Below are 72,089 nucleotides of genomic sequence, written 5' to 3'. Positions count from 1 at the left end.
GAGGTTAACGGTAATAGTTAGTGTAGGGAGCAGTCGGTGTATAGAGATATTTCACGTCGTCTGCTTTCCCTAGCTTTGGCAGTGTAATGATCGCCATTTTGAGTGGGTTTCTCAATACGAAAAAGAATTGGTGACGTAAACCCCTATACAAGTGGTAGAGCTCTATTGTCGTACTTGATAAAACTAATTTCGTAAAAAAGAAGTTCCATATAAAATTAATTGACCAAACGAGCTTTAAAAATCGCTAGTTGATTTAGGCCTATGGTGGTGCCTTGGGTATTAGCCTAGCTGATTATTATTATTATTATATTTTGATTGTATGGACCTAATAATCAATAATAATAATTATCAGCTAGGCTAATACCCAAGGCACCACCTTAGACCTAATTCATCAAGCGACATTGAAAGCCATTAATTCAGGTGGCCGGGTTACAATGCGTAGGAGGGTGGTAGCAAGCCCTTCATGCCACGCGAGCCAACAGCTCCCTACACTCACTATTACCGTTAACCTCTACACGTTTTTATGGGAAGGGGAAGCCGAAGAACTCGAGAAAACCTGTCACAGATAGCCAACGAAACAAATTGAGCAGTACATCAATTGATATACCTTCACAACAAGCAGGATTGTATCAGTCTAAAAATTAATTGATAATTTTTAACTAATTGTCATACTTATTGTTATTATGTTACTTATAGTATTAGGCCAAATACGCGCTCTTTGCCTCGTCGTGATAATATTTGTTAAAGGGCCACATAGTGTTTTAAATTTTGAGGGTGGCGCTACATAAGGATGTGTTTCGGGAAGCGAATGAGTATACCTGACTCAAGTAACGGAAAGGAAGGCGTTAGCTGAAATTCCGACAGAATTTTTCAAACGCTTTTGCGAACCTTTAAGGCGCGTAATTTCACGCTAAAGGCACTTATTTTTCCGTCATATCACTAATAGCAGTAATAGTGAGTGTAGGGAGCTGTTGGCTCTCGTGGCATGAAGGGCTTGCCACCACCCTCCAACGCATTGTAACCCGGCCACCCACCTGAATTTATTACTCTAAAGCAAGTGTCGGCTCTAGGTGAAGTAGCTCTTTTTTCAACAGATGTCGCTAGCGTCGAAATCAAAACAAGATCCTGAAGCTACATTTTGACCCAAAAGGCGGGACATAAAAGTATGCTTCGCGTTGATTGGCTCGTTTGTAAATTTGTCAATAACTTCAATTAGAGTAATTGTTTACAATATTATTTTATGTGGGATATATAATTTAGGTTAAATTTAACTAAGTAGAGTACAAGTGGTCTAACTATAATACTCTATAATGCGGCTGTCCCATGGCAAAACCCTTAAACCAACACGATCGTAATTTTGAGATATTTGACTTTTTCAAAACCTAAGTTATAAAATTTTAACGTGGTTTTTAATGCGAAAATTATAAAATCCAAAACCATTTTTTAATTCATAAATAGTTAAATATTTATGACTTTTACCTGAAATTTTTATAGTACTTTTGTACATGCCTTAGTAAAACTGATGTGTTTACTGATGCGTAAAAATCTAATTTTTCAAACATTTGGTGGTTATAAGGTTTTGCCATGGGGCAGCTGAATGGCTCTCTGACGACGTTATTGTTTCGTTATTTTGAATTTTAGCTTCCGTTCCCATTAATAGATGGCTCCACGCTCTCCACGAAAGTCATTTTTTTCGAAGATTTGGATAGATTCATGGCCATCTCTAATAACAGGGGCCTTTTCATAATACAGGTGGCAATGATAGAGCCGACAGTTGCTTTAAAAGTCGCTTGGTGACTTAGGCCTAAGGTGGTGCCAAGGGTATTAGCCTAGCTGATTATTACTATTATTATTATTATTATTATTAAATTATTTGGACTAATTGACATACTTATGAAGTATAATAATAATTTTAAAAAGATCGAAGAGCCATCAACGGTCAATTATTGTTTACCATCCTTTTTTTAATAACTATTAAATTATTAGATAATTATAAATTAATAATTAGAAAATCTTAGTAATACCAAGAATGTATTAATTCCTGCTTCGAGAGAATGACTCTGTGGAAACGTTTCTTAGCGTTGCTCAAAAAAAACCCTCAAGCTCTATCAGTAAGCTCCTCCCCCCTTAAAGTCAATCAAATAATTCCGGTATCTCATTGGTTGTCTAGATCTGACGTCTTCCCACGCGGATTGTCTAGAAATTCTTCTTCTTGACTATAAAAAACATTTTTTTTTAAATTAACAATTTATTGATCATTTTCATGGGCGTACGGTGGGCATTGTAGCCTTGTGACCAAAAACCACTATTATTTTTTTTTAATTTCATGGGCGTACGGTGGGCATTGTAGCCTTGTGACCAAACACTACCATTATTTTTTTTTAATTTCATGGGCGTACGATGGGCATTGTAGCCTTGTGACCAAAAACCACTATTAAACCCACTGGTAAAGGGGGCTTTTGCCCACATTCCAGCGGTTCACTCCGCTTCTGATATTAACTCGTTGAATGTGAAATTCATAGATTGTCTTGGGTTAGCCACTTGAAAAGCCATTGCACACTGGATTTCAGATTGATTTACAAATTTTTCTTATAATTCCTTTCCCGATATTTCCAGAGATGGTTTCCGATATTTCTGAAATTTACAAAATTTCCGGTATTTCATATATTTCCGATATTTTTCAAAATATTTCCGATATTTTTCCCAATATCTTTGATATTTTTCGAAATATTTCCCATATTTCCGATATTGTTCCAATATATCCGATATCTTCGAAATATTTCCCATATTTTTCCCAATATCACCGATATTTTTTTATTATATCCTATATTTGTTCCAATATATCCTATATTTTTTTATTATATCCTATATTTGTTCCAATATATCCTATATTTGTTCCAATATATCCTATATTTGTTCCAATATATCCTATATTTGTTCCAATATATCCTATATGTGTTCCAATATATCCTATATTTGTTCCAATATATCCTATATTTGTTCCAATATATCCTATATTTGTTCCAATATATCCTATATTTGTTCCAATATATCCTATATTTGCTCCAATATATCCTATATTTGTTCCAATATATCCTATATTTGTTCCAATATATCCTATATGTGTTCCAATATATCCTATAATTGTTCCAATATATCCTATATTTGTTCCAATATATCCTATATTTGTTCCAATATATCCTATATTTGTTCCAATATATCCTATATTTGTTCCAATATATCCTATATTTGTTCCAATATATCCTATATTTGTTCCAATATATCCTATATTTGTTCCAATATATCCTATATTTGTTCCAATATATCCTATATTTGTTCCAATATATCCTATATTTGTTCCAATATATCCTATATGTGTTCCAATATATCCTATATGTGTTCCAATATATCCTATATTTGTTCCAATATATCCTATATTTGTTCCAATATATCCTATATTTGTTCCAATATATCCTATATTTGTTCCAATATATCCTATATGTGTTCCAATATATCCTATATGTGTTCCAATATATCCTATATTTGTTCCAATATATCCTATATTTGTTCCAATATATCCTATATTTGTTCCAATATATCCGATATTTGTTCCAATATATCCGATATCTTCCAAATATTTCCCATATTTTTCCCAATATCACCAATATTTTTTCATTCTATCCTATATTTTTCCCAATATTCTACGATATCTCCGAAATTTTAGCTATATAAATTATATTCTTCTGGTAAAAGTAAAGCAACGTGCTAAAAACGTAACGTTCGAGGCATCAGCCTTTTTTTGGGCATTTCTTAAGCCTAATACGTGAATTGCTTAAAGACGTTAGGCTTAGCGATCACCTCGAAATAGCAGAATTTGTTTGACGTAAAGCTATCCGTACTTAACCTCCCCGATGTCTAGCTGGGGAAACAGCGGCTGCATTTCATGCATTATTTAAAGTAGTGTCCCACCAAAGTACCATAAATCACTTAAAACTAAAATCCAACTTTAGTGGTTCCGTGCGGATAACGGCGGGCTGGCGACGGACCTAGATGGTTCGTCCAGCCAGCACTCGCGGCTGGAAAGAGCTATTAATATTCATGACATTGTCTCCGTATCCGAGTCTGTGATAAAGCGAATCCTCTTTTTAGTTTGCGGATAAGCTCTACAGTGCGCACTGCAAGAACGCTTAAATTTCGTCTCACCAATACATCATATTTAAAAATAACCGGGCTCTCTTAGTAAGATAAACACCGTTTGATTTTTAACGACTCCCCTGTTTCGCGTACACTACCGCGCCTGGCCAAAGCTCGCCAATTCCAACGGTAATTTTAGTGTTAAATTGTCGTAACTTAGAAAATTGGACTTGCTTGAATGCTTTTATTGTTTCGAGATACGAAGCCGTTTCGATCAAACCTTTTTGCTAGAAATATTAAGACACCTAAAGTGACTCTTTATATGGTCTTTGCCGCTGGGACTTAAAGCGGTGCCAGAAATAAGGACTGGTTTTCAATTTCGAAAAAACTTATCCGCTGCGAATAATGTCAATCAAATCATCCCGGTCTCTTATTGGTTCTTTAAACTGACGTCTTCCGAAGCAATTGAAGCTCCCCCCTCTCCCGTGCTGGAGGTAAATAAGAGCATGATGCCCACGGATAGTCATTATCTCTAAGTAGAAATAAATAATTTATTGTTAGGTTAAGATTGTTTGGGTTAAGCTGGGTTATGCTAGGTTTGTCATAGAGTTGGGTTAGGTTAGGTTCAGTTGGGATAGGTTAGGTTGAGTTAGGTTCAGTTGGGATAGGTTAGGTTTAGTTAGGTTGCAGAGGGCTGGTTAGGTTGAGCTAGGTTGCACAGGGCTGGTTAGGTTGAGTTAGGTTGCAGAGGGCTGGTTAGGTTGAGCTAGGTTGCAGAGGGCTGGCTAGGTTGAATTAGGTTACAGAGGGCTGGTTAGGTTAGGTTAGGTTTAGTTGGTATGCGATAGGTTACGTTAAATTAGGTTAGTTGGGTTGCGATAGGTTACGTTAAATTAGGTGAGTTGGGTTGCGATAGGTTACGTTAAATTAGGTGAATTAGGTTGCGATAGGTTACGTTAAATTAGGTTATTTGGGTTGCGATAGGTTACGTTAAATTAGGTTAGTTGGGTTGCGATAGGTTACGTTAAATTACGTTAATTGGGTTGCGATAGGTTGGGTTTGGTTTGGTTAAGGTTAGATAGGGTGGCTTAGGTTAGGTTAGATAGGGAGGCTTATGTTAGGTTAGATAGGGAGGCTTAGGTTAGGTTAGATAGGGTGGCTTAGGTTAGGTTTGGATTGGTTAGTTTATGTTCGGTTTGGTTAGGTTAGGCTGAATTGAATTGAGCTATACTGTGTTAGTTTAATTTTGTTTTGAGTTAGGTAAAGTTAGGCCGTATTAGTTTAAATTAGGTTGAGTAAGTTTAAAATGCGTTAGGTTGAGTTTCGTAAAGTTAAGTTGTTTTAGTATTTATAATTTAGGTTGGGACAGGTAAAGTTAAGCTTTGTTAGTTTTAATTAGGTTGATTTAGTTTAAGATAGGTTGGGTTGAGTAACTTGAGTTAGGTTGAATTAGGTTAGATTTGGTTTGGTAAAGTTAGGTTAAAATGACTTCGATTCAGTTGGGTTGAGTTGAGATAGATTACATTAGTTTATTTTATTTTTAAGATTTGTTTGACTTGTTCTCAATATATTGACGCTTTACTAAGATTCGCAAAATATTTCGATATTATTTGTGATGATCCTTTGCAAGATTAAATTGGGCTTTGATTGGTATTTTATGGAAGCACTTATTCAAGCTATACCAAAGAAACTTTTATATTTGGAAATTTCTTTACCCATTTTCAACAATTTTATCTATAATTTAATTTAAGTAATTATTTATTTCAAATTGAGGAAGATTTTTACTTCGACTTTTCCGAAGATGGCGCTACGCAACATGAGGGGCTTTATCGCTTCTATTAAATAAAGGCGCGCGACGCACCCTCGTTGTCACGAGTTATTTTTAACGTGCCAAAGAGCGTGCGTCGCGCGCCTTCATGAAATAGAAGCGTTAAAGCCCCATCATGTTGCGTAGCGCCATCTTCAGTGAATTCGAAGTAAAAATCTTCCTCGTTATATTTAGTACAGAAATATCGGGTCGATGACGCTTTAAAATTACTTAAGTCGTTAGTATATCTCTGACGAGCGACGTATCCATTGGGTCAGCTTAGATGGATACTTCTCCAAAGAGATGTGCAATAAAATTCTGCTCATTTTAAATCTTTGCAAAGTATTTGGATAAAACCGTTCGTTCTCACCGTCCATTCAATTATACGATTTGTATCTATAATCTATTGTTACCCACTGTCGGCCATATCCCGGATTCCCCGGAACAAAGTTTTATTTTTTCATATTTGCGCGGTTTCCCAAGGATTACCCATAAAAGATATTCCTCATAAAACGTCATCAATGCGACCCAGAAATGGGATAAAATATAAAATTCAATTGTCTACCTCCCACTTAAATGGACAGTGTTTTATATTCTCAATGCATATATTTTCCATAATAAAAGTTTAAGAAGCTCTCAATCTATAATATCTTCTTTAATGTTGTTTCCAAGTTTCGCGTATGTTGAAAGTGTTTATTGGTTTATCATTGTGTTCATATTTCTTGCGTTACGTATGATTAACCTTTACAGATACGCTCCACTATTATGGAAAAGTCAAAAGCTCATTTAAATATGATAAAATTACAATTACAAACTTTGATAACTAAACCCCTTCTGATAATCTAACTCTATTGATATTTGGTATCCCTAAAATCATCTTCACAACAATTATAAAGTTAAAGTTAAAGTAGACCTGAAATTTACACTAAATATCCAAGTTAAGTATTTATCCAGCTAAGGCTTAGTTAATGTCAGTAATTCGTCCATGGTTAAAGAGACCCCTTTAACACCTCCCCGGAACCCCACCCAACTGGCACCAGCGAATAAAAGAGATAAAAACCACTTTGAAGGACGATTGTACCATGAAACTCAGCCTCAGAACGCCTAGAAACCTGGTCACTGTAACTTTAACTACCTATAGTATGGAAGCACCGATATGGGTAGAGCTGATATATCGGCCGATATTGACAAAGTTATCTATCATAACAGAAGTGTATAAGAAAAAAACATTGTAAAATACGGTTCAGTCATACCATTTTATTTTAATTTTGCATGAAAAAAGATTGCAAGAGCATATCCGAAAATTTATTTTCATTTTACGAGAAACATTTTTTCTACAACCAGGGAGTACAGAACGGGAGATGAAAAGAGGGTTTTTTTTGGTTCTGCTGCAATGAGCTACACTTCAGCCGGCGCCTCTGCAAAATACGGGACACCTAGACTATTTAACGCCATCTATTATCAGCGGCCATGCGGTTTTTGTTGAGAAATTCAAATTTTACACACGTGGTGAAAATAAGCATGGACCATTGTTACATAAATCGACTTTCAAAAGTCAAAAGAAAAAAAAAATGTAATTATTTTAACAGATCTTATAATTATTTTATATCATTTTATACAATTTATTTTTCTATTTTAGGGAATGTGTTTAAAAAGGCCATGTTAAAGGCAAAAATGGGAAATATATTAGCCAAACATTGCAAAGGCTTAAGGTTTGAAATATGATACAAAAGTATATTTACATTGATTTAGTACTATGATTTCAGTTGTATTATATCCTAAAAATGATACGCTTTACTCAAGAAACTTGGAATATTGCCGGTCGTAAGATAATTTAAATATTTACAATTAGGATCTACATTATCTAATGAAAGACGGCAGCATCCACTTAATCCATAAACAACAAAGCCACACAAATTAGGTAGATGGCGCAAAAAGCCGTATCTTGTCCCGTATTTTGTCAACCTTTCCACCCCCTTTCAACCCACCCCACCTCGATTCTCTGGCTTCTTGGTTGAGAACCCTAAAAGATCTATCAAAACGACTCCCGTTCTGTACTCCCTGCTACAACAAATCGAATATCGTTGTTTTTTATTTGTTTACACTCGTAACCCCCTGTCTAAAAAAGCTTAATCCAGCTTCTGAAGTCTGGCGTACGTGGCGCGGCCAATCAAATAAAATATTAATCGCGAATTTTATTATGGCCGATTCGTTAAAATTCTGGAATAGCTTATTGTAAACGCCGCGCTTTTAAAAGTGCTACTTGAGTCATCCTTTTTCTCAAGTCATCAGCGTAGCTTTCTTCCATCGCGTTCCTGTACAACTCACCTGTTGAAAGCCACAAATATTTCGACTGCTGCTCTAGAAAAGGGTCAACCTGTCGACATTATCTATCTTGATATCAAAAAAGCTTTTGATCAAGTTCTTCATCGACGGCTGCAGGAATAACTAGAGACGAACTAACGTGGTTAATGGCGTTTCTCTCAGATCGCACACAACGCGTTGTCATACGTGGTTCCAGTTCTACTTCCTGCTCAGTTTCCAGCGGTGTGCCCCGAGGGTCCGTGTTGGCTCCCTTGTTGTTCGCAATTCGTATAAACGATCTACCTTCTACCGTCTTAAACTCATTTGCCAGCCTGTTGGCTGATGATACTAAACTCATTAAAGCTCTGGCATATCTGACCTCTTCTACCGAACTGCAACAAGATCTCTTCCGTGTGGAGGCTTGGGCTGCCGAGTCTGGTCTCAGGTTCAACACATCGAAGTCCAATGTTCTTCACCTCGGAAAAGACAACCCAAAGACAACTTACTACCTTCATGGACAAGCGATACCGTCAGTAAAATCTGTTCGAGATCTTGGCGTGCAAGTGGACGAAAAGCTATCCTTCTCTGATCATCGCAGGATCATTGTAAAGAAAATCAACATGTTCACTGGTCTTGTCCGACGCAATTTTCACTTTAAAACACCTAAAGTCATTAAGACCATTTTTACGACTTTTATCTTACCTTTACTGGATTTTGCTTCACCAATTTGGTCCCCCCCACTTAAAGAGACTTGGACCTCATAAACAAGTCAGTCAACAAATTCACTAAATCCAACCCTTCGGAACGAAACAGCTGCGTACCGACGTAAATTTCTTCAAGTACCAACTCTTCAAGAGCGTCGTTCGGCTACAGACTTGGGAGAGGTTTTTTCATTTTTATCGGGCAAAGAATTTTACGATAATTTGATTTTTTCACTCGTTCTTTTACAACATTTACTCGAAGGCACGACAAAAAAAGTGTTTGTAACGCGTGTGACTACTTCAAACCGCGAGCACCATTTTTTCACTCGCACTGTCCCACTGTGGAATCATCCCCCACAGTCAACGGTGTCTCTCAAATCTAAACCACTCTTCCTTAAAACCTTCGCACCCTCTGAGCGCCTATAAGCAGCCTCTGGTGGCTCTGGTGCATATAATATAGAAGAAGAATAATACCTGTATCAGCCAATATCGACTTCACTTGAGTCTATATTGTCCGATACCGATATTAGAAAAATAGGCCGATATATCGGTGCATCCCTAATCTATAGTTAACTTAAATAGCAATTAGTCTAGTCATAAAGATATGATAATTAACAGTATGACTTGCTTTAATAATAGTCGCTCGGCAAATGACGAGATCATCGTTTTTAGTGTATACATAACCTGAGTAAACATACAAACAAGATCACGGGAGAGTGGCGTCACCTAGTGACAACGACTCGTACTAACAATACAGTCAGGAAAGGAAGAAACCCCCTAAACATCACCCCCTTAATGGAACTTTACAAGCCCAGATGCACAGAACGAGGGATACATTTTCCGTTTGTCATCCACGCATCCAAGATAAAAGAGAATTCGAAAGCCCAAGAGAGTATTTGCCACTTGAACGGATTGAGATCACCTCCAGCCACTCAAAAACTTAGTCGCATTTCTACGTCATCCGAGACCACAAAAAGTAACTAGTGCACCCAAGTCTTCGCTTCCGGCACCTCACTTTTCCAGCCTCCCCAAATAGAAGGAGAACCAAACCAAGAGACAGAGGAATAATTGGGCTATTCCAATTCTGGATGGAAAAGCCTACAAGGGTACGAGATCGTCCCAAGAACGGGAAGAACCTTCCCCGGAAATGTTAAATTCGGACTCCACTCCGCAAGTGGCCCCCAAGATAAATAAAAGATGCTAAGCACAATTAAATAGCCCAAAAGATGCCAATTCGGACATCGGAACTTTGGTAAGACTGTAGGAGAGAGAAAGTGAAGTGAAGAGGATTTCCCACGAATCAACCGAATCGACAGCGAGATCACCCCGTCAAGACAATGCTTCATCTGGTACCGTCCAATCCGAAGTCGTTTGAGATACCCATATCTTTAAGACACCGAAGTGACCGAATCCCCCCGGAAGAAAACCATCCTTTGAAGTCAATCGTAACGTAGAAACTTTCCTTACACTCCTAATTCTCCTGGGTCGAAATCACTAACCGTGGCGAAGTATTGCTTCGATATCCTATCAAAGTTTGAGTCTCGTTCCCTAGAAATCATGTTAAGAGAATGAAACCCCTAACTCCCTCTATTTTTGAAACTGAAATGTCGCGTAAATATCCAAACCTCTACGAAAGAAAACGGTACGTTTAACCTCCCCTAAATGGTAGCCAATCCTGATTTATCTAAGTGTGAAGTGTTAATGTATATTATTTTGTGTATATCAATAAAGAGTTGTTTTATATCAAATTTCCGTTGAGAATCTTATTGCCAAACGAATCTTGCGTCGCTATATAATACATAATGAATATATCGTGTTCCGATACCCGAGCGGTAATACTATTTCGTAATTCAATTAACGTTAGCCAGAAGAAACGTTTGCATTATTTAGCAATCTCTGATGCAATTTAGCGAACGGTGCTAAGCGATAATAAATTAATTAATGACTCTTTTGCGATTTAATTGATTCGTTGAAACTAAACACAATTATATTTAATTATTATTTTTTAAAATAAATTGATATTCCATTTAATTAAATTATATTGTTTAAAGTCACGGATAAATTAAAAAGTAAAATATAGCTCGAAAAACATTTCTGGAATGTGCTTCTATGTGAACATCCATTCGTGTTTGAACGGTACTAAAACGTGCCTCACGTATGGCTGTGAGTATTGTCTAAACACGTAATTAATGTTTTCGTGTCCCCTGGCTTAACGTAAATTGTATACTCGTACCGATTTCACCTCTCTCGATTTGTTGATCTGGAAAATTCTAATATTCCGTATTTTTATTGAAATAATACGATATAAAATATTCAAGTATAAACGCGAAAAGAAAACCGTCGTAAATCATAACGTGACTGTTGTCGTTCAAACTTCAAGAGCGCTTGGCTTTTAATCTCTCTATTGTCAAATTCCGATAGTTTTAAAATCGTTCTAAAATCCATAATCCAAGTTACCATATTTTGGTCTTTACCTTCGGTATTGTTTTCGCTTGGAAATAAATCTGTTTTGGGATGTGAGGGCTTGCCTGTCTCGTCCGATAGAAAGAGCCGTTCAATGGAAAAAGATAAATTTATTTTAGAGGATATAAAGCCGTTATCTTTTTGTTAGACACGCATTGAAGGGAGCGATATTTTTAAAATAATGGTGGTATTATGAAAGGTCTTTGAACGTCTCTCTGCCGATATTCGCTGGATTAGTATTGTACGGCCGAGGATTTCAAATATCAATGGTCTTTTGAGACAAAGCTTAATGCGATGCCGTTCCCTTTAGTACCGATTTAAGCCGTTAGATGACAGCCGTAATGTGGAACCAGACGATATTTTAACATGACGTCAACTGAGGATCATTTTCCAAAAATATTTTATTTCGTCCCGGTTGGCCTTGGCTCCTAGTTGACAAGAATAAATATAATTAGAATCCACGAAGTAACTAGTTTTTAACCTATTTCGATCATCGTGGGACTTGAACCCAATAAATACTAAGAAGTTATTTACTGACTTCAGTCATCGTGTGATCGAAACGACTTACGAAAATACTTGTGATAAACCCAATTCAGCTTCGTTGGTTTGGGATGCAACGCGAAGATGCTCATAACGGATTAAACACTTACTTCCTAACTTTCTTGGTACAGCAGGGTACTTGACGATTAAAAACGCTAAATATAATAGCTAACGATAAAAAATAAAATATATAAATAAAATAAATAAAACTAAATAAATAAATAAAACTAAATAAAATAAAATAAAAAAGATAAATAAAAACAATTAAATAAATAAGATAAATAAAAAAATAAGATAAATATAAATAATTAAATAAATAAGATAAGTAAAAATAAATAACTAACTAAAAATAAATAAATAAAAATAAATTAAATAAATAAAAATAGATTAAATTAAACAAATAAATAAAAACAAATAAATTAATTAAATAAAAATAAATAAAATAAATAAAATAAATAAAAATAAATAAAAATAAATGAAATAAATAAAAATAAATGAAATAAATAAAAATAAAAATAAATGAAATAAATAAAAATAAACGAAATAAATAAAAATAAATGAAATAAATAAAAATAAATGAAATAAATAAAAATAAATGAAATAAATAAAAATAAATTCAGTTTACACCAAACACGAATTTACTACCTCCATGGAAACGTAATCGATGTTTTGAGAGAGCAAAGGCCAACTAACAATTGTAAGTCATTGCCTTTTCAAAAAACTTTATTTCGGTTTTTACACGAGCTACTTGAAATACTTTTACTGTTTTAGGCTTTTAGCAAGCACGCATTTAATGATCATTTAATTAGAGTGGCTCCCAATCCCCTGATTATGATGCTCGAAGACTAAGCTCGTTCCTAATAACAAAAATCCAATTAGTCCCTAAAACTGACTTCTCAGATGATTTATAAGGTCAACGCTTCAGTCTGATAGCGCCACCTAGTAAGACTTTGCATATTTAAAAATGGAGATCTTCTCCTTACTCGTATGAATATTAGATTATCGAAGCACCCATAGAAACACTTAAATGATATCAAACCTGGTTGTAATTTTAAACGTATAACTTTATTGTTTTCTTTCAACATGAATAGTTTGTATAACAATACAAATTTACCGCATATACAATAAATAATTAATAATATTAAGATATGTTTAGAACGTTTTTTGGTTTTCGAGACACGATTTTTGAGTAAAATTTTAAGTACTACACCATCACATTTTATATACTTAAATATAAATTTAAACTTTTTATTAATTAATTAATTGATAATTAATTAATTTACGAATAATCTTTAATAGACTTCCATAAATATTAACATTTCATTTTTATTTTAAAATTATTTGCCAATAGACTTTTAAAAATGTCAACAGTCTACAGGATTTTTATTCATAACTTACTCCTATAGAGTGTTTTCGGCGGTTTGTGACGTCACGCAAGTATTCTCTATGGAGAAAAAAGACTGAAAATGGCCGACAATATTTTCCAAGAACTCTATATTTTGATATATTGTTATTGTTCGTTTCGTTTGTTTTCTTGATATGACTAAATTTCTCCAATTGATATTTTTTGATAAAAATATGTATTTTTTGATTATGCTTAATTCGGTTAAGCTATCCCGAATAGCGTCTATTTGCTACTGATTTTACAATAGTTTGCCGAAATTTTATTCGGCTTGTTTCACTACAAATCATTGGAATTATTATTTTTTCTCTTCTGACTTCTATACTCAGGTAACGGAAGCGCTCATCGTGTCGAGGAGGACCCCTAGCGGGCGAAAAAAAATTTGATTAAGTAACCCACCTGGCAGATAACGCCTTCATGGACAACAAAAGTGGCGTGTAGAACGTGCTCAAGCTGCACCGTAGCAATGAAGCTATTGCGTCCGATGTTGTATGGCAACGCCACGGGCGGACTTTCCTTGAACTAGATCATGCCGCATTTTCTCCTTTTCGCCAGTGTCCAGGTGCAGTTTGAGCAGGTTCTGCCAATTAAATTTTCCCCACACCACTTTTGTGTGGTGTTTCAAGTGGAAATAGTCATGACTAAAACTATTGACATAACTAATAATTTTTAATCGTGATTAAATTATACTCTAATCTTCATTAATAATATAGTCGTAATTTACTTATAGTTTAATCGTTATTCATCCCTTGTTTAGTCGTGATTTATTTATTTTAATCCAAGATTAATTAATCCCGATATAATCCTGGCTCAAACGCCGTGATATAAGGAAGCACCTTATTCTTCTTGGGTCTAAGCACACCTCTAGAACAGAGGAGCTGCTATTTACATTACTGCTTACATTAAGTTATTTGAAAGGTTAACAACTCATGAAAATGTATTAACGCCATTGTCTACGCCAAAGTCACGGATTTTACTAGCGCTTGAAACAGCTAAAATCCTTCTAAATAAACAAATTCCCAGACTTGTAATTATTCCGATAAAAGAGGACCCACGACTAACAAATCCGTGTTTGGGCAATAGTACATCAGCTATAATCTGATGCATATGCTTTTCGTCGTCTACCCTGCTATAACAAAATGATAGTAAAGTGAAGCCAATATGTTCTCCCGAAGTTTAACAATACTGCGGCTACTTCCAACTAAATTACCAGAACTTTGTTGACTTCCGCTCTCAAACTACAGCTCCAATTTACGTTATTAAGTCCTTTGTAAAAAACCTCGGCGTGAAATGAACCATACTTCTAGAAAACCTGAATGCAAAAGCAGCTTATCTCAAATTAGGCTAAAAGTGTAAATCAAAAAAATAACGCTCTCCTTTAAATTAAATAGAAAAGTTCATTTTTGAAATGTAAATGCGCAAATTGCTTCATTGCCAAGTCGATATTTAGGCCTGTGTATATTTAAATATACAGGATGCTCGTAATTGTTGGATAAAGGTTAAACTAAGACATTTTGTGGATTAACAAATTTTTAGTTTGGACTTAGGGGGAAAAATCTACAGATACCTTTGAAATAAAAATTCCAGGGCGAGCGCCGGTCTAAATACGTGGTTAAGAGGATTCTTTCAAAGATTCTGCCGATAGTTTTTAAAGCTAAAAGTACTGAGAAACCATCTAACATTTTCTGATGTGGTTTTTTTTTGTCTTAAATTGACTAAATGGGTTTCTTAAAGCTACTAAGGATTTCAAACTTGACTTTTAAACTGAAATATTTACAAAAATATTTTTTATATTTTATAAATATACCATTGAAAAACATTATTTTATTTAAATCAATAATTAAATAAAAAGATTCAAATCAATCTTGATTTTATCGAAATGCACATTTAAATCCAAATCCAAATTTTAACCAGAATCTTAATTTTTAAATCAAAATCTATATTTTTTATCGAAATGAAAGATTAAACCGAAATCGTAATTTAAATGAAAATCGTTTATCCAAATGGTTTAAAACAAAATCATGATTTTTATCAAAATACTAGAAATGAAAATCGTTAATTTATCAAAATACTTGAAATGAACATCGTTACTTTTCAAAATAATTGAAATAAAAATCGCTAATTTGTCAAAACACTGGAAATTAAAATCGTTATTTTATCAAAATATTTGTAATGAAAATCGTTCTTATATCAAAATCTTGATTATCATCTAACTGGTTGGTAATAAAATCTTGATTTTATCGAAATGGAGATTTAAATAAAAATAAGTTTATTTATCAAAATTGGGATTTAAATCAAAATCAGTATATTTATCAAAATAGAGATTTAAATCAAAATCAGTATATTTATCAAAATAGAGATTTAAATCAAATTATCAAAATCAGTATATTTATCGAAATGGAGATTTAAATCAAAATCAGTATATTTATCCAAATTGTTTGAATCAAACTCTCGATTTATAAGTCGTTTAAGTCAAAATCATTAAGTTTAAAATTCACTTTTAACGAAATGATTTAAATTAAATTCGCGATTTAATAAAAGGGTTTATATAAGTCGTGGCGAAATGGCCAATCATTACCGAAGCCTAATCATTCTCATTCATAACACCTCCCTATTAGACTATACAAGGTCCCAAACCTTAGTGATATTTGATGTCTTGTTGGCAATCTGAGAACCTTCACCCTGTATACGTAATATATACGTACCCGATGTAGTGTTGGTGGTTTTTGCTGGAAAGCCAGGAAGAGAATTTATATTTCACTGCGAGTAACGACGTTCCCTTTGGAAAGCGTCGCATAATTATCTCATCAAAAAGTCATTATAGCATTCGTCCGAAAGTTGAGCGAAACTCACGACGCAGTCCCATTTTGCCAAAATGTGAAAATTACGAAAAGTAGTTCGCCGTCTAACGATCACGTTTTAAGGAGGAAACGTTGTTTTGCCGCCGTAATTTGCTTATTTTGTACTTTAATATATAGTGTGAAATTGATATATAATTTACATGAGCAAATGTACAAACTTTTTGGGCGCTTGTTTATTAAAAAAATTGAAGCGTATGTTAACGGAACGGCCTTAGTGACTGCGACCTGCCCGAACTGCATAAAATTCTCCTGAACGCGTTGCGGAAATCGGGACTGAAGACGGTGTAAATGACGGGATTGAGGAGGGAATTAAGGTAGCCCAACCAGAGCAGAATACTGAACAGGACCGGGTCCGGTTCGCAGGAAGTGCACGTGGCCATTACGAGTGCCGTTACGAAGAAGGGCATCCAGCAGAACACAAACACGCCCGTGATGATAGCCAAGGTTTTGGCGGCTTTGCGTTCGCGTTTCGACTCGAGTGACTCCTTCGTTTGTTTTTTCTCCCGTTTCGCCAACACTACCAAGCGGCCGATGCCCGATTGAGGCGTCGTTGCGGCCCGACTAGGCTGCTGCTGCTGCTCCTCTTCTAAGCCTTGGCTGCAGTTCATGTCGCTTTCTTTGTGGTTGTTTGGGATATCTTCTTCTTCTTCTTCTCGAGGTGGTGGTCCTTGTTCCGTGTCGTTGGGTGGAGTATCGAGCGCGGTACCAGCTGACGGCTCCATCTCCGTCGCTAAAGAGAGAGATACACATAGTTAGAAAAACAATGTATGTATTGGCTTAGCTAAAAACAAAACTTTTCGCGCGTCATTTCGCGTCTGTGCCTTTACTGGGAAAATGTCGTAACTCGCGGGTTCGTTAAATTATCCTAAAAATTGTTTTTGCATAATTATCTTCAATCGATTATTTGTGCATAATTATCTTCAATCGATTATTTGTGCATAATTATCTTCAATCGACTATTTTGGCATAATTATCTTCAATCGACTATTTTGGCATAATTATCTTCAATTAACTATTTAGGCATAATTATCTTCAATCGACTATTTGCGCACAATTATCTTCAATCGAATATTTTTGAATAATTATCTTCAATCGACTATTTCGGCACAATTATCTTCAATCGACTATTTTGGCATTTACTGTGTTATTGAAGTGGTGTTTTCTGTCTTAATTAACCTATGCACAGGTGCCGTCAAGCTTTATTTATAATTATCTTCAATCGATTATTTTTGTATAGTTATCTTCACTTTTAATTATGTTTTGCTAAATACAATAACTAAACGTTTTGCTAAACTATAATAACTAAAGGTTTTTCTAAATTATAATAACTAAACGTTTTGTTTAACTATCATAACTGAGCGATTTGTTTAATTATAATAATTAAACTTTTTCGTAAATTATCCTAATTTTCATTTCTTTACAATAATATCCTAATTTTCATTTCTTGACAATATTATCCTAATTTTCATTTCTTTACAAAATTGTCCTAATTTTCATTTCTTTACAATATTATCCTAATTTTCATTTCTTTACAAAATTGTCCTAATTTTCATTTCTTTACAATATTATCCTATTTCGAATTTGTGTTAAGTTATCCTTAGTTTTAATAATTATCTTGAGTCGTAGCTTTGCATAATTATCGTAAATAATTTATTTTTAATTGATTAATTATCCTAATTAATTTTTTAATTGATTGATTATCATAATTAAAAATTTTAATTGCGTACTTATCCTAATTAAAATGTTTAATTTCGTAATTATCCTAATTAAAATTTTTAATTGTTTAATTATCCCCATTCATTTTATAATATATAAGGAGATCCAAAAATACAACCATTCAATGGAACTATTTCAAACATTTGAAACATTAATTTAAATCGTGAAATTCCAAGATGCATATTCGCCAAGCTAATATTTATCGAGTTACCACATTTTTGCTTTTGGGTTCGCCATTTGTTTTGGGCCTTTGCTTAAAGTGAGTTCTCTCTTTGTATGTGTTTGCTAGTACGGGAAAACAATTACCATTATGTTTTCACTTCGATCTGGTAGTGACTGAAGTCTTGTTCGCGAGTCCCACGGTATACTTATCTAATGCTGTTTCTATATCCTAATGTGCCTCACCGTAGCACGACGGTCTTATTCCAATCAGCGGCCTGTTTAACTAAGTTATTTGGGACACGGCCAGACGTGATTTCGCTATTCCATTAGCGCACTAGGGGATGTTTTCCTATAGCGCTGAGGACTCGGGAATGATGGCAACTATCAAAGAAAGTCTGATCGTGAAAACTCGCAGGATAGAATTACTTTATTCGACTAAGACTGGCCACCGACGCTCTAAATATAATGTAAGGTTTGGAAAGACAATACTAAATAAAACCAAAATGACAATACTTTGGGAAGATAGGCCTTTATGGCCATATAAGATTTATCCAAATTTTAATCTTGCATTGTCACAGATGTACCGTGATTTTAGTCATTTCTAAATGAATAGTTTTCCAAACATTGTAATATAAAATACAACTATCAATCAAAAAAACATTTCATAATTAGAATCCAACTTAGTAGTTTTGGAACCTTCCTGACTGTTAGACGAAATCGTATTTTAATTGTGAACTTTAATAAAGCTTCTTCAACACCAAATTTTAGTATATTTTCGCATCAGCTATCAAACGTATCTCGTCACGTTCACCATCAAAATTGCGTCGATCTCTTCGATACACACTAGCTCACCCCATTAGTTGTACGGTTGATTGAACTAAATCCTAGCGATAAAAGTAGGACTCTGCTGTTCTACGCAGGATTTAACTAAATCCTAGTTAATATAGAATGACGGTTCCTCCACTACCGATTTCTGTCACCGTGGGATAGGAACAGGTTATCAAGCTACAAACTGTTTGGAGGATAGTTGCGCGCTTGCTTGCCAATACGTCTGATAAAACAGGATACACGAAGAGGAAAAATAATTGGACCATACAACAGCACTGGTAAATCACCCATAGGATCTCATTCCCCATGCTTTACTTCGTGTATCTGGCTTTATAGCAAACAATAGTAGCGGGACGGATACTATCGTTTTTCAAAAGCTCGTATAAAGTAGCATTGAAATCATTTTCAATAGCTTGTTTTAAAGCAAGTGTCGGCTCGGCGTGAAGTAGCTCTTTTTTAGACAGATGTCGCTAGCGTCGAAATAAAAACAAGATAGTTAAGCTACATTTTTTCCCAAAAGGCGGGACATAAAAGTACCCTTCGCGTTGATTGGCTCGTTTGTTAATTTGACGATAACTTAAATTATAGTAATAATTTAATTATAATTAAAGCCCACAGTTGCTTTAAACACAGTATTGAACTGATTGAAAGCCAATTTATAAGAGGTAACATTTTTGCCCAACTTTGTTGGTGCATGGATTAATTATCGCACAGGATCAGCCAGCATTCTTTAAACTTGGCCAACAAATGCGTTTGTGGGGCCAACACGTTGTGGAAATTTGATATCCTATCACACGTAGTAACTCGGATTGCGACCCATGTTGGCCAACAATATTTTGCAAAAATGTTGATTTTTGTAAATAAGCCTTTAGAGCAAGTGTCGGCTCTAGGTGAAGTAGCTCTTTTTTCAACAGATGTAGCTAGCGTCGAAATCAAAACAAGATGCTTAAGCCATATTTTGACCCAAAAGGCGGGACATAAAAGTACCCTTCGCATTGATTGGCTCGTTTGTTAATTTGACGATAACTTAAATTATAGTAATTTTTAACAATATATTTAATATGGGATATATGAGTATGGTTAAAGTCCACTAACAATTTGTAAGTAGAGCATAAGTTGCCTTAATATAATACTCTACAATGGGAATCTCTGACGACGTTATTGTTTCGCTATTTTGAATTTTAGCTTCCTTTGACAATAGATGGCACCACGCAATCCAGTAAAGTCGTTTTTTGAAGAAACGGATAGATTCATTGCCATCTCTAATAAAAAGGGCTTTATCATAATACAGGTGCCGACTGTTGCTTTAAAACTTATCGAACAAAGTGTTTGTGTGACCAACAAGTTTGGAAAATATTGAATCCATTGCTCACGAGCCGTGTTGGCCAACAATGTTTTTCAAAAATATTGATTCGTGTATAAACTACTTGTCAACGAGCGTATTTTGGTTTTCGACTGTACCTTCCGTATTGTCTGTGGTCTCTGTGACTTCGCCGATTTGTGTCTCTGGAAGTTCATTGGAAGTAATTTGCAGCGCGCTGTACGTCGTGGTTCCGGTCGTTGAGTCGGATTGCATTTCACTCGTGACTGCGGAAGACAACAAAGACAAATCAATTGGCGGACATCATTCGAATGTCCGCTGACGGACAGTGCAGGACATTTTTTATTTTATCAAGTAGTTTGGATAAGTTCTTTCTTTCCCCCATATGAGAATGAAGGGGCGAAATTTTTTAACAGATTTTAATTAATATTAGTTATTACCCTAGTCGTTTATCAATTATCATTTGGTAAGGAAACCATTGTACGCAGTGAAATACCGATATCTCAATGTTTTGTTATTATTATTCAATTGGAAATGTTGTTTATTTTGAAAAATATTCTATTTAGGTAGGTCACCTGAGATCTATACAAAATATCGACCTTCCAGTTTGTGAGTTGGAAAATACCGAATTAAGTGGCACTTTTCTTACGGCACCATTTACACTGCACATTTATAAACAACCGTGAGAGCAGTTTCTCCAGTGTTGTATGTCTGCGTATGGTATAGTTAGCACTATGTTATCATAATCATAGGGTTTGACTTCGAAAAATATATTTGCGAAAAAAGCTGAATACTAGAGCAGTTTCAAGAAATTATTTAAAAATTTTGCGAATTATCAAATCAATTAGTTTGTTGGTATTAAATACTTACCTTTTATTAAAAAAATTGCATATTTACAAGTTCAAAAGGAGCGCGTTAGACGCGCGCAGGCAAAAATCACGATTTAAATAAAATATTAATAAATTTAAACGAAGTATTATATTTCATTGTAAATAAGAAAACGTGCAAAATAGGTTTTGTAGCAATGCCTAGCAAACCAACTTACAATTAAAATTAATTTAGATTAATTTAAATTTTAATCAACGTTTCCGATGCACGTGAATTATCAATAAATTCATAAAGAATAAAGAATCAGATATAATGGATTTAAATCGATAAAGTAAAAAACCATTAAAATAAAAAACCAATTTTCCAATAAATTGATTTTTTTTTAAATCGATACAAAACCAACAACCCTGATTTTCGACACACACAACCTTTACTTTTTGATTACCTTAATGTGTTGCTGATGTAATCTTTAAATGTTTTCGCTCACTATTGTATTAGTAGTTTTGGAAACATTATCCCGCAATGTCATCTATCGACTTTTAATGCCTATTAAATCAGGTGGCTGAGTTACAACATTTGCGTAGGAGGGTGGTGGCAAGCCCTTCATTGTACCGTAACCTTATATAATCCTACCGTAACCTTACATAATCCTACCGTAATCTTAAGTAAGCCGACCGTAACCTTACATAATCCCACCGTAACCTTATATAATCCCACCGTAACCTTGCACAATCCTACCGTAATCTTAAGTAATCCTACCGTAACCTTACATAATCCCACCGTAACCTTACATAATCCCACCGTAATCTTACATAATCCTACCGTAATCTTACATAATCCTACCGTAATCTTAAATAATCCTACCATAGCCTTACATAATCCCACCGTAACCTTAAATAATCCTACCGTAACCTTACATAATACCACCGCGTCCCACCGTAACCTCACATAATCCTACCGGAATCTTACATAATCCTACCGTAACCTTACCTAATCCTACCGTAACCTTACATATTCCTACAACATAAACTTACGTAATAGTACCACAATCTTAATCAATCCTACTGCAATACTACATAATTCAACCGCAATCCTACATAATCCTACCGCAATCTTACATAATCCTACCTCAAACCTACATAATCCTAAAGCAATCCCACTTTCGTTTGGTTGTTGAGCGATTTGGTTGATTTCAGGATAAATCTAAGTGATAATGTCGCAAAAAAAATCGATATTTAAGTGTAATATTTACATTATCCTTCATATTTCTATATTTAAAAGTTACACTTTTAGCGTGTTTAAAAACCAGTGATGTGAACAGGGCCGTAGCGTAAAGTTTTGTGCTCTGGTGTAACTGCTCTGGCCGGGCCCTAATAAAATCAAAAATTTAATAAAATATAAATATACGTTGAATATAATGATCTTTACTTTCCCTCCCAAAGATATTATTGGAAGTAGTAGTGGTCTGGACAATACTACATTGAAATGAAAGTGAATAATATAGTAACTATGAATGTCACTGCCCCCAAGATATTATTGGGAGTAGTAGGTGACACGACGTCCAAAATTTGGTCTAGACAATACTACTACATTGGATATAGTAACTATGAATGTCATTTAGAATGTTTGTTGGTAGATTTGCTTGTTCGTAGCTGTCTCTGTATACAGGGTGTTTCAAAAGATTATGCAACAATTTTAAGGAGTTGTAGGGGATGAGTTGAGAAGTATGCATGTTTTTCCCCATTTTCCTACGATGAGTTAAAAGAGCGCCAGAGAGCTTCAAAGTGGGCCTACTAGCCCGTGGAAGTGGGCTGCAACAAGCGCCAAACCAAGCAGCAGGGAAACGCGAACATTAAGGTTTGGGTTTGTGTGATAGGTAAATAAGGACTTTGTAAACAAACCGAGGTAACCAGCGTACAAAAGTAAACTTAAACAGTATTTAAAGTCCCTGCTGCTTGGTTTTGCGCTTGTTGCAGCCCACTTCCAGGGGCTAGTAGGCCACACTTTGAAGCTCTCTGGCGCTCTTTTAACTCATCGTAGGAAAATGGGGAAAAGCAGGCATACTTCTCAACTCACCCCTACAACTCCTTCAAATATTTGCATAACCTTTTAAACACCCTGTATACCATTTCACTATGTACCATATCACAATATCCACCGTGCGTAGCTGGAATTCGGGGGGTACAGAGTGCGGCAGCCCCCAGATAAGTAAAAAAAAAGCTACTCCATAAAAATCAGATTAAAATTGTATGTAGTATCGTCCAGACCATTGAGACACACTCGCATAGAGTGGAACTGTGGAAGGCCCTTTGGAAGCGCATGAAACATTAATCCTTATGGGCCAACTGGTTTTCGAGACGTGAATAAATATAGTCCGAAGAGCGATGGTGTAGTTTTTACATTTTTTAGAAAATAAACTGACTTTTTTATCCAAATATTGTACATTACCTTTAGGCCAACATATTTATTTCACGCCTCGAAAACAAGACGAAAATTGTTCACAAGTTTCCACTCTATGAGAGTGGGCGCCCGCACGTGGAAAATGGGGCAAATGCCCCCCTTTTATGAGCTATAAATACACTAATAAAGGTATGAAGTTCCTTCCCCCTTTTGACTAAGTATGAAGAAAAATTTATGCGCCCCTGTCTATGAGAGTGGTTTACTCTATGGTCTAGACACACTTTTTTCTTCGTGTATCCTACTACATACGATAATATTATTAGTGCAAAAGTAAAGAACTTCCATGATTTAAATAACAGCTTTAATGAGATTAATGAAGTCTCACTGTCTCAGTCTTATGTACAAGGAGCGCCGGCTAAAACCAAGGTTCCTAGAAAAATCTCTTATATTGGGCTAAAACCTGGACCATTATCCAACAATTTTCTTGGTACCTCTCTTTTTTTAGTAAAGCAGGCTACACCACACTTCTATTTGAAGAATTGTGTTTGGACAATACGAATTTTTTTTATAGAATACTAGACGTAGATTTTCTAAAACTACGAAACTAGAAGATTAATACTACACAATATACGGTCAAGAATATCAAATATACCTACTTTTAGCCGAAACAAAGTGCAAATTAAATATAGTGTCTACTAACAAACTAGCATGGTAGCAGTGGTGCCCGTCGTGTTTTGTTTAAAATAGCGGCGTCCTCGTTTGGCCGCGAAACAAAGACACCATTCTCAGTCACCAAGCGGATACAATCATCTTACTTTAGAGTCATTTTCGTCAGAATTTAAATATAATTGCTTAACCCTACTCATTTATCGGTGAAATATTTAAAACAAACCTTTGTATACAGTGAAATAACGATGTTGCGTAATTTGTAATATAAACATAAAAGCATAAGAGATCCCATAAAACGTATCCAAAACACCTGTAACCTCTTAAGTAATCAAATTGACATATCGGATATTAATAAGCATAGGTTTAAGATAAATGTACATAAATCTTTATAAAAAAAAACCATCTACTGTTTTAAAAAGGACCTAAATTTCTTTGAACATGTTTAATTTCGCCTAAAGGCAATTTAGGGAGTTTGTTAAAAAAATTTCTTTAATCAAATTTATTTCAAATGTATAGAAATTGTAAAATATTATGTCCTTGAACGTAAAAAGGGTCCCCTGTAGCACACGAAGTCGTTTTATGGTCGGGGTACAGTCGAAAAGTCGCTTTATAGTCGACGACCAAATGCCTACCTAAAAACGTCCGAACGTTTTTCGACACTAAAACAGTAAATCCTTTTTTGGGACTATTTATGGTCGGTATGCCGACCATTATCCGACTTAAAATAGACCTTACATTTAATTATTACCCCTGTGGCGCAAAGGGTCGATTTAAGGTCACGCTTTGCCAATCAATCGCTCAAAACTGTGATACTTTGGCGGTTAAATAAAACAAATGGAAATATTTTTAAAATAACTTCCTTTCTGTATTATATTTTTTCGAAAAAGATTATATATTCAATCTGAGAATGTTTCCTTATTAAAAATATCTCAGCTCAAGTAGGTTACATTCGTATAGCTAAATATGTTAGGCTAAGATATTATTAATGAAGATTTATTCGTAACTTTTACTACGCCCCAAGAAACTCTAGAACTTTGTACTCTAGATTCAAGAGCTTTCCGATTGACGGAAATAATCTCATTGTTTCACTCCCGTTCATGGGACTTGACCAACTACAAACATGTATATAGCTATATATACGGTTTTATGTGGTCATTTTCAGTCACTTATAATATCAAAAAGTAAGTCGTTTCGACGTAATTATACAGTACATTCTAAGTCGGGATGACGTCGGTTCTTAGGTCTATTAAAAGGCGGTAAAGAGTCGACGTTTTGTAGGCGGCCGACGGTCGACCGACCCTTTTACCCCTAGGACATTTGGACCCTAAACCCAAAGGTCGGCCGACCGTTGGCCGACTTTAGTGTTTAGTACCTTTTGCCGACCTCGGCCCGACTCTAATGTGCTACAGGGGGTATATTTAAATTTTCATTTAACTTGGCAATTTTAAAGGTTGGTCAAATGTTAGTCATGTAATATTATACAAAATTACCTGATTTAAACTTAAAATGTATTGTTTCTTTTGTTTGTTATTGTTCTCTGACTTGGTACATATATGACGGGACACTGTGAAATGAGTGTACTTTTTTAAATATAAGTGCTGGCTTAAGTAATATAAGCCCTGTAATTTTATGAAAAGTGTTGTAAAAAATGTTATCTGGCAGGAAATAAAAAGGAATTGAGTTGATATATTTTGGGGGGGGGGGGACTATATTAAAGTAATACCAAACATTACACCTTCTGTCGATTTAGAACATACTAAATTAAATAGTACCAGAAGTATATATCTTAAGAGAGAAGTATCCGAGGGGTTCGACATTTTAGAAAACTAGAAATCTTCTTGAAAATCCTGAAATCTGGGCGAAAATCAGTTGCAAAATCTAAAAATCAGCCTGAAAACCAGAAATCATCACGAAAACCCTGCTCTGAAATCTCAAAATCAGCCTGAAAACCAGAAATCATCACGAAAACCCTGCTCTGAAATCTCAAAATCAGCCTGAAAACCAGAAATCATCACGAAAACCCTGCTCTGAAATCTCAAAATCAGCCTGAAAACCAGAAATCATCACGAAAACCCTGCTCTGAAATCTCAAAATCAGCCTGAAAACCAGAAATCATCACGAAAACCCTGCTCTGAAATCTCAAAATCAGCCTGAAAACCAGAAATCATCACGAAAACCCTGCTCTGAAATCTCAAAATCAGCCTGAAAACCAGAAATCATCACGAAAACCCTGCTCTGAAATCTCAAAATCAGCCTGAAAACCAGAAATCATCACGAAAACCCTGCTCTGAAATCTCAAAATCAGCCTGAAAACCAGAAATCATCACGAAAACCCTGCTCTGAAATCTCAAAATCAGCCTGAAAACCAGAAATCATCACGAAAACCCTGCTCTGAAATCTCAAAATCAGCCTGAAAACCAGAAATCATCACGAAAACCCTGCTCTGAAATCTCAAAATCAGCCTGAAAACCAGAAATCATCACGAAAACCCTGCTCTGAAATCTCAAAATCAGCCTGAAAACCAGAAATCATCACGAAAACCCTGCTCTGAAATCTCAAAATCAGCCTGAAAACCAGAAATCATCACGAAAACCCTGCTCTGAAATCTCAAAATCAGCCTGAAAACCAGAAATCATCACGAAAACCCTGCTCTGAAATCTCAAAATCAGCCTGAAAACCAGAAATCATCACGAAAACCCTGCTCTGAAATCTCAAAATCAGCCTGAAAACCAGAAATCATCACGAAAACCCTGCTCTGAAATCTCAAAATCAGCCTGAAAACCAGAAATCATCACGAAAACCCTGCTCTGAAATCTCAAAATCAGCCTGAAAACCAGAAATCATCACGAAAACCCTGCTCTGAAATCTCAAAATCAGCCTGAAAACCAGAAATCATCACGAAAACCCTGCTCTGAAATCTCAAAATCAGCCTGAAAACCAGAAATCATCACGAAAACCCTGCTCTGAAATCTCAAAATCAGTTTATAACTTCTGAAATATCTTTGAAATTCCAACTCCCGTCAATTTAAATAGAACATGTATTTTCCCATGATCGACGCGGATTCCGTTGATCACCAATTTTCGGTGAATAACTTATGCCAGCTAGGTAGATGAATACTAATCTCGTAAAAACTATTTTATATACTGCGGATAGTAATTTTCTCACTGTAACTAGGTGTACAGAAAATACACTGATCAATCAAAAACACCGTAACAGTCATGACGTCGCCAAACTATTTTTAGAACGCGTTATTCTTCGGATTGATAATAAAACTCAACCCTCCCAAAGAAAACCTCAAAAGTGCGTAAATATTTCGCAGCACTAGCTTTCAAGGTATTGAGTACAAAGTGAAATTTTTTTATGGATTCTTAACGGTTTTTATTCTTTGTGAAAGCTGCGCTGATTCACGGAGAGGTTGCACAATCGGTGATAGTTTACGATACAGCGCCTCTGAGTCTAGACAGGCGCTCGTTAACCAGGTTTTCGTTTATTGTTTTTAATATAAATTTGTTGTGTGAAACCGCCCTCATATCAAATCGTCGCCTAAAAGGAAAAACCACGTAACTCGAAAAACAACCTAACATGAGTTATGTGGTTTATACTTTAACCCTTTTAATCCTTTTTTCTTTACTAGATGGCACAAATTAAAATTTTTTTTCTGATTTTTTACAAAAAATTACTTCTATAGATGGTAAAACCCCTGGAATTTTTAACTGCTACTTCAACACTGCACGCCCTCTTGAGAGGGAACTCCGGATTGGCTGATATTTGAAACTGCGCAGAGATACCTCATAGAGCACGTGGCGCCATCTAAATATAGTGATCGTTATATATTTCGCAAATATTTAGAAACCTTACGCCGAAATTTTGTTTAAGTAATGACAATTTTCTTCATAGAGCACGTGGCGCCATCTAAGTATACTGATCGTTGTATATTTCGGAAATATTTGTATAAGTGATGACTATTTTCTTACGCATAAGGTGATTTACGTGAATAGGCACTTAAGTAAAACATCTTCAAGAAGTAATATTTCAGAAAGCCCGGACCTGCATGATACGGTTTTTATAGTGCTTGTTGAAATAATGTAAACTTATCGTTATTTCTTTGTATAGAAAAGATTATTTTAAAAATGTAACCCAAAAAGCCTGTAAGATGATTGTACGAACACGGAAGTTTAGGAAATCAAAGACTACAATGAGGCTCTTTCCATGAGCGCACCCAGATCGACCTTTCGGTGTCGACGCATCTGAACGGTCATGGAAACGGGTTAGTGCGATAAAAGTGGTCGACCTTCTTGGCACGACAAAAGAGGTGTTCCGGGGAGAAAATATCGCTCCTTTTTGTTTCTTGGAAACGGTCATCACATCGTTCTCACTACATTTTGGGTGTTTCTCTCCTTATTCCTTCTATACTCGGTGTGCCTCTTAGCCAATTTCCGAATTAAAAACAACTGGTAAATCTAGCGCTTCTAATTTCTATCTGAACATATCAACCCGTTATCTTTTTCTCACATGATCAGGTAAAATCTGAATTATATATCCAAACTGCTTCACTAATTTCACCGTCAATTTTACATTTATATGAACGTATAAATTTGGGGCGTAAGCGTAAGTTAAATTAGTTTGGGTGAAAGTCGAGTTTGACTTAATCCACCGCATTGGGCTAGAAAGAAGATATTAGGATAAATGCTTCAAAGTGCCAGTTAGTAGCACTACAAATGGAGCGATCTACTCATCAGTGGGGGTTCGATTCGACAATGGAAACAGGCGGCGATATCGCGTCGCGTAATTTTCATGACCGTTCAGATGCGTCGACACCGAAAGGTCGCTCTGGGTGCGCTCATGGAAAGAGCCTAAATAATTGCCAAGCTACATTTAGTGAGTCACCGCAGGGTAACCACAGAAAACTCAAAAAAATCTTATAGGAAAAATAGGAAATTTGTAGTTGATTTACAGGATTTTATAGGATAAATGTTTTGCAAAATAAAGAAAAGTATAGATTTCAAATACTTATTAAATTAAAGTTTATGATTTATAACGGGAATTTAGTTGAATAATTAGTGGAGGGAGCGAAGATTTATAACGTTTTAAAATTATTTTTAAATTTGATGATTTTGTTAACGAAAGACCTAATTAAAACGGGTGAAGCCTGAAAAATTCCCCAAATATTGGAAACACAGGCTAATAATGTAATTAAAACTATAGGGAGTTATAGGAATATATTGAAAACATATGAACAATTATAAAATATAGGAGGTTTAGACCCCCATATTGTGAGAAAAAATCCAACTTAAAAAAACATAATTTTAGTTGGCATGTGCGAGTATTCTATCGAGTTTCGCCTCGATTCGAAACTCGAAAACCCAAATCGAAAAACTCAAAAAAATTCGAGTATTCATTTGAGGCCGACGTTTTTTTACGAGTACTCGAAACGTTTATTTTATCCAAGGCACTACTCTCGAGTTTCGAAAAAACCGTAAACAACGTGCATTTTTGTTTTTGCCATGACCCCGCCAAGACCTTGAGTAGAAAGGGTCAATAATAATAATAATTAGCGAGGCTAATACCCTTGGCACCACCTTAGGCCCAAGTCATCTAGCGACTTTTAATGCCTTTAAACAGGTAACCGGGCTACAATGCAATCCCTTCATGACACGCGAGCTAACAGCTCCCTACGCTCACTATTACCGCTAACGTCTACACGTTATTATATGATTTTTAAGCATGTGCCATATGATAATGAAATCTGACTTACAGCGTGCCTGGTTTTTTGAGCTCAGTTTGTTTTTGGTTAAAGCAAGTCACGGCTCCAACTCGTTTCGAATGTCGCTCAATAGATGTCGCCAAAAGTAAAATCAAAACAAGTTAGTCAAGCCACGATGGGTCTTGAAATCGGGTCCTTCATTTAGTATTGCGCTATAACAGCATTTAATTAGTTTCTACATAAACCAACAGATGGAAGCACATGCTAGGAGCGTAATTTTTCACGTGTTTTTTCTTTTTCTGAAAGAGCCGAGACTTGCTTTAAGTTTCCTCCGGTGTGAAGTTCTGGCTTTTGTTTAGATACCCCAGTGATTGCCAAAGGCTTAGGAACATAATTATTGTTTTACGTTTGTGATACCGCGAAATGGCTTCTATGAAACGCCACAGAAATTATTCTTTTCATGAGGAAATTTCTGAGTAAAGTACTCAAGTTCAAAATGCAGCTCAGCAGTTGAAAGCCTAACGGTTTGAGTACACGAAAGCTAAGCCTAACGGTTGGAGTACACGAAAGCTTGTAAGCCTAACGGTTCGAGTACTCGAAACCCTTTTTTAAGGTAAGCCTAATTACTTGAAACTCGGTAATGGAAATGTGAGAAACTCAAAACTCGACTCGAACTCCTAAAATCAAGACTCGCACATGCCTAAATTTGAGGTAATTTAAAATTTCCTCGTTTTAAACTTATCTGGCACCATCTGGTAAGATCGTATCATTATACATCATTAAAATAACGAGAAATTGAAGAAACAATTACCTAAACCCTTTACGCTTAAATACGGAATGAACTTAAATCCCGGACTGAGCCGATCGCGACTTGAAAGGTTTCAACATGTAGTATTATAGTCTTTGGAGCGGTTTCCGGCAAATGGCGCGCGTACAATACACCCTGATTTAATCCGCTCTGTTGATGACAGGGAAATCTTAATAGATGGAAAATACAGGCGTCTGATTCTAAGCTAGCCAAAGAGACAGTTTATTATCGTCGGCGCGATGACACCCCATCAAATATCTTCGCCGACGGAGAACCAAAGATATGCAAATTGGACGCTCTCCGAATTTGTAAAGTCGCGTTCAATCTTATTAGATTATTCCGCGGGCATTATAAACTAGATCTTCTCTGGTAAGTGGGCTGGAAAGAGGCCACGGATTCTATACGCGCTGTGACATGGCTGCCAGATAGATCTCGCGGTTTTCCCCCAGAACACCTTTTCAAAAACCACCCATTCTCGATCAAGTTGATCTGGGCTTAAAATCTACTTCAGAAATAAAGTTGAGTTTACTGGTCAAAAAATTGGAGAGCTAAATTGTTCTTTTTTGAATACAAAACGGCGGGAAAAGACCTTTCAATAAATTCCTAGCTAAACAGGCCAAACACTTTAAAAAAGACAACATAGCGCTACTTCAGTAGGACTTGCAAACTTTTTTATCCTTGCTTTTAAGGAGGAAGAATACAGTAAAAGCCTCTTTTTCGTTCAAGTTGAACGTTTCTGTTTTAACAATTACATGAGGAGTAAAAACGCGAACAAGTAAAGAGACCAAGAAGTGGGGGAGAAAACTAAGCTTTATTAGTCCTAATAAAGTTTTTCGCCTTGAAGGCCTATCGGCCGAAGTACCTTATATTTTTCCCCAATAAAGCTTAGTTTTCTCCCCCACTTCTTGGTCTCTTTACTTGTTCGCGTTTTTACTCCTCACTCTCTAGACCATTGGTGGTTCTCGTGTTTTTGCTTTAACAATTACATAGTTGAATTATATTTTTCTTATTAGGCTGAACCTTCCTCTATAGCTTAAAATAATTTTGATAATTCTAATATTAATAGATAACGAGATATAAGGTCCTAACTAAAGGGTAGTTTGGGCGCTTGCCCAACTTGTTTAGCTACGGGGGTTCGAATTAAAACGTAATAAATTAATTACTTTTAAATTTAAAATTGTTTTAATCACTAAACAAGAGGCTGTTCTACACTTAAATATTAATTTTATAAGTTAAAAAACAAAATTAAAAGAGTTCAGCTTGAAATAGTGCGAAAGTAGACAATGGCCACTGTAGTCTTCCCCCTTAACAATTCTGAGTATGCTCATTCCTATTTGATTGGTTATTCAGAAGCGTCACCCATAAAGTCGATTTTCAAAATAAAGCTAAGGTAGCCTACGTGAAGATGGTATATTTCAAAATAAAGTAAGACCATAACTGAACTATTTACAAAATTAATGAGATATAGTTAATTAACTATTTATAATGGTTTGTATAAAATGATAACCGTTAAATGAGTAAGATTTTGATAAAAAAATCCACTATTTATACAGACAACTAGGTTGGCAGGTTTGCCAGTGAATCCTTTTATGAGCCTCCCTGGTTCATGAAAAATCGGGCCAAGCCTTCTGCCTCTCTATACACAAAAGTAAATAACCACAAAGTAAATAAGTAGTATTTTATAGAAGGTGTATTAAATGGATGGGGTTTATTTTTTTGTTAAATAGGTAATAACGTATTAGACAATTAATTATTTTATAACACATTTATAAAATTGGTGTTTTAAGTTAGCCATTGTTCTTGATACTTATAGAGACCAACAGATTCTGTGTTTATATTATTAATTACAGTTTCAACACTTCTAAACACGTAAATGTTAATTGTTGGCTCTTGTGGCATGAAGGGCTTGCCATCACCCTCCTACTGCATTGTAACCCGGCCACCTGTTTAAGTGTCCTAACAGTGTATTAGCCTAGCTGGTTTTAAGTCCCTTATTATTTAATTAAAAGAAAAGGAAACGTTCAGGCTCTTACGAGCTTCTGGTTATTGACTATTTATTTGAGCGGTACTCTAACCGTACAGAGCGATGCTGAGGAGGTCTTTACCCCATCTGGTGGGATCTCATCTTAAGTCATGTTTAAGAAATGTTCCACGCATTAAAATGTAAAAATGTATTTAAATAAATAAAAAATTCAAGATTTCAGATTGGTGGTATCATCAATTAATTCGAATGCCAAATCGAATATTCGATTCGTCAAATAGAATAGTTTTTAAAAAATGTTCGTGAACATTCGTTTTTGCTAAGCAAATAGTCGAATATTTAGAATAAGGGGGTGGAAATATTTGGAATTCAAATACTCGTAGTTTGCCACACTGATCGAATAACCGTGAGGTTTTTCTTGGTAGTAGAGATTTAAGGCCATCAAAGTTTCCCTGTTATGAGGCGTAATAGTTAAGAACGGTACCTGTACTCAGACAGCTGTTAGGACTCTTAATGGTTAGATTAAAAAGCCCTGGCTTGTTTTTGAATTTTCTAGAGCAGCAAAGTAAAATTTGATTAGTTAACTGGCCCTTTTTTCAGTCAGAAACATTCGACCAAAGTATTTGATGTTTTAAATATTCGATTTGGTACTTGCGGTGCTAGGAACAAATATTTGATATTCGATTCGAAATTCTATTTGGTATTTGATTAGTAAACTGGCCCTTTTTTTTCAGTCAGAAACATTCGATCAAAGTATTCGACATTTTAAATATTCGATTTGGTATTTGATGGTGCTAGGAACAAATATTTGATATTCGATTCAAAATTATATTTGGTATTTGATTAGTAAACTGGCTCTGTATTTTTTTAAGTCAGAAACATTCGATCAAAGTATTCGACATTTTAAATATTCGATTTGGTATTTGACGGTGCTAGGAAACATATATTTGATATTTTATTCGAAATTCTACTTGGTATTTGATTAGTAAACTGGCCCTGTTTTTTTTTCAGTCAGAAACATTCGATCAAAGTATTAGACATTTTAAATATTTGATTTGGTATTTGATGGTGCTAGGAACAAATATTTGATATTCGATTCAAAATTATATTTGGTATTTGATTAGTAAACTGGCTCTGTTTTTTTTTAAGTCAGAAACATTCGATCAAAGTATTAGACATTTTAAATATTCGATTTGGTATTTGATGGTGCTAGGAACAAATATTTGATATTCGATTCAAAATTATATTTGGTATTTGATTAGTAAACTGGCTCTGTTTTTTTTGAAGTCAGAAACATTCGATCAAAGTATTCGACATTTTAAATATTCGATTTGGTATTTGATGGTGCTAGGAACAAATATTTGATATTCGATTCAAAATTATATTTGGTATTTGATTAGTAAACTGGCTCTGTTTTTTTTTGAAGTCAGAAACATTCGATCAAAGTATTCGACATTTTAAATATTCGATTTGGTATTTGACGGTGCTAGGAAACATATATTTGATATTTTATTCGAAATTCTATTTGGTATTTGATTAGTAAACTGGCCCTGTTTTTTTTTCAGTCAGAAACATTCGATCAAAGTATTCGACGTTTTAAATATTTGACGTGGCAATGAAACAAAAATTTTATATTCGATTCTATCTCCAAAAAAAAAGTATTTTCACATGTCTAGTAGTTAAATAATTAACATCAATCGCATCTTAAATTATACGTTTGATATTCGTTCAGTTCTCAGTCGGGTCCCTAGAGACAACGTAAAGTATACCTCAGCTCTTTGCAATGCAGTCCATAGGTGGTTCTTATGAACTTATTTACTCAGCTCTTATATACTTTTGAAAACATCAACTATTCGACTATTCATTTTCATTCTAATATATAGGTTGCTAGGAATATTTTAAGCGCCAATTCTTTACGAACCCGCCAAACTTGGTACGAGAGCTTCCTGACATACATAAATCGATTTTTTTGACGGGGCAGCGAGGTAATTGGGATATACACGAGGGGGGGGGGAGGCTGTTTTGTACGAACCAGTGAGAGGCGGAAGTTCCGACAGGGATTCTTCGTGATCCACATTGTTGAGGTTACGCTTCATTTTGGACTTCCGGCGTCCTCCGAGTTGAAAATTCAGACGTTTCTTGGAAGTCTTCTTTTTCTGGTCCGGAAGTTGCATAAGTACGGCGCTCTTTCCCGGCTTATGTCGGATCCGCTTGCGCGCCACCTGGTAGATCTTCCAGTACAGCAGCAGGATCAGCACCAGCGGCAGGTAGAACGATGAACAAGTGGCGAAGACCTGGTACGCCACGTTCTGGCTCACCTGCAATATTCACGCGGAATCTGTCATCTCCGCGGAATATATGTTAATATATTAACCAGGATTTAGTTGAATCATAAATCTATTTAACCCATGAATATTGAACTAAAGTGTTGTTAATTTTTCGGAAAAATAAAATGCGGAAAATCTTTCGGATATTTTACGAATTGCGGAAACTTTTTCGGAAATCGTAAAAATAAGAAATTTAGACATAAATTACTTTTTAGGGTTTTTTAATGTTTTTAACTATTTATCGATATAAAATGTCTAATATCATACAAACCATTAATAGTGTTACATTGTTAATCAGTTTAAACTAGTCTAGAGGTTTAGTTTTACTTTTAGATCCGAAGAAATGAGGCGAAAATGCCACTTTATTTCAATTTGCAAACAATATATTAGACTAATCATGGAATTAATTTTTTTTGCGGAACAATACGGAAAATTTTCCGACTTAAAGCACTATTGAACTCTATCATTAGCTACGGAATACTCAATGAGGTAGAATATGAACTAGAGATCAAAACAAATCTGGGATTCGCGGGACACGTTTTATTTGTCATAGAATTAGGCTTAAGTTTCAACTTTATCCAATCGTGTTGGCGCCATCTGTTTCTATAAGCAGACACTTTTGCAAATTATATTAAGTTTTAGTTTTCCAATAACACGATAGATGGCGCCAACACGATTTGATTCAGTTCATTTCCTAGGCCTAACTCTCCAACTCAACAAATACTGTCCCGCGAAACGGTAGGTCGTGGAAGGCGGATTTCGATATCTATTTATTCTACCTCATTGGGTATACTCTTACAGAACGTGGGGTGGGTGGAGGTTATTTTCGCGCCATACGAGTGATTTACCTTTTTAAGCCAATAAGAACGAATTCGGAAATGATGTCATTTTAGCGCCAGATAGTTTACGAGAGCAAAAATTGCAAAATAGCCGCGAAATGACTTCTTACGGACGGTTCACGCTATTTTGTAAAAGATTAGGTTTATAGTAAAAAAATATTTCTAGAATAAAATACAAAATGTAGGAATGTAACTCCGATGTTTTGAAAGCGATTCTATCGAGTACCTGTAAGGTTTTAACAATTTAAACATACAAACTATCTCTCAAACGGAAGAAAATCTGAGTCAATGTTTGCCATATTATTAATAAATAATAAGGGATAGGTACATTTGTTCCAATTTCATTCGTCCGAACCGCCGAAATAACAAATGTTTCAATTGTTCGAATTGGACAACTTGTTTGTTTCATTCGTCCGAATCGGTTGCATCATTTGTCCGAATTCTGTCGCTAAATTAGTATTTCTTATTACTGTTTTTTTTGGTCCGGATTTTTTTTAGTGCAAGAATAAAAAATAAAAAACTACATTGTAAATATCGTTGTTTGTTCAAATTCCTAATTGCTGCTATATCTATTTATTGTATATTTGAATGTTGTGGATATTTTATGTTAGGTTAGGTTCACGTTAAGGTTACTATTTTCTTATAATAACAATATTTAAAAAAAACCAACCAATTCCTAATGTTCGAAAAAACGGACAAAATGAAATTCGCCAGTAAAGTTAACATAAATTGAACGACTAAATCACCAACAAAAGTTGTGATAAATTTTTCGGGCAAATGAAATACGTTTTCCGGCATTCGGACAAATGTACGCAAATCAATAATAAATGCTCTGTTATAATAATAACAGTTCTAATAAATACGTAAATCTATTTAATTAAATAGATTAATGATAAATACTGCGAAAAGGAATTATAACGCGTCATTTTAGGAACTAACGCTTCGACTGCTGATAAATAACTGCTGAATCCTACTTTGAATACGTCACTAGAAATTGGCTCCGCCCCACGCGTCGCCGGAGGTGACCCAGGCTATTCCATATTCATGGGTTAAGTAGATTCATAGTTGAATCAAGTATGTATTTAGTATTTATTTCTTCTAGCGAAAAATGACTATGTTGAGACGATGTGTGGTCAACATGGTCTAATTTACCACTAGCACGAGAGGGGGCATGCTAAAACGTCACCGGCGCGTGCCTCAATCGCTTCGGAAGGCGTCAGTCTTAGGCAACGAATGAGATACCAGACTGATTTTATTGAATGGTAAAGGGAAGATCATACTGTTAGCTAGGAGCAACAAGCACAAGGAGAACGCAGCTACCCTTGAAACACGCTAACGCAGTTTTGTCTACAAATTTCATTGGACGAGCCTTTACCCTGAACGTTTTACGGAAAGGGGGAAGACAATTTCCGAATTTTTCCCTCCGACGGCAACTGGCGCTAAAGAGTCTAACCAATGAAAACTGTACGCAAGAAAATGCACGACTTTTGACGGGTTGCGTTCTCCTTTTGTGGGGTGCTGCGTTTGTTGCTCCTAGCTTCGAGGGGGATTAGAGGCATCGACAAATAAGCGTCACAAGTATAAATAAATACATTCTTGGTAGAATCTGCATCGCAACAATTTTGATTATTTTATCCTTCAAATCGATTTGGGTGGGCGTAGTTGAACCGCTGATGCGGAAAACTACGAAAAAAATTGAAATTTTTAAATTCCAAAATTTCAAAAGAGTTTTTTTTTGTTTTTTTTTTATTATTGTTGATGTGAAAAGATACTAACATTAAAGTTAGCCAAATATTAAAAAAGCTCATTATTAAATTTAAATTTTCAAAAAGTATGTTACGGAATTACACCAAGAACTATATAGTGAAGAAAGGTATGATCGAGAAAGTATTTATATATACTTTGGCAGAATGTCTATCTTGAGGCGATTTGTAGCGTTCCTCCTGTAATCCACCTCATACTCTATTAGTATGACTCTCCCCTTAAAGCAAGTGGCGGCTCCTGTCTAGTTGCATTCGCTCGCACTAGATGTCGTTAGTGTATTAATCATAACAAGTTGAGTAAGCATCAAAATCTAGCCTAAAAGGTGTGGCAAATTGGGATCTTCTAGCGTTGATTGACTTTTCGGAATCACGTGATAGATGGCAGACAACTCCCCGGAACGTGCTGCCATCTAGAAACGCTTTTAGATGCATTTTTGTAAACATTTTTAGAGCCGCCATTTGCTTTAAAATTCAATAGACTCATTGGTTCTGTAAAACTTACGTCTTTCGACGCCATTGAAGCGTACATTGGTGACGTTTTTACTCCCCCCCCCCCCTTTCGTAACGGGGGTAATATGACCATTATGCCAGTGGACCATCATCTATTGCTAAAATACCAAAGCGACATAAGACCCAAAAGTGTGTCAAGTGTACCTTCGCGCCTGCTAAACCATCTAGCATCTCTTGCATCTAGCGAGAGCTAGTCTCACTATAGACTACATAACCTAATAGTTGGAATTGTACTAGCAACTGTATATTTAGTCTATGGTCTAGCGCGATTTTCTCTAAAACACCTCACTCGGTGGCGCTGGAGCGGAGAAAATTTTAAAATTTGATGACGTAGCTGACACGTCATTCTTACCCCCGTATCCCAGTTCATTCCCCTCATAAACCCGAGGTGTTTATTGCCGATTTTGTTCAAAGTCGGGCGTAATGTTGACCTATAGGAGATATGAAATTTCCCAAAAGGAGACGTTGCACTACCCATTCAATTTGCCATGCCAACCGAAAATGTTTTTGATCACTTAAAACAAAAAAATCTCCATTTAAAAAAGCATGCGATTTTCTCTGTTTTTTAAAAAAATTTAAAATCACGAAATGGGTAGTTTGGACCACATTTAGGTAAATTTCATCAAGTTTGGGTAAATTGGAACACATTTGGGGTAAAATTGTTTGAAGTGGTCAAAAACATTTTCGGTTGAAATGACAAATCGAATGGGTAGTGCGCTTTAGTCCCATTCGACCGAAATCCCATTCGACCGAAGGCGGTTTTTGAGGTGTCCCATTCGACCGAATTCCGCCGAAACGTGCGGTTTTTATGTGTCCCATTCGACCGAACGCTTTTATGTGTCCCATTCGACCGAACGCTGCTATATAAATTGGCTTTTGGAATGAGCATTCATTATATTTTTATCTTCACCTAGTCAAGAAAAGTAACTGAACCAAAACTGAAATAGTAAACTTAACCAACTCTAACCTAACCTAACCTAACCTATCCTAACCTAACCTAACCTAAACATGGATCTTCGATAGTACATACCTTATAAATAAATACCAAATCACCCCGCCAATTGGGCTACATTTTAAAATTCTTTCGGTCGAATGGGATTTCGGTCGAATGGGAATAAACGGGTAGTGCAACGTCTCTTTTGGGAAATTTCATATCTCATATAGGTCTACATTTCGCCCGACTTGGAAAAAAATCGGCAGTAAACACCTCGGGTACTCTCCTTGTCAGTGCAACAAGCTCCCACTGAACGATTGACCTTTCTGACACACCTTTGGGTCTTATGTCGCTTTTGTAAAATATCAACTGTTTTTAGGTAACTAGCGTTAGTTATCGCGTCACAAAATTTATTTTACTCCTCACCCCGTACATTATGTCCTCAAGAAACAAAATTAGCAAATCTGTGTCCCTTACCATGCACTTCTTTTCGATTTCGATCCTGTCTTCGAAGCCACTGTCCTTCCAGCCGAAGACGGGGGCCACGGACACGGCGATGGACACAGCCCACACGATGACGATCATGGCCCAGATCCGCGGAGCGCTCCGAGAACAGGCGTAGTCCACCGACGTCACCGCCCAGTAGCGGTCCACCGCGATGGCCAGCAAGTGCAGAATGGACGCCGTGCAGCACATGACGTCGCATGACGTCCACAACTCGCACAGAAGCGTTCCTAAACGCCATTGGCCCGTTACCTGCGAGACAAAGATTTCAGTCATATCAACAATAAAATCTGGCACTTTCAGCAATTTAACTATATATCCAAACTTGTACTCCGCCGCGGTAAAACGTAGTTCCTTTTTGAGGCTTTACAAATTTAATTCCAAAATTATATCAAAAATTGAGAAGATACAAATTCTAATTTGATCGAAAATTACAATGCAGTATGTTTTATATATGACCAAATTACAATGTATTGATCAAAAGAATTTTGATCCAAACAGTATTGGATTCAAATTTTCTTGATTCCAGATGGATCGAAGTTATTTTCGCAATGGTAGAAAAATAAATGCTACAGTTTTTAAGCAGCTTTTTCTTTTCCAAATATACCAAACTATTTCATCGAAGTTCAATAATAGCTTATTTGGCATTATATAACGATGAAAGATATTTTATTTTAATATTTGTACTAAGTATCGGTTAAAAAACTGGCCGTTTGTCAAAACTTGCGAAATATTTTTCTCCATTCACACCTAGGTGCAACAGACACAAGTAGAACGCAGCCCGTCCAAAGTCCTCTATTTTCTTGCGTACAGTTTTCATTGGTTAGACGCTTTAGCGCCTGCTGCCGTCGGAAGGGGAAAATTGTGATATTGTCTTCCCCCTTTCGTAAAACGTTCAGCGTAAAGGCTCGTCCAATGAAATTTGTACACAACCCTGCGTTAGCGTGTTTAAAGGCTAGCTGCGTTCTCCTTGCGTGTGTTGCTCCTAGTTCACACGAAGCAACTCGGTTTGAGACTCGGTTTGACACTCGTGTTGGTCGACAATGTTTTGCAAAAATGTTGGCTGGTGTTACCGTGTTGAACCTAAAAGACGTCTTGGTTTGACTAAAAAATGTTTCGGTATAAGGTAGCAAGGGGGTATAGTCACTCGTAAAATCTTTGTACACCTGATTACTGATTTTCGAAAATAACTCGTTTATTTTCACTGATAACTCTGTGATTTCTCGTTGATTTTCAGTGATTCTCTTAAGCGATTTACCGTAATTACCTACGATTTGAACAGGCCCGACAAGAGAGGGGGGAAACGGGTACAAATTAGCGGGGCCGGTGCATCCTGGGGCCCGCGTTTGAACAAACGAGGTATACTTTTCCCGAGTTTATCTCCGAAAAATTATAGCTATCTCCAGTAGAAACGGCTCTCTTGAAGCCCGGAACTTATATTTTACCGGGGCCCAGGCCCGATCTCTGCGGTCATGGATTTGTACACCTAATTACCTACCAGAAGTTAGAGAAAGTTATATATTTGAAAAAACTTAATCTTCGGTCTAGAGTCACCCAAAAAATCTTCAAGTCAATTTGGTTTAAACACAACATACAAAATAACTACGACATTTTTGATCATTTATGAGAAGTTAGGCAGCAAATATTTTCATTCGGTGGCTTTCCCATGGTTAAATATTTATGTATTCATGTAAATTTAATTTAGTTAAATCTTCTTTAGTTGTTTCAACTTCTACTCAGTTTAAAAATAATTTTAAAGCTAAACTCTGTTCTTTTCTTTAAATACACAGATATTATAGTCTCATAATATTATCTCATTTGGTATCTGTAGTTTTAAATGAAATATTTATTTAAAAAATTCTGAAGATTTATCTTAAAGTAGCCGAAGACAAATTACATTTTTGTCAGAAAAGTCAGCGAAATATCAGGGAATTAAATTCTTAACAGTAAGTCATGGACATCAAGGAATTAATTGTTGACAGAGAAGTCAGCGAAATATAAATTATTTAAATTGTTAACAGAAAGTCAGGGACATCAGGGAATTAATTGTTGACAGAGGAGTCAGCGAAATATCAGGGATTTAAATTGTTAGCAGAAAAGTCAGCGAAATATCACGGAATTAAATTGTTGACCGAAAAGTCAGCGAAATATCAGGGAATTTAATTGTTGACAGAAAGTCAGGGACATCAGGGAATTAAATCGTCGACAGAGAATTCAGCCAAATATCAGGGAATTTAATTGTTGACAGAAAAGTCAGCGAGATATCAGGGAATTAAATTGTTAACAGAAAGTCAGGACATCAGGGAATTAAATTGTCGACAGAAAAGGTGGGTAAAAATGCCGAACCACCAAGCAACATTTGAATTTATGTGAAGGACTCGATCAGCTTCGTTTAGAACTTTAGACGGGTTACTTTACAGAGATTATTAAACAATTATCTCTAATAGTTAATTTCCGCATAACAAATATAAATATATGTCTAGCAGGATACTTATCAGTAAATACGCTACATATAGCAAGGACAGTAGATACAGGGACGAGAAAGTGTATTGGCGGCCTCTGTTGGAATATATCAGCTAAAACGACCTAAACGCAAGGAGAGTTAGTTGTAAACAAAAAAATGGCGGTCACCTAATTTTAACGGTTCTTGACGAGGCTTAAGTGTTCAAAAAAAATGGCGGTCACCTAATTTTAACGGCTCTTGACGAGGCTTAAGTGTTCAAAAAAATGGCGGTCACCTAATTTTAACGGTTCTTGACGAGGCTTAAGTGTTCAAAACAAATGGGCATTTTTTATTTACGCTCGTAGTTTTATTTTCATTTAACATCAAAATGGTAAAAACTAACTACAATAATACTGTCCATGGTGAACCACGTCTTAACAATGGCCGCGGTTTGTTTTTCCTGCTTTCTCGTCCCTGTATCTACTGTCCTTGCATATAGTTACAGAAGTTTCACTATAAAAAGTCAATCAACAGCGTTCGTAGTGTTGAAAAACTGAAATTCGACTTTATAGTCCTCTTAAAGCAACTGTCGGCTCTATCATTGCCACCTGTATTATGAAAAGGCCCCCGTTATTAGAGATGGCCATGAATCTATCCGATTCTTCGAAAAAAAGCGACTTTTGTGGAGAGCGAGCTGCCATCTATGGCAAACGAAGCTTAAATTTAAAATAGCCAAATGATACCGTCATCAGTCAAGTATTATTATTCTTATACTATATTTAGTGGACTTTAACCTAAATTATATATCCCATAGAAAATATATTGTTTAAAATTATTGCAATTTATGTTATTGACCAATTAACAAACGATCCAATCAACGCGAGGGGTACCTATAAGTACCCGCCTTTTGGGTCAAAATGAAACTTTTAAACTATTTTGGTTTTAGTTCGACGCTAGCGACATCTGTCTAAAAAAGAACTACTTCACGTTGAGCCGACACTTGCTTTAAATATTTTTTATAGATACCCGGTAAATAAAAACCTTAAAATATGGTAAAAATATTTACCAATAGTAAACTGCATAAATTCGTATATTTTTCGTCGGAAGCGAGCGTGGAAAGCGACCAACTTGACAGACAGATTTGGGGGGGAAAGGGGGATGAACTTTTTACAAAGAAAGGCAAAGCGAGACAGGAGGACCGGTAAAAGCCTGCCCGCGTATCAAGGGGAGGGGGAAGTAAGCGGTTGTGGCTGTATTTCCCCGTTACGTCTGTTTCCTAATGAAAAGAAAAATAACATTTCCGTAGGGGGGGGGGGGGGAGGGAACCAACGAGCCCGGGCAAGTCTGCAGACATCCGTTACGACGCGATGGATCTTGATATTTGAGCTAAACACGGCGGCGCGTCGGGCTAAAATATCTCTTCCAGATGTCAAACTCAATAACACACTGAGGCAGCTTAGATTCAGCCGCGCACCTTATTTTCTGTCTTTCCATTTCTCCAAACTGACGACAGGCGGCGTTGCTCTTCGCTTTTTACGAAGAAAACCGATATTTCTGCCAAAGTGAACGGCTTCAATTTTGCGTGCCGTTTTCATTCAATATCTCCGCGGTTGAATAGTGAGGTTAAGCGAAGCGCAGCGGAACGTTTAACGGCGACTGTCCAGCGCGCCTAAGAGCGTTGACACGCTTCATCTGATAGCAATAACCACGTAACTTGCGGTCCTAAGAAGGCCCTAACATTCCCAATTGTCGGAATATGGGAATATATCATTTTAGAACTTGACCAAAACCTTAATTAAATTTATCTACAAAATTAGTCTAAACGCTGCGGAATAGCTATTTCCAATTCGGTGTCAATCTGAATCGCTTTAGAAATAAGCGCCATTTTATTTCAATATGAATGACCTACCCGCAGAGCCACTCGGCGCAAGACGCCAAAACTAACTTTTTTGGGGATTAAACTTGACGCGTGTTTATAGGATAACGCTACTGATTAAAGCTAAGTTAAAGCTAAAAAGTGATTTAAATCTAGAGAAATTCTGGTCAAAACATTTTAGACCAGTTTTTTCGTAATCCTTGAAATGGTTCGAGGAATTGTTTTACACATTCACCGGCAAAGAAATGTAATTGTAACTCCCACAAAAATTAGCTCTAACAGTAAAATATGGGATGATTAACTTTTATAATTAACTGCTTCCTGATCAGGTCATTGTAATTATAATTTGCAGATATGTAAAGACAATTAGCTAGACAGATCAGGGTATTTTGTATTCCGCTCACCCAAAATAGACGCTCCTCTCTTTTCGCGCTTATTTAAGAGACAAAATCAAGGGGCAGGTGACTTCCTTGATTAACGACGCACCCCTCTAAAGATTAAATCCGATTTAATCGTGATTCTTTTGATTAAATTCAATTTAATCACGATTAAGTTGATTAAATAACGTTTAATCATGATTAGAATGTTAAAATCTGATTAAATCATAATTAAATGATTAAATCTGTTAAAAATGATTAAATCCTGATTAAAAAATTATATCGTGATTAGTATGATTAAATCGTACTTTAGTTTTGATTTTAATGATTCGACCGATTATATTGATTAAATCTGATTAAAATAATTAAATCTGATTAAAATAATTAAATCTAATTAAAATGATTAAATCGTACTTTAGTTTTGATTTTAATGATTCGACCGATTATATTGATTAAATCTGATTAAAATAATTAAATCTAATTAAAATGATTAAATGTAATTAAAAAGATTAGATCATGATTAGATCATGAGTAGAATGATTAAATGTAATTAAAAAGATTAGATCATGATTAGATCATGAGTAGAATGATTAGATCATGATTAGAATGATTAGATCATGATTAGAATGATTAGATCATGATTAGAATGATTAGATCATGATTAGAATGATTAGATCATGATTAGAATGATTAGATCATGATTAGAATGATTAGATCATGATTAGAATGATTAGATCATGATTAGAATGATTAGATCATGATTAGAATGATTAGATCATGATTAGATCATGATTAGATCATGATTAGATCATGATTAGAATTATTAGATCATGATTAGAATGATTAGATCATGATTAGAATGATTAGATCATGATTAGAATGATTAGATCATGATTAGAATGATTAGATCCTGATTAGAATGATTAGATCCTGATTAGAATGATTAGATCCTGATTAGAATGATTAGATCCTGATTAGAATGATTAGATCCTGATTAAAAAGATTAGATCATGATTAGAATGATTAAATCTCGTTTAAATCGTGATTAGATTTTCTAATCTTGATTAGATTTTTTAATCTTGATTACCCTGATTTAATCACGATTACCCTGATTTAATCATTTTACTATGATTAAGACGCACCCAAAATGGAAGTAACCTGCCCCTCGGACAAAATAGACGCTCCTCTCTTTCCACGCTCATTTAAGAGGCAAAATAGACGCTCCTCTATTTTCGCGCTCATTTAAGAGGCAAAATAGACGCTCCTCTCTTTTCGCGCTCATTTAAGAGGCAAAATAGACGCTCCTCTCTTTTCGCGCTCATTTAAGAGGCAAAATAGACGCTCCTCTCTTTCCACGCTCATTTAAGAGGCAAAATAGACGCTCCTCTCTTTTCGCGCTCATTTAAGAGGCAAAATAGACGCTCCTCTCTTTCCACGCTCATTTAAGAGGCAAAATAGACGCTCCTCTCTTTTCGCGCTCATTTAAGAGGCAAAATAGACGCTCCTCTCTTTTCGCGCTCATTTAAGAGGCAAAATAGACGCTCCTCTCTTTCCACGCTCATTTAAAAGGCAAAATAGACGCTCCTCTCTTTTCGCGCTCATTTAAGAGGCAAAATAGACGCTCCTCTCTTTCCACGCTCATTTAAGAGGCAAAATAGACGCTCCTCTCTTTCCACGCTCATTTAAGAGGCAAAATAGACGCTCCTCTCTTTCCACGCTCATTTAAGAGGCAAAATAGACGCTCCTCTCTTTCCACGCTTATTTAAGAGGCAAAATAGACGCTCCTCTCTTTCCACGCTCATTTAAGAGGCAAAATAGACGCTCCTCTCTTTTCGCGCTCATTTAAGAGGCAAAATAGACGCTCCTCTCTTTCCACACTCATTTAAGAGGCAAAATAGACGCTCCTCTCTTTCCACGCTCATTTAAGAGGCAAAATAGACGCTCCTCTCTTTCCACGCTCATTTAAGAGGCAAAATAGACGCTCCTCTCTTTTCGCGCTCATTTAAGAGGCAAAATAGACGCTCCTCTCTTTCCACACTCATTTAAGAGGCAAAATAGACGCTCCTCTCTTTCCACGCTCATTTAAGAGGCAAAATAGACGCTCCTCTCTTTCCACGCTCATTTAAGAGGCAAAATAGACGCTCCTCTCTTTCCACGCTCATTTAAGAGGCAAAATAGACGCTCCTCTCTTTCCACGCTCATTTAAGAGGCAAAATAGACGCTCCTCTCTTTCCACGCTTATTTAAGAGGCAAAATAGACGCTCCTCTCTTTTCGCGCTCATTTAAAAGGCAAAATAGTCGCTCCTTTCTTTGTGGAACTTATTTGAGAGGCAATAAAAGCTAAATTTTGAGAAGGCGTAAATATTGGTGGAAATTGCAATTGTATAATAAGGTGAAAATCGTAAACGCATATTAAAGGGATTATAACCTCTGGTATTTCTGTCGCCCTCCGAGGGTTCCAATATTGTCCGCTGCCTCCCATGGCTTTTCACACTTGCGGCGCTGATAGTCGCTGATTGTGAAGGCAATAAAGGAAATTGATGGGGTCTTCCATAAAGAACGTGTTGGAGGTTCTATTCCCTTTAAGAGAGGCATTTGTAGTAAATCAAGAAAACAAAATTAGGGAGGGTTCACAAGTTGCGTTACAGAGGGGCACGTTAGAAGTCACTGAAATTGTAAATCACATGTTATCATTCTATTGTGGAACTTAAATTATTAACTTTTTTAATACTTGTTTTTCTCATCTTAGAAGAAGTACAATTAGGTTTTGAAGTAAAACAGTAAATATATTCGTTATATTTGAAAGAAATTTAATAATTTTAAGATTCATGGTGGAGTATTTGTAACGTCATTTTGGGGGTGGGGGTCTTGGCGAATTTTACATTCGTTACGATGAGGAAGTGGGCTTTACGTGATTTGCGAACAGCCCCTTATGCGTTAAGACATTACTCGACTTGCGTTTTAGTATTGTGCAAACACATTTTTATCTTTCATCGCGTACCCTGGTATACCAAAATGTTTCTTTCAACGAAATCAAATTCAAACATATTTTTGAAATAGACCCCGACGCCGCGAAATTTTGACCAGCGGCGGCGATCCGGTTATTATCCATCGGCGGTGGCGGCGGCGCGATCGACTTAAAGGCTGGTTTTAACTAGGGCAAAAACGCCACAGTGGTGAGCGTCAACGTAAAAATATTGCATAAGGCCTAACGGGAATTTTTCGCGTCGACGTTCACTAGGCTGGTTTTCACTAGGACCAAAACGGCACGACGGAGAGCTTCTACGCGTAAAAATTGTATTAGGCCTAACGGAGATTTTTTGCGTCAACGTTCACCGCTGTGGCGAGTTGCAGGCTAAGAAAGACAAAATATATAGTACAGTCAGCCCAAGGATACCTCAGACCATTTCCGGCCAGTCGACCGCGCGAAATTTGAATTTGACCACTTTACGGTCAATTTAAAATTTCGTGATTTTCATCGTCTTTTCGCCCCATCTAGGAACCGAAATTGGAATCAAATTTTTACTTTCATGTTGTCATGAGTTTAATTACTGAATACATACGAATTATTTTTCTAAAGAAAGTTCGATAATGGAAGCTCCAAACATTTTAAATAGCCCAAGAGGTAACTATAAAAAACACGATAAAGGTTTATTGTTAACAAGTAAAGAGAAAAACATAATTTTAAACCTCTATAGCTCATTAAGACAACGTTATCCCCAAGAAAGCGTGGTAACTATTTTAAAAGAAACTGACGATTTAACTGGTAAGACGTACAAATAAATTTACAAAATTAAATAATTATACTTACTATTTTAAATTTAAGTATGATAGGAATTCCTTATCTTTTAAATTTGCTCGCCACCACAATTATGAAATTTAAAAATAAAGATTCCAATTTTGGTTTCTAGGTGGCGCTAAAAGACGACGAAAAGAGCAAAATTCGAATTTGACCGTAAAATGACTAAATTCAAATTTCGCAAGGTGGAATAACCGGAAACGATCTGAGGCATCCTTGCGCCGATTGTACTATATATTTTGTCTTTCTTAGCCTGCAACATAGGACGTTTTAGCAATCTCTTTTCTAGGAGTTTAAGACTTTCGCGTAAACACCTAGAAAATAAATCATCTTTTATTTGCACTACCAAAGTAATAATTGAAATATGATTAAGAAAGAACTTCTGTATTTTCGCGGATATAACACGTGGGTTATACAAGTTTTTTACAAATCGGCGGTTTATTAAAATTATCGGAATTTTAATTCAGAACGGCGTTTTTTCCCTGTGTTATATCTTTTTGACCGGAATAAAAAAATAAAAATAAAACTGGAAGCGTGTTATATCCGCGAAAATACGGTACATTTTTGTTAAAGCTGCAAAAAGACTGATATCAACGGAAAATCTGCTAGCCCTGTTAAAAAATATTATAAACCGTCGGGGGCGCGCCGAGAAAACATCGGTGGCGGCGGCGGTGCAAAAAAAACTTTCGGCGTCGTTATCGCGCCGGCGCGCGGCGCCTACATCGGCGGCGGCGGCGGCGGCGGCGGCGGCGGCGGGTTCTATTTCCAAATATCCTTTGGAAACTTGCGAAGGTTTGGTATCCAGGCGACGTACAAGCTAGACGTTTCCGTTCTTAACGTCCGCTTAACCTCTTATATAGGGAAAAGAAGTAGACGTCCAGCTGTTTTGACTTTTCTCCCCCATTATATGTAAATAACGAAAATAAAAAAACAGTTTTTTGAACCCTTATAGATAGCTAGAACCCCGTCACTTTCGGAGTCCCCGCCTTTGAGCCATGGCTGTCATCTTGACCAAATATTTCGACGGGATTTTCTAGATTGATCATAAAAATATAGTCAGGCCGCCTCCTCACTCCTTTTAAAACGACACCCGAGGTGAAATGTAATATCGTCTTTGTTTTGGGGGTCTATATACAGGGTATACATGTGAATCCAATGCTCTCAATATCTAGAAAAGCTTGCGTTGTTTTACTATAGACGGTTAAATAAATGTGAGTGGAATTGTGGACCGTTGCTGTTCATTCAAAAGTGAACCATAGAAATTGAAATGAGACTAGAAGCACGAGTAGATTGTGGTGAGATGTACGAGTTAGAAGGCTTCCATGAGAGTGGAATCGCCAGTATTCTTTGTGGGAGCACGCCATCTATTTTAAGAAATGTAAAGTTTTTTTTTAATAGATGGCGCACTCCGGCGTGGATTAGTAGCGATTCCACTCGCATGGCAGCCTTCTGGTGTTGGTCTATTTGATCGAAAAATATGTGATCGACAGTCGATCATTATACGTTGAAATTGATCGAAATTCCATTTGATCGAATCCCATTTGTCATTTGTTTCATAAGATCGAACCTTCAAATGATCGAATACTATTTGATCGAATTCAAAAGTATTTATAGTACCAGTTGGTATGTTTTTATTTTACCGAATGTCAATATGAAGTGCAGAAGGAATAATGATGGAATAATTCATTGCTTTAACTGTATTAAGCCACAAAGATGAAGAGATTTTTACTTTATACACTATATGATGGAATTTTTTATGATATCGATGATAACCGCCCGTTGTTTTTGATATATATAAATTAGGTTAGGTTAGGTTAGGTTAGGTTGATGTACGCGTGCCGTAGGCGCGTATGCACCGTTGCCTTTTCGATTTACTCCCAAAAACTAGTAGCTTTACCCTACAGTAGCTTTCGATCAAATTTCGTTCGATCAAATGCCATTCGATCAAATGCAATTCGATCAAATGGAAATTCGATCAAATGGGACCCGTTCGATCATTTGGGAATCGATCAAATAGACTCAAACCAGCCTTCTAGCTTGCCCGTTTTCCTTGAGATTACCCGATAGCGAAGTGGTTCTAGTCTCATTTCTATTTCTATGAAGTGGACGCTGTCTAGAGAAGGAAAAAAGGCCTAAAATAGTGGGCAGCTCTGGGTAGTTCTAAAACTTAGATTTGCAGTTCAAAAATTGGATTTGGGCAGTGCTATTTATCGGGAATTTATCGCCAAAAAGTATGAAAAATGTAAAATAGCTGATTAGCTCATGGGAGATGGCGACGGGTCTTTCCGGTATATATCGACAAACGCAGCCAATTTTGCTGAACTAAGTTACTTATTTTCAGCCCATTTATCTCCCATAATTTGGTTAAAATATTCGTCTGCTACAAATTCTGAATTCGGCGCTTTTTACCTCATTGAAATTATGTTTTGGGGGTTCAGTTAGTATTTGGGCAGTTCTAAAAAATCCTTATTTTAGCCCCAGAAAGGAACACCGAATTGGTTTATATTTGAGCAGGTGCACAAACCGCTTTCTGCCTGTCGCCAAGAAAAATATCTGTTGTAGACTTAAATTATGATTCCTCATGGACCACGTGGCTCCATCTAAGTTCATTGACCGTTTTATTTCGAAAACCATGTTGTTCCCCTCTTTTCCTAGCCCCAACTTCAAGAAAACTTTCGAAGCCGGGAAGTCATTGCAATTTATTTTACCGTCTATTACGCAGTATATTAATAAACTAGAATTTAGTTCAGGGGTTCCAAATGGACGATCACGATTTGAAAATTTTGAGGTTAAGCAGAGCGTTGTCGGTTAAATTTTACATTATGGGAATGAGTGTAGTGGAACATACGACGAACGCCAAATTTGGCTAATTTCAAACTCAAAGTTAGTTTAGGTTAGGCTAGATTGGGTTGGGTTAGGTTAGGTTAGGTTGGGTTGGGTTAGGAGAAGGTACATATTACAATAAGTGTTTAATATTGTAACAATATTATAGTCTTGTGATATTACCTATTCCCGTAAAGTAAAATTAAGTCGAGAGTCACATGATCATTCTCCACAATTTTCTTTCCACGTTTATAATAATGAGGTAGAATAAATAGAGATCCAAATCCGCCTTCCACGACCTACCGTTTCGCGGGACAGTATTTGTTGAGTTGGAGAGTTAGGCCTAGTAAATGAACTGAATCAAATCGTGTTGGCGCCATCTATCGTGTTATTGGAAAACTAAACCTTATTATATTTTGCAAAAGTGTCTGCTTATAGAAACAGATGGCGCCCACACGATTGGATAAAGTTGAAACTTAAGCCTAACTCTCCTACTCTAATAAAACGTGTCCCGCGAATCCCAGATTTGGTTGGATCTCTATTTATTCTACCTCATTGGTTTATACTTCCTAACGTGAGTTATGTGACACGTACAATAATATCTATAGAGTTTAAAGCAACTGTCGGCTCTATCATTTCTATCTGTATTATGAAAATGCCTCTGTTATTAGAGATGGCCATGAATCTATCCGAATCTTCGAAAGAAATGACTTTCGTGGAGAGCGTGGAGCCATCTATTAATGGTAACGGAAGCTAAAATTCAAAAGATCGAAACAATAACGTCTTCAGAGAGTCTTTATAGAGTGTTATATTTAGACCACTTTTACTTTACTTAGTGAACTTTAACCTAAATTATATATCCCATATAAAATATATTGTAAACAATTACTATAAATGAAGTTATTGACAAAATTAACAAATGAGCCAATCAACGCGAAGCATACTTTTATGTCCCGCCTTTTGGGTCAAATTGTAGCTTCAGCATCTTGTTTTGATTTCGACGCTAGCGACATCGGTTGAAAATAGAGCTACTTCACCTAGAGCCGACACTTGCTTTAAATAAAAATACTTAATATTAAATCTTTCCTGCTCGTCAAATCGAGAGATAATTATGACAGATCGTTCTTTTTCTAGCAATGTACGTTTAAGCAATCGTAAATACTGGTTTAAATTGAAATGTTCTTAAGCCTCGTATATTATAGATTATATACGAAGACATTTTTAAAGTAAAGCAGGGTACACGAACACAAATATTATGTTCAAAGCCTTATTAGGCTCGTTTTAGCTCGCGTTTTAGTATTGGGTAAACATTTATATTTGGGTCATGTACTCGGGCTTAGCAAATATTTCTGAAGTGTGTTAAAATTCTATGGTAAATGTAAATGTTTTCATTAGCAGTCAATTAAATGAATTAATAAAATAAGTAATAAATTATTTAAATTGAAATAATAAGATAAGTAACAAATTAATTAAATTGAAATAATAAGATAAGGAATAAATTAATTAAATTGAAATAATAAGATAAGTAATAAATTAATTAAATTGAAATAATAAGATAAAATAAGTAATAAATTAATTAAATTGAAATAATAAAATAAGTAATAAATTAATTAAATTGAAAAATAAAATAAGTAATAAATTAATTAAATTGAAATAATAAAATAAAATAAGTATTAAATTAATTAAATTGAAATAATAAAATAAGTAATAAATTAATTAAATTGAAATAATAAAATAAGTAATAAATTAATTAAATTGAAATAATAAAATAAGTAATAAATTAATTAAATTGAAATAATAAAATAAGTAATAAATTAATTAAATTGAAATAATAAAATAAGTATTAAATTTATTAAATTAAATTAATGAAATTAGTATTTAATTTAATTCGATTATTTAATTTATGTAAATTAATATATTTTAATATAAATAAATTAAATTAATAAATCATTAAATTAGTATTGAATTGAATTGAATTTATTTAATTTATTTCATTTACATAAATTAATATTTTTTCATTTGTATAAATTAATATTATTTCATTTACATAAATTAATATTTTTTAATTGATATAAATTAAATTAAGCAAATATTAAAATATTATTAGTGTACTTTTCTGGCCAACTGTTCTGTTCAATATTTAGTTTTTTTGCAATTCTCAGTTTTCGACAAAAATGCTTGACCGAGAAAAATTGAAACACCCTGTATAGATATGTTTTCTTTGTGTGATGGCTATCATTCCGTAAGAAAACTTAGAAAATAGATGCTTTTATTTTTGGTTTTTGTTCTGAAGTATGCGGGCTTCTTTAAAGTTTGCCTGATCTTGGATGTTTTCGATTTCACGAGCGACGTACCGTGAATTAAGATTGCTTTTGCGCTACTTATTTGCCCACCATCGCTTTTAGCCTATTTTATAATGTAGTTCCACTATTGGTTTGTTTTTGAAACCCCGATTGGTAAACTTAAAAGGCTGATTTGGAGTACGCCAAGATGACCAAGAAAATACAAATCTCAACGGCAATTAGCCTCTTCAGTTTACATAGAGCACCTAACGGCGAACTAGAGAAACTGCTGGATTTCCGTCCGCTAAATTGACGATAATCACAAAGGCTAAACTTGAACGTACTTCTAGTAAAAATATTATATTCTTCTAATAAAAATATTATATTCTTCTAATAAAAATATTATATTCTTCTAGTAAAGATATTATATTCTTCTAATAAAAATATTATATTCTTCTAATAAAAATATTATATTCTTCTAGTAAAGATATTATATTCTTCTAATAAAAATATTATATACTTCTAATAACAATATTATTTACTTCTATTAAAAATATTATATACTTCTAGTAAAAATATTATTCTTCTAGTAAACATATTATATACTTCTAGAAAAAATATTATATTCTAAAAATAGTATATACTTCTAGTAGAAATGTTATATATATTTCTAGTAAAAATATTATATACTTCTAGTAAATATATTATATACTTCTATTAACAATATTATTTACTTCTATAAAAAATTTATATACTTCTAGTAAAAATATTATATATTTCTAGTAAAAATATTATATACTTCTAGTAAAAATATTATATACTTCTAGTAGAAATATTATATACTTCTAGTAGATATATTATATATTTCTAGTAAGAATATTATATGCTTCTAGTGAAAATATTATATTCTTATAGTAAAGATATTACATACTTCTAGTAAAAATATTATATGCTTCTAGTAAAAATATTTATGGTAAAACTAACTACATTTTTGACTCATATTTCGAAATATCGAAATAGCTCCAAGGAATAAACTAAGTATGCCATGAACCAAGAAATGTATCGAAGGACTCAGCCTATATATATTATCGACACAGTAACTGCTAGGCCAAATTTCAATTTCAGTAACACTATGGACACGCGGCGACGACAACATATAATAAGATTTTTACTTGTGCTACTTTTACTCATTTTCAAAAGATTTGATTAAAAAACCACACTAAAAATGAAAATAGCAAACAATATTGCAATTGAAGCGGACAAATTAAGAGACTCTAATTCAATTTTACGAATTTAGATGGCGCTATATTTTCTATTTTCAAAACAAGAAGGTAATTTTTACATTTGCTAAAAGTCTTCATAGAAGAACCACATTAAAAACGGAAAATTGCAACGACTTTACAATCGTATCGGACGAATTAAGAGTCTCGATTTCGATTTAAGCAATGTATAGGTGACGCTATATTCTCGGAGATGCTATAAAACTTAATGATTTTGTTTGTATTGGCTTTTTTATTTTTATGAATAAAGATGGCGCTTTTGTTTCTCGAAGCACCGCTAAATTGTGACGAGAAGTTAATTTTTATTTTTGGAACGTAGATGGCGCTATATTTTATATTCTCGAAGATGCTATAAAACGAAAAAATAAGTTTATTTTTATCTCTCTCTATTTTCTATTTTCGGAATGCGGATGGCACTCTATTTGCTATTCTTGGAAATTTAGTAGACTCTCAATTTATTTTACCAGAAAAAACTATATTTTACATACCCCCGCGGCGCGCAATTCGCTAAAATTAAAATCTATTTTCTGTGAGGGAACCAGATATTTTAATACCCTGAATACTACCACCTCAGTTGGTCTAAAATGTTTTAAAAAACAGGCTAAGCTATTTGTTCAAAATGTTACCTAACTTTCTTTTATAAATAATTGTTGTATAAGAGTTTAAATTTTTATTTTGTTACTTTTCTTTGTTGCTGTAATTCTTTATTTATTGTTTTTTTTAATATATATTTTTTGAAGAAAAAAAAACACACAAACGCCGGTTAAAAGTCATATAATGACTTAGCCGGACAATGGAAACGTTTTTTTGACGTCTTAAATAAAGAACTTAAAACTTAAATGCTATAAAATCTAACTAGAAGTTAATTTTTCCGCTCTCTATTTTCTATATTCTGAGTGTAGATGGCGCTATATTTTCTACTATCGTCTGCTAAAAACTATAATATGACTACCGAGTAAGTCCCTTTATAGATTTCGTCGTCCTCGAGTCTGCGTAGGCTCATAACCGACTTGGAAAGGAGCTTTTGGGTTATTGAAGAACTGTGTTTTTTCCAGTCAAAGCGATATTTTATACAGCGCAGTCTATTTCTTCCCCGCGTTCTCCATCTAACACGGCGAGCTAAAAATGCCTAAAACATTTGGAAAAGATGGAGTTGGAACGGCAGAGCCTCTCGGAGAAAGGATCGAGAAAACGCGAAATCGAAAATGAATTCACGAACTCAAGTCGCCCGGGAAATTGTTTCGGCGTGTTTTATCACATCATATTGACAAGGGTGGTCGGCCTGCCCTCTGGGGAGCGTGATAGGCATTTGATAGCTTTCTAAACTGCGAAATGGGCACAAAACTATCTCTCTCCGAGGAAATTTTCAAATCTTTATTTTTTCCTTGTTTATAATTTTTCCGATCTTTTGATTTTGTTTTCGACGTGGGCATTGGACCGACCAAAACAATCTATAGAGCTCTGTACAGGGTGTTCGATATCGAACGATCTAACGTTCCGTAAACTATACAAGACATAATTCTGATTGTAAGCCAATTTATCGGAAATGGTATCGGTTATTTGGTCCACACATAGTAGACGCGTTAGCTGGTATCTAAGGTTTTTGATTGAAATCCGACGCCATCTTGGAAAATGGCGGATTTCGTATTCTACGTATTTCGTAATGGTTAGCGGATTTGGTTAGTCAACCACAAGATTTCGAAAAAGGAATCATAATTCTATTACGGAACCTATAAATTATCAATGATTTTAATGCACATTATCAATTTAATACTTGGTTTTATTATTGATAATAGTAAAACATTAAATAAATAAATTTATTTATTTAATTTTGAAAGAAATTCAACAATTTTAAGATTCATGGTGCTATTCTAATTCAGGTGGTTGGGTACCAAATGATACTCTTCGTTACGTAATTAATAAGGGAAATTAAGTGAATTAATTATCTAAGCGCCTTCTTAATTAATCAAATTAATTATTCAAGTGCTTTCTTAATTAATAGAATGAGTTATTTAAGCGAACTATTTATGAAGTTAATTAATTATTTAAGCCAATTATTAATTTAGCATTTAATTATTAAAGCAAATTATTAATTAAGTAGTTATTTAAGCAAATTATTAATTAAGTAGTTATTTAAGCAAATTATTAATTAAGTAGTTATTTAAGCAAATTATTAATTAAGTAGTTAGTTAAGCAAATTATTAATTAAGTAGTTATTTAAGCAAATTATTAATTAGGTAGTTAGTTAAGAAAATTATTAATTAAGTAGTAATTTAAGCCAACTATTAATTAAGTAGTTAGTTAAGCAAATTATTATTTAAGTAGTTAGTTAAGCAAATTATTATTTAAGTAGTTAGTTAAGCAAATTATTATTTAAGTAGTTAGTTAAGCAAATTATTATTTAAGTAGTTAGTTAAGCAAATTATTAATTAGGTAGTTAGTTAAGCAAATTATTAATTAGGTAGTTAGTTAAGCAAATTGTTAATTAAGTAGTTAGTTAAGCAAATTATTATTTAAGTAGTTATTTAAGCAAATTATTATTTAAGTAGTTATTTAAGCAGACTTTTAATTAAGTAGTTAGTTAAGCGAATTTTTAATTAAGTAGTTATTTAAGCAAATTATTATTTCAGTAGTTATTTAAGCAAATTATTATTTAAGTAGTTATTTAAGCAAATTATTATTTAAGTAGTTATTTAAGCAAATTACTATTTAAGTAGTTATTTAAGCAAATTATTATTTAAGTCGTTATTTAAGCAAATTATTACTTAAGTAGTTATTTAAGAAAATTATTAATTAAGTAGTTATTTCAGTTAATTTTTAATTAAGCAATTAATTAATAATCAGCTAGGCTAATACCCAAAGCACCACCCTAGGCCTAAGTCATCATGCGACTTTTGAAGCCCTTAATTCAGGTGGCCGGGTTACAATGCGTAGGAGGGTGGTGGCAAGCCCTGCATGCCACGAGATCGAGCCAACAGCTCCCTACACTAACTATTACCGTTAACCTCGACAAGTTTTTATGGGAAGGGGAAACCGAAGAACTCGGGGGAAAACCCCTTAAACCAGTGGGGAGAGAACTTGCAAACTCAACGCAGAAGGAGTTGTTCCGAGTTTCCACCCAGTGCCACAAGTTGGGATCGAACCCGGCTCCTCTTGCTGTTAATACTGAATTAAGTGTAATAATTAATTTAGCGAATACCGAATTAAGTGAATTAATTATTTAAACTAATATTGATTGAAGTTAAATATTTTATTCGGAATATTTACGTTGCTGTAAGTTATTTGAAAGAAATTTCGCTTTAGAGAACACAGTCTACACGCTCTCCGTACACGTAGTTTTGTACGGGCGGGCTTAATCTCTCTGTAATAAAAGTTTTATAAGGTCTTCAGCTGCTTCCCAAATGATGGACGTTAGAAACTGATGGATTGAGCTGTTTCATTATTTATAGAAAAAGCGTCAGCTTGTAAAAAAAGATAATGTTAAAACAAGTAAATTAAATCGCGGAAATAAAAAATTCTTTAGCATAAACATTATGAGAGAGAAGTTTGCTTTCACGTTTTTCACCGACGCCACCTTCAATGACATAAAAGGGGCGAAATCAAGTCTTTTAAAGGGAGTATAAAGTAGGACGTTCGATGCTGGATATTTTGAAATTCACGTTTTGGTGCCTAGGATAGTTTTTGGTTGATTTGTAGGGTGAAAGGTCTGTAGGAGACTCTATTCCTACTACCGTTATGCCAGGAATACATACTTCTACTTGGAATGCTTATCCTGGCGTATCGCGTATGGTAAGATCACTCTGACGGCTTTGGCACCGCCTACTAGATAAAAAATCCCCTCTGAGCGCGCTCCCCTCTCACGTTGTTGTTTGTTAAGTTAACATAGTGACGTCAAAAAAACCGTCAGCGACATCGAGACGAAAATCTGCCGCGATAAGCATTCCAAGCAGAGGTATATATGGATTTCTGATTATGCTGAATTTGGAGCCCGTGCGCCTACCATCAAAGATAATATAATATAATTTACCCTGGATTCGAATTTCGCGATCACTGTTTTTGAAAAGAAGCGACCACTCACTTCCGGTGCGTGAAATCCAAAAAAACTGTCTCCATCAGTTGTTGTAGGGCTTTCTCTATAGTTGGTTACCATGGCAGCTTTGGAGCCAATGTTTTCGGAGTTTCGGCATGAAGTGGGTAAACGCTATTGAGTCGGTGAGGATTTGAAATTGAAATACTACTGGCAATTTTCGAAACACATGACACTCAGGACTTCTAATGCTTGGCTACACATTTTGTGATATCAACCGGATTACATAGTTCATGCATACGCCGCTAGGAAACTTCGCGCTTAGTGTAACTTTCAAAATCTCATTCGACAGATATTTTTTGATTGAGATGCAATGCGTTTATCATTAAGAGGAGTGGAGGAGTGGGTAGCATTGTCGCTTCGCAACAAGAGGAGCCGGGATCGATTCCCGCTAGTGGCTCCAGATGGGTGATTACTCGGAACTACTTTTTCTCGGTAGAGTTTGCCAGTAAAAGGGGTTTTCCCCCGAGTTCTTCAGTTCACCTTCCCATAATTACTTGTAGAGGTTAATGGTAATAATGAGTGTAGGGAGCTGTTGCATTGCGTGGCATGACGGGCTTGCCACCACCCTCCATCGCGTTGTAAGCCGACCACCTGAATTAATGAAATTAAAAGTCGTTCGAGGACTTGGGCCTGGGGTGGTGTCTTGAGTATTAACCTAACTGATTATTATTAACATTAATTTAACTTTATGGTAGCACTCGCATCAACATCGTTCCACCTTCTCACGTTACGTCATTTGTGAACAGATTCAAAGTCATTTTCTGCGCAAATATCACGTGCTAAACATTCCAAAAATGAGGCACTTGCATATTTGTTTTGGCAAAACTTCGCTTTTTCTCGGAACTTCTCCTTCCGCAAACCGGATGTTAGAGGATTGTCCACCGTATTACTAAAGTCTTTTAGCTCACTAATGAGAAACATCAGACGCTATTCTCATAAATATAAAACTACGATCACCCAAATATCTATTTCCGGTAGAACGGAATCACCCGGATAAGGGACGCTTATACAAGGACACAGTTTGCTCAGGTCCTTCCCTAAATTCCTAGCTATGTCTGTCAAACCCTTCACAAAGACTATACAGGACTACTTCTGTAGAATTTAGGAGCGTAATTATTTTTTGGTTTTAAAAATTCGACGTAAATTCAGTCCATTTTTGGTTGATATTTTCGAAATCGCGAAGAGAGTGCATTTCAAAATATACGAATATTGTAAATGAAATATTAATAAACATTAATGAGACATTGCCATTTCGCTATATATAATGCTTTGTTTAAACATCCAGAAAATGAGTAAGATTTCGCTTCCATATTTAAATATTAACCACGCAACTAGGTTTGCGGGTTTGCCATATAAGCGGATGTTATCTTTTACCGAGTCTCCCTATTTATTTATTTTCTTTCGAAGTTCACAAAATAGCTTACGGCATTATAAAATTGGCTAATGCTGACTCATCGATTTCCAGGTTTTTGGGGGGAATTGTTTGAGGTAGGATGAAACGCGCTCTCGACGTTTCAAGCTGCGGAGAAAGAGAGGGGAAGGATAAAAGATGGCTGAGCCGCAACTCAACATCTTGTGACGTAAAACGCACCCACGTTGTTCGAGTTTATTTATCTCTTTCGCAAAATTGATTTCCTCAAGTACTTTGGCCTAAGGTCGTGTATTGGGTATTAGCCTAACTGATTATTATTATTACTATTATCCTATTACATGATTCATTTTCCTTGCTAAATGGATGGATACTTCACACGTAAGGAATATTTATACACTTCTGTTAATAGTCAACATTATACGTTCATATTATTAAAGTGGGGTGGCAGAGTGGTTAGCACTTTCGCCTCGCAGCAAGAGGAGCCGGGTTCGAGCCCAACTTGAGACAGTGGATGAAAACAAGGAACAACTCCTTCGGCTTTGAGTTTACAAGTTCTCTCACCGTGATTTAAGTGGTTTTCCCCGGAGCTCTTCGGTTTCCCCTTCCATAAAAAATTTGTCGACGTAAAAGGTAATAGTTAGTGTAGCTGTTGGCTCGCGTGGCATGCAGGGCTTTCCACCACCCTCCTATTCATTGTAACCCGCCCATCTGAATTTATGGCTTAAGGGGGAAGACTATAGGGGCCATCGTCTACTTTCGCGCTATTTCAAGCTGAACTCTTTTAATTTTGTATTTTAATTTATAAAATTAATATTTAAGTGTAGAAAAGCCTTTTGTTTAGTGCTTAAAATAATTTTTACAATTTTAAATTTAAAAGTAATTAAGTTATTACGTGTTAATTGGGACCCCCGGAGCTAAACAAGTTGAGCAAGTGCCCAAACTACCCTTTAGTTAGGACCTTATATATCGTTAAAGGGAATATAACCTGCAAAGCAATCTTTACGAAAGACCCCTTCAATTTTTCAAATGTCCCTGTACAGTGGCGCCAAACATTTTTAAAGCCAAAGGCAAGAGCGGCCAGAGCTGCAAGCGTTGGTGTTCCACACCAAATACTTGAGGTTATATTCCCTTTAACTATTAATATTATAATTATAAAAATTATTTTAAGCACTATAGGAAGGTTCAGCCTAATAAGAAAAATATAATTCAATTATGTAATTGTTAAAACAGAAACGTTCAGCTTGAACGAAAAAGAGGCTTTTACTGTATTCTTCCCCCTTAAAAGTCACTTGATGACTTAGGCCTAAGGTGGTGCCCTGGGTATTAGCCTAGCTGGTTATTATTATTATTATTATTATTTATTATTATTACATTCCTCTTCAGAAATCGTGTAAAGGGGGATGTAGAAACAGGGGGGGGGGGTATGTCGAGGTAGACTTTTATCTATTCATACATTCCAACAAAGGCAGCGCGATCATGGCGCGATCTACCGGTTAGGGTTTGAATTCTTTAAAAAGTCTACCTCGACTTTCCCCCCTTTTTCCCTCCCGCCTCGAACTGGCACTACGCTGTCGGATTTAGCGCCCTCTTTCCTTTCCCCTCCTCTACTATTCCTCCATGATTCCATAAATATCAAATCAAAAAGTATATGAGTCGCCATTTTTGGAAAATGTCGTGTTGGTCATTCTGCCACTTGATAAAGACCATCAAATTAGGGAGAGAACTAAAATTAATTGGCAAAAAATGGGGAACTCGGGCTGCAATAATTAAACCTAACAGAAAAACCAAGTGTCTTAATTGCACCCTTAAACGGAATCTAATATATAAAAAATGTGAATTAATTAAGAGGAGCATTTTTTGGTCTTAAGACGAAAGAAACATTTTTTAATGAGACCGTCCTATGTTTGATTAGTGAACCTCGGTTGTAGGATATAGGATTAAGACGTTCGTATTTTTAACAAGCTTCAAAGAATTGAATTTCGGTGGGAAGTGTGGAGATATACGGGTTTGGCGCGGTTACCTTTGCAGGAACGTGCTTTTATGCCCTTTTCCGTTAAAATAGAGACCCTTAACGGTCAAATCAAGAGAGAGATATATCTAGTCCCTTCGCGAGTGCGCCTGCATACAGTTCCCAAAGAAAACCAGCGACTTTTATTTAATTATAGTTTTCGTCCTCCATCTTCGATTGTGACGGTAAAGCGGTATAGCGAAGATCCTCAGATACAATTATTACAAATATTTCACTGCGTATAAATTACAAAAATTAAAATTGACGAGTTGAAGGTTTCCTGTAATTTGACGATCTGTGCTTCGTCTTTAATTTAGATTTAATATTACTTTGTATCAAATTATATTAGAAATTATCAAAATCAATTCGTAGAAAAATTTCCAAAGGCAAAAAATATGAAATCCTCAAAATATTTAGCACGTATGTTGTTCAACACAAAAATGGAATACACACTTTAAATTCAAATTTAAAGTTAGTGTAGGGACCTGTTGGCTCGCGTGGCATGACGGTCTTGCCACCACCCTCCTACGAGTTTGAACCCGGCCACCTGAATTAGGTGCCTTGGGTATTAGCTTAGCTGATTAACCAGGAATCCGTACCTCTACTTGGAATGCTTATCGCGTATGGTACGATCACTCTGACGGCTACATAGTGACGTCATAAAACCGTCAGTCACTTCGAGACGAAAATGTGCCGCGATAAGCATTCCCAGTAGAGCTATGCATTCCTGACGTAACACAATGACGTATCTACCTCGACCATTGTCATTCGTACAAACATCCGCTCCTACGTTTAAAAAAACACGCAAATAATGTTGTAAAATAATACGTAACCAAAGACTAACGATTGGACAGACAACTGTATTTTTTCTATGTAAATTAACAGGGTGATTTTTATTCGCGAGCTGGAGTGCAAAGTACTTTAGTTCTGATGAGTAGATACGCTTATTTAGAAAAATAGTGCCACTAAAACAACGCCATCTGCTGGCCAGTTAACAAAGTTCCGTCGATGTGTATTAATAATAACGGCCGAACATTTGTTGAATATGCATCTCGGCTGTCGGTCCATTTGCCTCGTAATCGGAGTTTTGTCTCAATAAATCAAGACGTGCGCGGGCCAAGGTTGATTCTTTCAACGCACGCGAAGTGAGATAAGAATATAAACCGGAATTTCCCGAAAATAAGGCAGAGCCCTCCGCACTCACTGAATGATATTCCTCCGGCCTTCACTTGAAAAATAAACTAATTTTCGTTGGTATTATTACAGAATACCATTCCTGCTCAACAATATCATTAGGCCTAAGCTTCGCGTCATAAATCAACTCCATCCACAGGGCGGATACAATGGCATAATTTACATCCGAAAAAAGAATATTTTCATAAATTCATTTAACGCCCGAGTAACAGTGTTTTAGCACGGAATATGGTTCCCCCGCGCCAGAGGTCTGTAATAGCTTAAGGAGAACGCAGCTAGCCTTTAAACTCGCTAACGCGGGGTTGTGTACAAATTTCATTGGACGAGCCTTAAGGCTGAACGTTTTACGGACGGGGGTGGGACGACAATTTCCGAATTTTCCCCTTCTGACGGCAGCAGCCACTAAAGCGTCTAACCAATGAAAACTGTACACCAGAAAATGCACTGGAGGGAAACGAGGCTGGGAAGCCTGTCAGGTTCAACGTTACCCAGAATCCTTTGCTCCGCGGTTGGGGTGCCTAAAGCGTGGCCCTCAAGCGGGTTTTTATTGAATCCAAATTTTAAACATGAAAATTTTATTTGATTTCCGTTTTTTAGTTTTTACCTCTCCGACGGGACAAACCCAACCGATAAATTAGCGGTTGGGTTTGGTTGTTTTGTTCGTTAACGCTTATCGTCGCCATGGTTTCAACTCAGTTTTATTGGAAATTTTCGTTATTGTTATGTTTATGTGTAGTGTGGGATGTTAAGTTTGTGTTTTGGTGGTTGTGGGTGTTGAGTTTGTTGTGCTTGCGTTTTGTATGTATGGGTGTTTTCTCTCCAAGTTCTTATTGACTTTTGGGACGGACCAAGTCACGGTTTCCACCAATTGTTTACGGTATTCGTCTTAGTATTCGTCTTAGTATCGGGATCCGAACCCGAGCCCTCCTGCATGATAGGCGAGTGATCTACCACAGAACCACCGACACATGTTACGGTTCATTGAAAATTATAAGCTCAGCTTAAGCGAAAGAGTATATTAATAGTTTTTAAAGTCTACCATTGTTTACGTATGCAATTTTAAAGGTTAAATCTTGTTTAAGCGCAGTCAGCAGATAAGATGGTTAAAGGGTAGAAACCGGGGGTGGTCCAGTTAGTTAGTATTTTGTAATTTATTTACGGGTTTTATTATCGACTTAGATATAGTTGTATTATTGCGGTGGCGTTGGTTTGACATTTATTGATATACGAGCGGCCGTTTAGTCAAGTGGCTTTTTGTGCTTTGTTAATGGTAAGGTTTTCGCTTTTTCTATTGGTGTGGATATTTGGATATCTACGATTCCTAATGCAGTCATTAATTTCCTGGGTGTTATTATATGATATTGGAAATTGGACGGTATTGGTCTTTTTCATGCGGTATATGTGTCCCAACGTCAACAGGAAGTCTACGAGTCGTCCACTACCAGATGTCGAATATAGCTATTCTACGGTATCTTCATCAAGGGCGAGTGTTGAAATGAAATGAGCGTTAAAGATGCGGCAAGTATTTCGTAAGCGAGAAAAATACAAATACTCTCTGTAGATATTTCTTTCATTAAAATGGGCTTCTTATTATATTTAACTGATAAAATTGTACTGTAAATAGGGTTAAATTCAATTGTGCATTGTTTTAGTAAGTCTAACTCACTGTTGTAACTAATTAATTTATAATATTCTGAATGAATTAAACTCGGTTGTTTCGGCTAAATTATATTAATTATAATGGGTTGGATTTTCTTGCACGTATATTTTACTTTTCGTGAGCGTTCTAATAATTTTAAATTTGTATTTTTTATTTCTCATTTTGTTACTTTGGTAATTTAATAACGTTTTGGGTCTAAAGTTGGTTTTTTGTTCTATTGATATTGGAAATTTGTTTAAAACAAGATAATTTGTAATATTAATGATTAAAATAAAAATTAATCTGCTGGTTGGGATAGCACCGGGATAATTTTTTGGGGGCCGCTTTTAATGGCGGAATATCATTGAGTACCGTGTTCAGTAGTTAATACACCCTAGGGCAAATTCTTCCGAGGAGAGGTATATTTTGGCAAACTTGCCAAGTTGTTTTATAATGGATTGTTTTGGTTTAAAACATTTTGGATATCAACATGATCACACATATAGTAGATTTTCAAAAATTATTCCAAAAAAAAAGGTATATCTTGTTTTATTATTTAATATTGTATCTAAAACCAAGGCCTGACAAGTTATTTTTCTGTTTTATAAATAAAAATTATTAATAGAAAGTAACAATGTTGACATAAAATCTGTAACCAAAAGGAACTCATCAAACACAATGGTTCCCATTGCAAAACAAAATTAAATGTAGCCTTAGCAATAACTCTTTTTTTCGTCCCTAGAGTTCAGGTAAAACGTTGGCCCCTACCAAATACGCAGTGCATGCCTGGAGGGCTTAGGTAGCGTCAATGGGGGAAGAGACTGAATGCTACATATGTGGGCAGATACTCAATGCTACAGATATGGACAGAGACAATGCTACGGATATGGGCAGAGATTCGATGCTACGGATATGAGCAGAGACTCAATGCTACGGATATGGGCAGAGACTCAGTGCCGGATTAAGAACTAGGCACACTAGGCACGTGCCTAGGGGCCCCCGAGGGTCAGGGGGCCCCGAAAACTCCCACGTCAATACGCTTGTTCAAAAAAACAATTATTTGAAAAAAAACATTAAGCATATTTAAATTTAATAACAGTTTTACGCCATGCTTTTTCAAAATGAAACTATCAATAACTTTGAAACTATATTGATTCTATTTTTAATATCATAAGTGGATCATTCTCTCTAAGTATACAAATTCCGGGACTCGGTCGGGTATCTTAGTCTGGGTTTCGTGACGTCAGAACTTGTATAGAGAGTGAACTCCAAAGAGAAAAAAATTGAAAACATTTCGGCGGAGGCGCCACCGAGTGGTCAAGAAGGCAACTAAAGGGGCGTTTATTGAACAAAACTCAACCCTTGGATCTAAAACTGACCTTGAACAAATATGGTACAGGTTTTTTGGGGGGAGAAACTCGATGGGCCAACCCCCAAAATTTATCTCTCTCGGGTCCTCGAGACACGTTTCAGACGTGAAGAGTACCATATGAGATGTAAGAAACGTTACATTCGGCAGTATAAATTCAGAGTGAAGTTGAGGTCATACACAGTATAGGGCGGATATAGAGGGCTGCCAGACCGACCCCGACAAAGACTCTAGTCATAGGTAGCATAGCGTTTTGTCTAATTAGAGAGAATGATACACTTATGTTAATATTTATAGTGTAAACGAGATATGAAATACTCTTTCGAAAAACACTGAAAAACGAATTCGAGTAAGTCGAAATAGGGTACCGCGTAGCCTCTAATTCGTTTTAAGGTGATCTATAGAGGTAAAACCGTACCAAAACGACTACCTTGTTACCTGGCATAACCAATCTCTTGTCCACTCTGTGACTCCGTGTCAGGCCGCTCAGCAGAGAAGGGGCTGCCCCACCCCTGTTCATTTTGTTTGGCCCCAACATAGTCTTTCATATAAACATCGTTAGGATTTGAATTGACCACATTTTCCCAGCATTAAACAAATTTGAATAGTCGAACTATAATTTGGATAATCATGGTCCAGTTGTTTCTTCCTTTAAGTGGGTCCTATGTAATTTTTTTGTTTGTTTGTTTTAGTTACGATGTGAATTGTCACGCATGGAAATCAGGAACGTATGTAATTAAGTGCTTCGTCTTATAGAGGGGTAGGGCGAAAAGTTCGGTTTTAGCCTAGTCGAATAGAAAAGGGTTGGTTTTTGGGTTCAAATAGAGAGGAGCATGCAGTGGCATAGCCAGGTGGGTGGACCAAAGGGCAAGTCCACCCCCCCCCGAAACGTATGGCTTTTTTATAGTGTTGTAAATCGGAAAATTTTACGCGGAAAATTTCCCGCTCGGAAAATTTTCCGGAAAATGACTGAGCCTTTTTTTCCGGAAAATTTTCCGTATTTTTCCGAAAAAAATAAAAAAGTTTTTTTCCATGATTAGTCTAATATATTGTTTGCAAATTGAAATAAAGCGGTATTTTCGCCTCATTTTTTCGAATCTGAAAGTAAAACTAAACCTCTAGACTAGTTTAAACTGATTAACAATGTAACGCTATTAATGTTTTGTAGTTTGTTTAATGATATTCGACATTTTATATCGATAAAAAGTTAAAAAAATTAAAAACCCTTAATAGGTAATTTATGTTTAAAATTTTTATTTTTCCGATTTGCGGAAACTTTTCCGCATTTTATTTTTCCGGAAAATTAACAACACTACTTTTTTATTTTTGTTTCCCATTGTGTGCTCCCTCCGAAATCAAATCCAGGCTACGCTACTGAGAGCAGGGACGCCAGCAGAAATTATTTCAAGGGGGGGGGGAGTCATATAGTGAACTCGCTCGATGGTATATACAACATTTACACACATTTCAAGTAACTGGATCACTCTTCATCGTCACTGCACTCCCCAAAAAGTTCGACAGAGAAAACAACAGGGCAAGGCCCGATTCGGGGGGGGGGGGCAATTTCCCCATTTGCCCAACTCTGCGGGCGCCTATAAAAACAAACCACTTCCTATTTTCAAAATGGTCATTGTGTCCACTCTAGATAAAGTTGGTTTCGTTAGCTACCCTCTTACTCCATCCTTGAATCCTCTACTTGTATTAAAGGGGCCCCCGATAGCCTAATGCCTAGAGGCCACCAAAGGTCTTAATCCGGCACTGCAGAGACTCGATGCTACGGATATGGGCAGAGACTCAATGCTACGGATATGTGCAGAGACTCAATGCAACGGATAAGGGCAGAAACTCAATGCTACGGATATGGGCAGACATTCAATGCTACGGATATGGGCAGAGATTCAATGCTACGGATATGGGCAGACATTCAATGCTACGGATATGGGCAGAGATTCAATGCAACGGATATGGGCAGAGACTCAATGCTACGGATATGGGCAGAGACTCAATGCTACGGATATGGACAGATACTCAATGCTACGGATATGAGCAGAGACTCAATGCTACGGATATGGGCAGAGACTCGATGCTACGGATATGGGCAGAGACTCAATGCTACGGATATGGGCAGAGACTCAATGCTACGGATATGGGCAGAGACTCAATGCTACGGATATGGACAGATACTCAATGCTACGGATATGGGCAGAGACTCGATGCTACGGATATGGGCAGATACTCAATGCTACGGATATGGGCAGAGACTCGATGCTACGGATATGGGCAGAGGCTCGATGCTACAGATATGGGCAAAGACTCAATGCTACGGATATGGGCAGAGATTTAATGCTACGGATATGGGCAAAGACTCAATGCTACACATATGGGCAGAGACTTAATGAAACAGATATGGCCAGAGACTCTATGCTACGGATATGGGCAAAGACTCAATGCTACACATATGGGCAGAGATTCAATGCTACACATATGGGCAGAGACTTAATGCTACGGATTCGGTTAATGATGGAGGAAACTCGTCGCTTCCTAATCTTTCCGTTGGCAAAATAGTTGGTTAGTTTGAAGGCGATAAATACGAGCGTACACGCATTTAGGTTTGAAATTCCAAAATAACTAATTTCAGAAATGGAGCCATTATTGGTAATAGTTATTTTTATCTTCCGATTCCATAATTATTCATTATTTTCCAAAAGTAAGAGTTATTTACACTTTTGAAAGCATTTCAATTTTCTATAGGCCTTGGCTAGTCCGTCGAAAAGGCTGCCGGCGGACCGTCGGCGATATTCCGAGCATCCTACAAATACTAGGAGCAGTTGGCGGAGTGTAGTCAGTCCGTCGGTACGTAATAGTTTACGTTGTTATTGGCGAAACAGACAATCATTAAAACATTTGCATTGGGTGAATAGCAAGTGTCGTAATTATGTTTATTATATTACTTATGATTATATCAATAGTTGATGATTCATTAAATTATCAAAAATGACATAAGTATATTATAAATATAATATTTTGGATCATTTCTTGATATAATAGATGTTCCTTTATAAACACCTTACTGTTATCCTAAACGGTACACAGAAACTCCAAAAAAGTGTAGTGAAGGTGATTACACTCGTTTAACTCCCTTAGACAGTTTTTCTCTTTACTAAGGGATTAATAGCATTTTACACCAAAAAGGTGTAGTGAATGTGTTTAATAATCAGCTAGGCTAATACCCTTGGCACCACCTTAGGCCTAAGTCATCAAGCGACTTCTAAAGCTATTAATTCAGGTGGCCGGGTTACAACGCGTAGGAGGGTGGTGGCAAGCCCTTCATACGACGTGAGCCAACAGCTATCTACACTCACTATTACCGTTAACCGTTTATGGAAGGTGAAACCGAAGCGCTCGGGGAAAAACCCCTTAAACCAGTGAGGAAAGAACTTGCAAACTCAAGGCAGAAGGAGTTGTTCCGAGTTTTCACCCAGTGCCACAATCTGCGTTCGAACGCGGCTCCTCATGCTGCGAGGCGAAAGTGCTAACCACTCCTCCACCCCACCACCTGCACTTCCTTTAAGCCTGGTTTTCACTAGGAGGAAAACGCCACAACGGTGAGAGTCGACGCAAAAATATTGCATTAGGACTAACGGGAATTTTTCGCGTCGACGTTCACCGTCGGGGCGTTTTCCCATAATGAAAACCAGCCTTTGTGATCACACGTACCCCTTTAGACAACTTTTTGACTAATGTATTTTATACCACTTCACACCACTGACCTCGTTAACGGCCCCCAAGGGCATGACCAGACAGGCGACCATCAAATCGGCCACGGCCAAGGACAGTACCAAGTAGTTGGCGACGGTCTTGAGGTTCCTCTCGAGCAGGATGGCCGCGATGACGAAGATGTTGCCGAGAGCCGTGATCAGGATGAGGACCCCCAGGAGGATGGACACGACGATGCCCTCCAAGGTCAGCCAATTAAAGGTCGCCGGCATGTTAACCACTCCGGGGATGACGGAAGGCTCCGGCGACAAGGACTCCGGCCATTCGTCCGACTCCGTCGATGCCATTGTTGTCCCACTCCTGGTGCCGCTATTTCAAATGACGCTCTTTGATGCTCGTCGTCTGAGAGACAGGTCCAATGGCCATTTCCTCATCGGGATCCATTTCCAAGTTATTCTGTAACAAAGTTTTTAAAATTATAGACGTATGCTGTTAGTAATTACTGTTAGTAATTATGGAACAATATTATAGACTTATGCTGTTAGTAATTATGGAACAATATTATAGACGTATGCTGTTAGTAATTACGGTTTGTAATTATGGAACAATATTATAGACGTATGCTGTTAGTAATTACGGTTTGTAATTATAGAACAATATTATAGACGTATGCTGTTAGTAATTACGGTTTGTAATTATGGAACAGTATTATAGACGTATGCTGTTAGTAATTACGGTTTGTAATTATGGAACAATATTATAGACTTATGCTGTTAGTAATTATGGAACAATATTATAGACGTATGCTGTTAGTAATTACGGTTAGTAATTATGGAACAATATTATAGACGTATGCTGTTAGTAATCACGGTTTGTAATTATGGAACAATATTATAGACGTATGCTGTAGTAATTACGGTTTGTAATTATGGAACAATATTATAGACGTATGCTGTTAGTAATTACGGTTTGTAATTATGGAACAGTATTATAGACGTATGCTGTTAGTAATTACGGTTTGTAATTATGGAACAATATTATAGACTTATGCTGTTAGTAATTATGGAACAATATTATAGACGTATGCTGTTAGTAATTACGGTTTGTAATTATGGAACAATATTATAGACGTATGCTGTTAGTAATTACGGTTTGTAATTATGGAACAGTATTATAGACGTATGCTGTTAGTAATTACGGTTTGTAATTATGGAACAATATTATAGACTTATGCTGTTAGTAATTACTGTTAGTAATTATGGAACAATATTATATACTTACGCTGTTAGTAATTACTGTTAGTAATTATGGAACAATATTATATACTTACGCTGTTAGTAATTACTGTTAGTAATTATGGAACAATATTATAGACTTACGCTGTTAGTAATTACTGTTAGTAATTATGGAACAATATTATAGACTTACGCTGTTAGTAATTACTGTTAGTAATTATGGAACAATATTATAGACTTACGCTGTTAGTAATTACGGTTTTTAATTATGGAACAATATTATAGACTTATGCTGTTAGTAATTACTGTTAGTAATTATGGAACAATATTATAGACTTACGCTGTTAGTAATTACTGTTAGTAATTATGGAACAATAATATAGACTTACGCTGTTAGTAATTACGGAACAATATTATAGACTTATGCTGTTAGTAATTACTGTTAGTAATTATGGAACAATATTATAGACTTATGCTGTTAGTAATTATGGAACAATATTATAGACTTACACTGTTAGTAATTACTGTTAGTAATTATGGAACAATATTATAGACTTACGCTGTTAGTAATTACTGTTAGTAATTATGGAACAATATTATAGACTTACGCTGTTAGTAATTACTGTTAGTAATTATGGAACAATATTATAGACTTATGCAGTTAGTAATTATGGAACAATATTATAGACGTATGCTGTTAGTAATTACTGTTAGTAATTATGGAACAATATTATAGACTTATACTGGTAGTAATTACTGTTAGCCCACAGAAGTTCGATTTTAATTCCTGGTATGTGTTTTTATAAATAAGTGTTTCTATAAAATAAAACAATTAAAATTAGAAATATAAAATGTTTTTATTTGCGTCACGAGCCTTCTTTTTTGAATTTAGCTTCTACGTCACAACTTTAACTTTGGTAATATTACGAGCGCGTGCTTTGGGCGCGAGAAACCTATGATTTCCACGTGCGCGTGCAAACCGCGCGTGTCAAAACTATGCTAGTAAAGCTATGACATCGTGACGTAAGAGCAACATAAAAACTTGTTTAAACTAGTCTAGAGGTTTAGTTTTACTTTC

General features: G+C 35.8%; 1 protein-coding gene across 2 annotated transcripts; it reads right to left on the bottom strand.

Moving 5' to 3' along the window:
• Nucleotides 1-13,168: 13,168 nt before the first annotated feature.
• LOC149926074 (5-hydroxytryptamine receptor-like) lies at nucleotides 13,169-69,887 on the bottom strand. 2 transcript variants are annotated; one of them, XR_016476874.1, is made up of 5 exons: nucleotides 69,830-69,887; nucleotides 39,481-39,759; nucleotides 34,663-34,948; nucleotides 16,057-16,942; nucleotides 13,169-13,714 (listed from the first exon to the last, which is right to left on the bottom strand). XR_016476874.1 is itself a non-coding variant. In XM_090160174.1 (5 exons), exons 1-5 carry the CDS (start codon nucleotides 69,869-69,871, stop codon nucleotides 16,410-16,412), a joined length of 1,266 nt encoding a protein of 421 aa, XP_090016300.1. In that variant the 5' UTR covers nucleotides 69,872-69,887; the 3' UTR covers nucleotides 15,910-16,409. The 2 variants fall into 2 exon arrangements, 1 of the variants encoding a protein (XP_090016300.1); XM_090160174.1 differs by lacking the exon at nucleotides 13,169-13,714 and adding an exon at nucleotides 20,380-20,505 and having other exon boundaries at nucleotides 15,910-16,942.
• Between the last annotated feature and the right edge of the window lie 2,202 nt (nucleotides 69,888-72,089).

Source organism: Leiobunum rupestre, chromosome 10 (genome assembly GCF_980474605.1).
Source record: "Leiobunum rupestre chromosome 10, qqLeiRupe1.1.hap1, whole genome shotgun sequence".
Taxonomy (NCBI): domain Eukaryota; kingdom Metazoa; phylum Arthropoda; class Arachnida; order Opiliones; family Sclerosomatidae; genus Leiobunum; species Leiobunum rupestre.
This window is presented reverse-complemented; position numbering and strand designations above follow the sequence as displayed.

Excerpts from the sequence above, each read along its gene's own strand:
- LOC149926074 (XM_090160174.1), bottom strand. The coding sequence starts at position 69,871 with ATGGTCGCCTGTCTGGTCATGCCCTTGGGGGCCGTTAACGAG. Across the intron at positions 39,760-69,829 it reads CCTTGGGGGCCGTTAACGAG|GTAACGGGCCAATGGCGTTT; the intron begins GTCAGTGGTGTG and ends TTTGTCTCGCAG. Across the intron at positions 20,506-34,662 it reads GGAACTTCCGCCTCTCACTG|TCACGAGTGAAATGCAATCC; the intron begins GTTCGTACAAAA and ends TGTCTTCCGCAG.